Source organism: Oncorhynchus masou, chromosome 24 (assembly GCF_036934945.1).
Source record: "Oncorhynchus masou masou isolate Uvic2021 chromosome 24, UVic_Omas_1.1, whole genome shotgun sequence".
NCBI lineage: Eukaryota > Metazoa > Chordata > Actinopteri > Salmoniformes > Salmonidae > Oncorhynchus > Oncorhynchus masou.
The window spans coordinates 59,260,966-59,312,908 of NC_088235.1; the positions used below are offsets into that span (position 1 = coordinate 59,260,966).

The 51,943-nt window shown below is 42.8% G+C and overlaps 1 protein-coding gene across 4 annotated transcripts; it reads left to right on the forward strand.

The window, feature by feature from the left end:
• Positions 1-9,469: 9,469 nt before the first annotated feature.
• Positions 9,470-44,324, forward strand: LOC135512399 (cullin-9-like). Of its 4 annotated transcripts, none has more exons than XM_064934405.1 (41): positions 9,470-9,663; positions 10,570-11,232; positions 19,780-19,934; positions 20,068-20,664; positions 20,814-20,955; positions 21,140-21,330; positions 22,985-23,384; positions 23,606-23,798; positions 23,900-24,101; positions 24,290-24,483; positions 24,611-24,807; positions 25,038-25,275; positions 25,475-25,580; positions 25,701-25,928; positions 26,138-26,228; positions 26,490-26,661; positions 26,977-27,082; positions 27,195-27,290; positions 27,412-27,587; positions 27,671-27,804; positions 27,922-28,107; positions 28,416-28,445; positions 28,719-28,855; positions 29,061-29,243; positions 29,447-29,604; positions 29,719-29,920; positions 30,096-30,267; positions 33,175-33,320; positions 33,442-33,571; positions 33,822-34,024; positions 34,207-34,457; positions 35,279-35,654; positions 37,558-37,698; positions 37,914-38,078; positions 38,314-38,477; positions 38,621-38,714; positions 40,781-40,966; positions 42,282-42,399; positions 42,507-42,640; positions 42,730-42,864; positions 42,974-43,064. In XM_064934405.1, the coding sequence occupies exons 2-40, from the start codon at positions 10,575-10,577 to the stop codon at positions 42,841-42,843; spliced, it is 7,566 nt and encodes a 2,521-aa protein (XP_064790477.1). In that variant the 5' UTR covers positions 9,470-9,663; positions 10,570-10,574; the 3' UTR covers positions 42,844-42,864; positions 42,974-43,064. The 4 variants fall into 4 exon arrangements, with proteins under 4 accessions (XP_064790477.1, XP_064790474.1, XP_064790475.1 ...); XM_064934402.1 differs by having other exon boundaries at positions 9,471-9,663; positions 42,773-42,864; positions 42,974-44,324; XM_064934403.1 differs by having other exon boundaries at positions 9,471-9,663; positions 28,419-28,445; positions 42,773-42,864; positions 42,974-44,324.
• The last annotated feature ends 7,619 nt before the right edge of the window (positions 44,325-51,943 follow it).

The window sequence follows — 51,943 nt, forward strand, 5'->3', positions numbered from 1 at the left end:
TGGCCTGGATCCTTTGTTTGAACTTCCAGAGGTTGCTCCATTCATCCCGGGTGCAAAACCAAAACGTTGACAAAGGAGAAGAGGGAGGAGAAGTGGGGTTCTAGTCATACTCAGGTGGCGAACAAACCATCCACCACTTCCGAGTATATTACTCACCATTGTTCAGTCCCTGGGTGTTAAGTAGACTAGGTCAAGGCGAGGATCTCCTTCCAGAGAGACATAAAGGACTGTAACAAACTCTGTTTTACGGAATCATGGCTCTCTCCGTGAAACTCACTGTGAAACACCCCTATACCTACAGAGGTAGAGGGGTGTGTGTAATGATTAACAACTCATGGTGTGATTGTGGTAACGTACAGGAAGTCCATGTTCTCCTGATCTGAAATACCTCACCATCAAATGCTGACCACATTACGTGTATATCCCCCCCAAGCCGACACCGCAATGGCTCTCAAGGAACTACACTGCACTTTGTGCAAACTGGAAACAGCATATCCATTTATTGTAGCTGGGGAATTTCATTTAAAAAAATCTCCTGAAGTGCTCCTGAAATTCTATCAACACATCTTCTGTGCTACATGCAGAGAGAATACGCTTGAAAAAATACCTTCCAGGGCAGACTAAATGGCCCTCCCTCCCCCACCTTCCTTTTGAAAATCAGCTAAACTGAAAGCGTGAACCACCGCATTTAACCATGGCAAGGTGACTGGGAACATGGACGTGTACAAAAAGACCAGCTATGACCTCCGTAAGGCAATCAAAGAAGCAAAACGACAGGGACCAAGTACAATGACCAAGTGGAGTCACAATTCAACGGCTCAGACACGAGACGCATGTGGCAGGGGCTCCAGACAATCACAGATTATAAAGGGAAAGTCAGCCACGTCTCGGACGTAGACACCTCGCTCCCGGACAGGCTATGAGCCTTAACTAGCCTCTCAAAGCACTTAATGATGACAGAAGTGAGTGCTACACAGTGATAGTCATTTAATGCAGTTATGTTTGCTTTCTTGGGTACATGAACAATGGTGGACATTTTGAAGCAAGTGGAGACAATGGATTGGGAATAGGGAGAGATTGAATTTGTTTGTAAACACTCCAGCCAGCTGGTCTGCACATTCTCTGAGGACGCGGCTTGGGATGCCATCTGGGCCGGCAGCCTTGTGAGGTTTAACACACTTAAATGTCTTACTCACGTCGGCCTCGAAGATCAGGAGCACTCATCCTATGTAACTACTGCTATACATACCTTTTCTATTCACATACTGTCCATATTATCTGTACACAACATTCACAAACATATATACTGCATTAGTATTCCAGACTCTAGTCCAGAAGCTAATTTCCTGCAATTCTATTCATTTTGCAATGGGGTTTGTACTGTGTATTTAAATTCTGTATTCTCAACAGCTCATTCTAATTGTTCTACGACTGTACATTGCATTTTAGTTACAGTTTCTTGCGAAAGTATTCACCACCTTGGCATTTTTTCTATTTTGTTGCCTTACAACCTGGAATTAAAATGGATTTTGGGTGGGGGGGGGGGGGGTTGTATCATTTGATTTACACAACATGCCTACCACTTTGCAGATGCTATTTTTTATTGTGGAAACAAACAAGAAATAAGACAAAAAAACTGAAAACTTGAGTGTGCATAACTATTCACCCCTCAAAGTCAATACTTTGTAGAGGCACCTTTTGCAGCAATTACAGCTGTAAGTCTCTTGGGGTATGTCTCTATAAGCTTGGTACATCTAGCCATTGGGAAACATGTTTGCTTATTTTTTTTTCTTTAAACATTGGCTTTTTTCTAGCCACCCTTCTGTAAAGCCCAGCTCTGTGGAGCGTATGGCTTAAAGTGGTCCTATAGACAGATACTCCAATCTCCGCTGTGGAGCTTTGCAGCTCCTTCAGGGTTATCTTTGGTCTCTTTGTTGCCTCTCTGATGAATGCCCTCCTTACCTGGTCTGTGAGTTTTGGTGGGCAGCCCCCTCTTGGCAGGTTTATTGTGATGCTATATTCTTCCCATTTTTTAATAATGGATTTCATGGTGCTCAGTGGGATGCTCAAAGTTTTGGATATTTTTTTATAACCCAACCCTGATCTGTACTCCCCCACAACTTTGTCCCTGACCTGTTTGGCGAGCTCCTTGGTCTTCATGGTGTAGCTTGCTTGGTGGTGCCCCTTGCTTAGTGGTGTTGCAGACTCTGGGTCGCCAGTAGACAATGGACCTGATCAGACAGCTCAGAGCTTCTGATCTTTTCTGTCCATAAGAAACAATTGGATTGGTGGAAGAGGCAGGGCAGGCCAGGAACAAGGAAGGAAGGTGTGGTCCAGCAAGGCATCCCCCGAGGCTAGATAGCCCTAGGGTTTTTATCAGAACGGGCAAAGATTAGTTTTGCCTTTTTCTTTTCCCGACATGAGTTTGTGGTGTTTACTTTAAAAAATAAAAAATAAATAAAAAATAAAAGATAGAAAACGTCATAAAAAATTTAGCTCACAACTGTGCAGGGGGAGAGGGGTGGGGGCGCTAAGGAGTGCATTCTACACACTTTCACACACACACAATTAATTGTATTTTTTGTATTTTTTTGTATTATTATCATTTTTCTTCTCCCCTTTCCCCTCTTCTAGGTCAGTTTCAGCATTATGGACATGGGTGTATCTGTGGTCTATTTGGCCTGTCCCACAGCTTCCTTCAATGATGGGTTGTGAGCGGCTCTGTTGATGAACTTCTGGCCAATGATTGACTGTCTATTGTTGATTGATGTCAGTCCAGATATGCTGTTAACGTAGTGATTGCTGATGTATCTTGGTAGTCTGTAAGCCATTTTTATTGCTATGAATTCTTCAGGTGCATGGATTCTACAAGGTGTCGGAAACGTTTCACAGACAATGTTGGTCCATGCTAAAGCGATGGCATTACGCAGTTGCTGCAGATTGGACGGTGTACTTTCATGTTGCAAACAGCCAAATCCATCTCATCCCAAAAATGATCTATTGGGTTTGGTCAGCAACAATGTTCAGATAAGCTGATAACCTGGATGGCAGGAAGCTTGGCACCAGTGATGTACTGGGCCGTTCGCAATACCCTCTGTAGCGCCTTACAGTCAGATGCCGAGCAGTTGCCATACCAGGCGGTGATGCAACCTGTCAGGATGCTCTTGATTGTGCAGCTGTAGACGCAACAGGACTGGGATTCGATGGACCAGGCAATGTTTTTCCACTCCTCAATTGTCCAGTGTTGGTGATCATATGCACACTGGAGCTGCTTATTTTTAGCTGATAGCAGTGGAACCCGGTGTGTTCTTCTGCTGCAATATCCTATCCGTGACAAGGATCAACGAGCTGTGCTTTCTGAGATGTCATTCTGCACACCACTGTTGTACTGCGCTGTTAATTGTCTGTTTGTGGCCCACCTGTTAGCTTGCACAATTCTTAACATTATCTTTCAACCTCTCTCATCAATCTGCTGTTTTCGCCCACAGGACTGCCGCTGCCTGGATGTTTTTTGTTTGTCGCACCATTCTCTGTAAACCATAGACACTGTTGTGCATGAAAAGCTCAGGGGGTGGCCGTTTTGGGGATACTGTATCCGGCGAGCCTGGCACCGACGATCATACCACGCTCAACGTCGCTTAGGTGGATTGTTATGGATGAATTAACAGCAGGATTTTTTTTTGCCCATTCTAACGTTCAATTGAACAGTAACTGAATGCCTCAATGCCTTTCTGCCTGCTTTACAGTGCCTTGCGAAAGTATTCAGCCCCCTTGAACTTTGCGACCTTTTGCCACACTTCAGGCTTCAAACATAAAGATATAAAACTGTATTTTTTTGTGAAGAATCAACAACAAGTGGGACACAATCATGAAGTGGAACGACATTTATTGAATATTTCAAACTTTTTTAACAAATCAAAAACTGAAAAATTGGGTGTGCAAAATTATTCAGCCCCTTTACTTTCAGTGCAGCAAACTCTCTCCAGAAGTTCAGTGAGGATCTCTGAATGATCCAATGTTGACCTAAATGACTAATGATGATAAATACAATCCACCTGTGTGTAATCAAGTCTCTGTATAAATGCACCTGCACTGTGATAGTCTCAGAGGCTCGTTAAAAGCGCAGAGAGCATCATGAAGAACAAGGAACACACCAGGCAGGTCCGAGATACTGTTGTGAAGAAGTTTAAAGCCGGACTTGGATACAAAAAGATTTCCCAAGCTTTAAACATTCCAAGGAGCACTGTGCAAGCGATAATATTGAAATGGAAGGAGTATCAGACCACTGCAAATCTACCAAGATCTGGCCGTCCCTCTAAACTTTCAGCTCATACAAGGAGAAGACTGATCAGAGATGCAGCCAAGAGGCCCATGATCACTCTGGATGAACTGCAGAGATCTACAGCTGAGGTGGGAGACTCTGTCCACAGGACAACAATCAGTTGTATATTGCACAAATCTGGCCTTTATGGAAGAGTGGCAAGAAAAAAGCCATTTCTTAAAGATGTCCATAAAAAGTGTCGTTTAAAGTTTGCCACAAGCCACCTGGGAGACACACCAAACATGTGGAAGAAGGTGCTCTGGTCAGATGAAACCAAAATTTAACTTTTTGGCAACAATGCAAAACGTTATGTTTGGCGTAAAAGCAACACAGCTCATCACACTGACCACACCATCCCCACTGTCAAACATGGTGGTGGCAGCATCATGGTTTGTGCCTGCTTTTCTTCAGCAGGGACAGGGAAGATGGTTAAAATTGATGGGAAGATGGATGGAGCCAAATACAGGACCATTCTGGAAGAAAACCTGATGGAGTCTGCAAAAGACCTGAGACTGGGACGGAGATTTGTCTTCCAACAAGACAATGATCCAAAACATAAAGCAAAATCTACAATGGAATGGTTCAAAAATAAACATATCCAGGTGTTAGAATGGCCAAGTCAAAGTCCAGACCTGAATCCAATCGAGAATCTGTGGAAAGAACTGAAAACTGCTGTTCACAAATGCTCTCCATCCAACCTCACTGAGCTCGAGCTGTTTTGCAAGGAGGAATTGGAAAAAATGTCAGTCTCTCAATGTGCAAAACTGATAGAGACATACCCCAAGCGACTTACAGCTGTAATCGCAGCAAAAGGTGGCGCTACAAAGTATTAACTTAAGGGGGCAGCAAGATGGATGCCGCTTTCAAGACAACTTGTAACTCTGAAACTCGCGCAGAGTTTCTCCACTGGGAAAATATCAGAATCGAACACAGCCATAGAATCGGTTTAGTCAGTTGTCTAATGAGCCCTTCCCAGCTAGCTAGTTTATGCTTGTGGCTAGAAACTTCAACCAGATTTTCAAATTTATCTGCTCAAGTTGGGACTTAAAAAAAAGTAGATGTAATGCCGTAGATTTACATTTTTGGCGAAAATCACTACAATAAATGTGCTTTAGCTGTCACATTGGCCTGATATTGGCTACAATATTCTAGATGATTCATTCTCCTTACTGCAGGATAACAAGTGCTCGGCAAGCGGGACACATTGCATGTTGTTTTGTTACTATGGAATGCCGTTTGGGCCATACTATGGACATGTACATTGGATGCAACCCGGATATAGACCGTCCATGAATCGGAGTATGTGAATCTGAATAATTACGATGAAAACAACGGTAGGACATCTTGGACGCAGTCTCAAATTCTTTGTTGGAAATGGAAATGGCCAGGAACAATCACCCACGAAACACTCAAAGAATATGGCTGCCTAAATATGGTTCCTAATCAGAGACAACGATAATCACCTGACTCTGATTGAGAACCGCCTCAGGCAGCCATAGACTACGCTAGACATCCCACAAAACCCCAAGACAAAAACACACCACAATAACCCATGTCACACCCTGGCCTAACCGAATAAATGAAGAATAAACATAATATATTTCGACCAGGGCGTGACAGTTGAAGAGATTATAGAGTCTATCAAACATCTAAAGAACAATAAATCACCAGGTGTTGATGGAATTACATCAGAATTTTACAAATTATTTTCTGAACAAGTAGCTCCCTTCCTATTTGAAGTATTTTTTAGAGAGTATTAAAAACAATGTTCTCCCTCCTACAATGAGTCAGGGGTTAATAACACTGATACCTAAACCTAAAAAAGAAGTGCTGCTCATCGATAACTGGCGTCCAATTTGTCTTCTTAATAATGACTATAAGATATTAGCCTCACTACTTGCAATAAGAATTAAAGAAGTCCTGGATGCAATCATTGATGAAATACAGTCTGGCTTCATGAGGAACAGGCATATTTCTAACAATGTCAGACTAGTATTAGATGTACTTGACTACTCAGACCTAATAACTGAAGATAGCTTCATATTATTTTTAGATTTTTATAAAGCATTTGACACAGTAGAGCATCAGTTTCTCTTCCACTCCCTTGAGAGACTTGGCTTTGGGGATTTTTTTCTGTACGGCTATTAAGACTCTTTATGCAAATGGTAACAGCTCTATCAAATTGAAATATGGCACCTCACCTAGATTTGAGTTAAAGAGAGGAATTAGGCAAGGTTGTCCTATCTCTCCGTACCTGTTTTTATTAATCACCCAACTTCTAGCAAATTCTTTAAATAATAGTCCTGTACAAGGTATTTCCATAGCTGGTAAAGAAATGATTATAAGCCAGCTGGCTGACGATGCTACACTTTTTCTGAACGACGCTAACCACATTCCCATATCGATCAATTTCCAAAGCGTCTGGTCTATATCTTAACATTAATAAATGTGAACTCATAGCTGTCAAAGATTGTGTGACACCTTCATATTATGGTATTCCAGTAAAAGAACTTACATATTTAGGCATAACCATTACAAAGGATCAGAAGTCTAGAGGCTTACTAAATTTTAACCCTCTTATTAAAAAAATCCAGAAGAAACTAAATCAATGGCTACAGAGGGACTTATCTTTAAAATGTAGAGTCCTAATAACCAAGGCTGAAGGTATCTCTAGACTAACATATGGTGCTCTATCTTTATATCTTGACCGTAAAATAAGCAAGGAGATAGACCAGATGCTTTTCAACTTTCTTTTGAGAAACCGTACCCATTACATTAGGAAAACTGTTGTAATGAACACTTATGAGAGTGGTGGACTGAATTTTCTGGACTTTACTACTTTAAATAATACTTTTAAGATCAATTGGATAAAACAATTCCTAAGAAGACCCACTTTTATCTGGAATTTTATTCCTCATCATGTCTTCTCTACTTTTGGTGGCCTTAACTTCATGTTGTTTTGCAATTATACTATTGACAAAGTTCCAGTGAAACTTTCTGCTTTTCATCAGCAGGTTTTCTTGTCATGGTCCTAATTTTTAAACACAATTTTGCTCCACACAGATATTATATATGGAATAATCAGGATATATTGTATAAAAATACCTCTCTGTTTTTAGAATATTGGTTCCGAAATAATATCCTATTGGTGAGCAAACTGGTAAATTGCAGAGGGTCTTTTACTCAGTTATAAAGAATTCTTATCACTTTACAAGGTCCCTGTAACACCTAAAGATTTTGCAATTGTTTTAGATGCCATTCCCTCAGGTGTTGCTATGTTATTCAGGAACATGTCAAGACCTGACCCTCAGAGCCTACCTTCTGTTGACCCTGTTGACTCATCAGTAGGAAAGATTTGCTTCTCTTTTGGTCCATTCAACAACAGAGCGATACGATCCTTGTTTCAGCAGGATGTTGTATCTATACCTTATGTCATGCCTTATTGGAATGGATTTATTGATAATGTCTGTTGGAAAAAAGTTTGGATGTTGCCACACACATACCTACTTGTTAACAAAATTAAGGAAGTTTCCTTTAAAATTATTCATAAATATTATCCTGCCAGCCACAATATGAAGAAGTTTAAGGAAAGCATCAACTCAAATTGCTCCTTTTGTAATGACCACCCAGAAACAGTTGTGCATCTTTTTTGGCATTGTATGCATGTAAGAAAACTGTGGCAAGACATCAGTAGGTTTATAATTGAACACATTTATGAAGATTTTACACTATTGTGGAGAGATGTACTGTTTGGATTCTTTACATACAATAGAAATAAGCGGAATCATTTTTATGTAATTAATTTTATTATTCTTTTGGACAAATTTAATATACACAAATGTAAATTTACAAACAGAAAACCACATTTTCGTACCCTACAAAAAGAAATTGAACTGTATTTTAAGACGGTTAAATGCTCTACTAACAAAAAAGCTGTTAGAATTGTAAGTATATGCATGTCCCTTAAGGTCCTTGTGTAATTGTAATGCGATATTGTACCCCCTAGCTCGATTGTCTATTGTTTGTAATCTATGTATGCTTGTGATCCCTCATGTGCTTTATGTATTGATTTGTTATTAATAAAAAAAAAGAAGAAAAAAAGAAACTGTTCCTCTTTACTTCCGTAGCATTCCACCTAATGTGGGGGAGGCTATACGGACACGCCTCGTGCCCAAGTTCGCAGTTGAAAGTTGATTTGAGACAAATGGATTTGGTTTAGTTGGTTCAGTCAGTTGTTCTGACGAGCACTTCCCAGCTCGCTATTTATGCTGGCTAGCTGACAACAGCAGCATTGCGCTAGTTAAACATTGTAAAAGAAAGTGATTATTTCAATTGTAGTTATATTTAGAGTAGGATAACAGCCTACTTGATATAGCATGAGTAGCAAATTAATGAATCATGTAAACCTAAAACATGACACATTGGATGAAAATAAAATGTTTTTTCGGTTGCAGTGACTTAGACCGCTGCGCAACTCGGGAGGATGACTATATCAATATTTCCTCCACCAGTTCTTGCATAATTAATTTTACTGACACAAAAAGATCCCACCATGTTGAAAAAACAAATGATCTGTTGGAATTTATACAATTGTACCACAAATAGGATACATGTCATGATTAAAATAAATAAATAAGGTATGACTTTACTAGCATACTGGTATAAAACCTGGATGGAATGGAAACGCGATTAGTGACTGTAAAAAGAACCGCAGAAGAGTTTTGAAATCTTCCACATCCCATTTGAATCAGCTTTCGTTTTGTTAGAGAAAACATGCTACTTATTGTTTTCTATAAAATGTTTTGCACAATTAATTTACTTAGTTTTGATCACTTTACACTTATTGAGCGATAGACCCCTGTAAAGTAATTTGCCTAATGAAGCGCGAATGATGGAGAAGAACCATATTGTTTCAAGCAAGTGCATTTCCAACCACGTTCACTCTCCTCGATTAACTTCGACCTTTTTTAAAAGAGGCGAGAGATGACGCAGGAGGTTAGCAAATCGAATTGATAAAAGGCCGGTGACCGGATCCCTGTACCCTTGTTTGCAAAGCGAAAGCCTTGAATTCCGAGTTTCCCCACTTGGGAGGTATCAGAATCAACCAATAGCATGTTATACGGTCTATACAAAGAACTTACGTTCATTTGACTCGTAGTTACCGAGTTGTCGACATGACGTGAACGTGGTGAAATTCCTACCTGTCACGTGCGCGCCCCGTATCAAACGCTGGCTAAAAACTAGTTCCAGGCTGGGAAACGACATATTACAACAGAGAATAACATTCCATCGACAGAGGAGCGGGAAAACGGTGAAAAGGGGGAAACCCTGTAACACTGGAGGTAAGAGGTATACCCTGTTATTATAGTGTTATTAGACCGCACTATTCCAGCTATCCGTAGCTAGCTACTGAGCGATGCTGGCAAGCTAGCTAGTTAGTCGAGGCAGGCTTGCCTTGTCAAAACGGGCCCCTGCTGATAATGAGGCAGTCTGTCGGTAAACTGGTGTGTTGGAGTTAATCAGCGACATTGGCAGCCACACCTGTTCACCGTAAATATGAGGATAACGTTAGTGTTTAAAAAGTAGAGCTGACTAACCTCCCAGCTGATGCAATCAGATGTTTCAAGTTCAAAGTTAGCTAACGTTAGTTAGCGGTTTCTAGCTAACTGCAGCAGCCAGCGTTTACCATGTATGCAATGCGCTAACGACCATGGTTGGCATTTGCAACTGCTAGCGAACTAGCTAGCTAGCTAACTTACTCAATCTCTTATGCAAATTATTCAAACGATGTTCGTAACTAGCTAACGTTATTTAGGTAACTTAGTTGAACTAACAAAATACTTTACTGTTTACATGTTAGTCGATATTATTGTTCAACACGACTAGCTGAGTTGGCTAGTATAACCTGTTTGCTGGCTTTTTAGTGTGGCGTCATTTCGCTAATTATCTTTGCCTTGAAAAATGGATGTTCAAATAACTCATAGTGAAAATGAAAGTTTCCAGAATTGTATAGTTGTCCTTTCACCAATGGCTTTATCATGTCATCTTAAATGCGACTAAGCCTTCATTGGCTGAGTACAGTATTTGCCCATCCAGTATCTCACTCTGATTTGCATAGTCTTAATTGCTGATTCAAAATTACTTTACCGTTGCAAAGCTAATGTACAGCTGTTTTTTTATATTTTTAAATATATATGCAGATATCAAAGTATATTGATATTAAGCATTCCTTTATATTTCTCTTACAGCAATCATGGTAGGCGAACGCCGCAATGGGAACCTACTTGTCCAGCTGGGCACGAAGCTGCAGGCCTATCCAGAGGAGTTGATCCGGCAGCGGCGGACTCACGATGGCCAGACAGAGTACTTGATCCGCTGGTGCCTGCTGGCCATAGACGACGGTAGTGGCTCAGGTGGAGGGAGCAATGAGGCAGGAGGAGGTGGGGGAAGCAGTTCAGGGGTGGGTGGCTCCAGCGGCTCAACCTCAGGCGAGAGCAAGACTGAGAACATACTGATGTGGATGTCAACGGAGGATGTCTACGCCAACTGCCCCACTCTACTGGGCAAGCGCAAGGCAGACACCCAGCGGCCCCTCCAGGAGGAGGAGAGGCCCAGTGGAGAGTTCCCTGCTGATGTCACCTTTGACGAGGTGGAGCTCTCAGACATGAAGGACGATGTCAAGAACTTGGTCACGAGGGCCCGCAAGCAGATGGCCAAGAAGAGCGACTTTGCCATCAGCATCACACACACCATCCACGTGCTTAGTGCCTACGCCAGCATCGGCTCACTGGTGGGCGTCTTCAAGGAGACCGGTGCCCTGGACCTGCTCATGGAGCTGCTCTGCAACAAAGAGCGACAAACCCGCCGAAGTGCTGGGAAGATGCTCCGGGCTCTGGCCTCTCATGATGCAGGTATGGGGTTTTGATAGTTTCATTCTTAGACTGTCCCAGTGTCAGCCATGTCGGAAATGAGAGTAGTGACATGCTGTTAGCATGCTGACTGCATGAATGTCCACCAGAGCTGTTGCCAAAGATTTTAATGTACATTTTTCTACCATAAGCTGCCTCAACATAATTTTGGAGTATTTGGCAGTACGTCCAACAGGCCTCACAACCACAGACCATGTGTATGGCGTTGTGTGCTTGAGAGGTTTGCTAATGTTAATGTTGTGAACAGTGCCCCATGCTGGGGGTATGGGCATGCATAAGCTATGGACAACAAACTATTGCATTTTATTGGTAGCAATTTGAATGCACAGATACTGTGATGAGATCCTGAGGCCCATTGTCATCCCATTCATCTGCCACGATCACCTCATGTTTCAGCATGATAATGCACAGCCCCTTGTTGCAAGGATCTGTACACAATTCCTGGAAGCTGAAAATGTCCCAGTTCTTCCATGGCCTGCACACTCACCAGACATGTCACCCATTGAGCATGTTTGGGATGCTCTAGATTAGAGGTCAACCGATTAATCGAAATGGCCGATTAATTAGGGCCGATTTCAAGTTTTCATAACAATCGGAAATCGGTATTTTTGTGCGCCGATTTTTATTTATTTTTTATTTATTTGAATTGAATTAAGACTTAATTTTTATACACCTTTATTTAATCTTTATTTAACTAGGCAAGCCAGTTAAGAACACATTCTTATTTTCAATAACGTCCTAGGAACGGTGGGTTACCTGCCTCGTTCAGGGGCAGAACGACAGATTATCACCGTGTCAGCTCAGGGGATACAATCTTGCAACCTTACAGTTAACTAAGCCAACGCAATAACGACCTGCCTCTCTCTCATTGCACTCCACAAGGAGACTGCCTGTTACGCGAATGCAGTAAGCCAAGGTATGTTGCTAGCTAGCATTAAACTTCTTATAAAAAAAACAATAAATCATAACCACTAGTTAACTACACATGGTTTATGATATTACTAGATATTATCTAGCGTGTCCTGTGTTGCATATCATCTGATTGAGCCAAGTATCTGACTGAGCGTTGGTAGGCGGAAGCAGGCGTATAAACATTCATTCAAACAGCACTTTTGTGCGTTTTGCCAGCAGCTCTTCGTTGTGCATCAAGCACAACGAATGAGGCTGGTGTAACCGAAGTGAAATGGCTAGCTAGTTAACGCGCGCTAATAGCGTTTCAAACGTCACTCGCTCTGAGCCTTCTAGTAGTTGTTCCCCTTGCTCTGCATGGGTAACGCTGCTTCGATGGTGGCTGTTGTGTTGCTGGTTCGAGCCGAGGGAGGAGCGAGGAGAGTGACGGAAGCTATACTGTTACACTGGCAATACTAAAGTGCCTATAAGAACATCCAATAGTCAAAGGTATATGAAATACAAATGGTATAGAGGGAAATAGTCCTATAATAACTACAGCCTAAAACTTCTTACTTGGGAATATTGAAGACTCATGTTAAAAGGAACCACCAGAGTTCATATGTTCTCGTGTTCTGAGCAAGGAACTGAAACGTTAGCTTTCTTACATAGCACACATTGCACTTTTACTTTGGTTTTGCGAAAGGGCAGCCTATGTAGCTTTGATTAGCTAGCTTAACTAGCTTCTCTTCTTGGTTTGATGCAGTAAAAACGAGTGCTATGTAATCAGTGGATGATAAATAACTTAGCAGCTAGAAGTTAGTAACTAGTACAAGTGGGCTTCTTTGCTTCACTCTCTTCCACCTTGTGCTACTCAGCCACACAGTCACAAACACAGCACGGCTCCTCCCTCGCATGCTGCCAGCTCAGTTTTCCTCTCCCTTAGTTTGTGCGTTTTTAAAAGCTTCAGTTAATAACATAGCAAAAACAATGTATTTTCTGCTGCTTCCCTCATTCGATTCGGATCAGCCTGGTCTGGACTTGACAGGGTCTATACAGGGCAGGGTTTGGTTGTCAGTTTGGACCTGGTCTCCATATTTAAAACATACATTTATTCAGGTAGGGTCCAGGGAGGAAAGCTTGTTGGACCTGAGAAGACATCTAATCTGAGAAATGTATTGGATTGTCTTGAACGGGAAAGATTCATATCCTTAATAATAGGTCATTAGGTCTGTGTGATATTAAAAGGTTCAAATATATTCTTCTGTAAACATCATTGACCTAAGTAATGGTATTTCTGAATGACTTGTAGCTTTATTTTCTGAAGAGGGGCTTGAATTCTGGGTTTAGAAATGCAATTTTTCCACTGGTTAATCTTACCTTTGCCTGATGGCTTTAGTTTGCGTAGCATTTTCTATTTGACCAACAATGCTTCCGGTTTGATTTTAAGGGTGTGATTCTTTGGGTAATGGTTAGCCTGTGGGCAATGGTTAGCCTAACTATGGGCTCTCGTACTTGCCCTTTAGTCATGACATGAATACTCTGTAACTTGGAATTGTGTGCAACTAGTCCGGATGTGAACCCGGACCTGTTTAAGCTGTTTGTTATTCATTTGAATATACTCTGAATTGTTGACATTGGCGAAGTCTGTTGCAGTTGACAGCCATGACACTTGGTCACTGACAATTCACTGATGACAATCTGTACAATGCAAAACACACAGATTAGTGGTACTGGTAAAGCCTTGTACCAGGTCCCACCAAGCATTTCTTTACCATGTTTTTTGCCTTCCAACTGACCCTTTTTGGCAATTTGATGTAGCCTTATTACAGAGAATTCCCCAGTTGTAGAGCTGTTGATGTTTTTCTCATATGCGTCATCAATGAATGGTAAAAAAAGAAGGGCTTACTCATCTTCCCTTTATAAAGAGGCCACGTCGGCCACCTTGGCTGATTTGGACTGTTTGTTTTAAGGTTTCTTAGCAACTATGTTTGCTGGAGGAAATGGATAACATTTTCATGTTTGATAAGATAAAGATTTTTTTTAACATGCTTTATGAAACCAGTCAACATTCATTGAATTGGATTGTTGATTGTTATGGTAGGTTCATTTTTCTTTTATTAAGCCACTCACAATTGGCCTTTTTAATTAATAAAGACACTGTCTGCTCTACTGTCTTGAATGGAATAACACAGCTATAGTGTTGTATTGCGCCTCTGTTTCTGTACTTTTTGAATTCCCACTCCTTGGGCCATGACAGTCCAACCTTTTGACATGGCGCTAAGTAGAGGTCGACCGATAATGATTTTTCAACGTCGATTTTATTAATTTAACTGTATATATATATTTTTGTAATAATGACAATTACAACAATACTGAATGAACACTTATTTTTATTTTTTTGTGTGTGTTTTACCCCTTTTTCTCCCCAATTTAGTGGTATCCAAATTGTTTTTTTAGTCACTACTATCTTGTCTCATCGCTACAACTCCCGTACGGGCTCGGGAGAGACGAAGGTCGAAAGCGATGCGTCCTCCGAAACACAACCCAACCAAGCCGCACAGCTTCTCAACACAGCGAGCATTCAACAAGGAAGCCAGCCGCACCAATGTGTCGGAGGAAACACCGTGCACCTGGCAACCTTGGTTAGCGCGCACTGCGCCCGGGCCGCCACAGGAGTCGCTGGTGCGCGATGAGACAAGGACATCCCTACCGGCCAAGCCCTCCCTAACCCGGACGACGCTAGGCCAATTGTGCGTTGCCCCACCGACCTCCAGGTCGCGGCCGGTTACGACAGAGCCTGGGCGCGAACCCAGATTCTGCGCCACCCGGGAGGCCCATGAACACTTATTTTAATATAATACATAAATAAAACTAATTCAGTCTCAAATAATGAAACATGTTTAAATAATGCAAAAACTCAGTGTTGGAGAAGGTAAGAGTGCAATATGTGCCATGTAAAAAGCTAACGTTTCAGTTCCTTGCTCAGAACACGAGAAAGTATGAAAGCTGGTGGTTCCTTTTAAACATGATTCTTCAATATTCCCGGAAGTTTTAGGTTGGAGTTATTATAGGACCATTTCTCTCTATACTATTTGTATTTCATATTCCTTTGACTATTGGATTTTCTAATAGGTACTTTACTATTGCCAGCCTAATCTCGGGAGTTGATAGACTTGAAGTAATAAACAGCGTTGTGCTTCAAGCATTGCGAAGAGCTGCTGGCAAACAAAGGAAAGTGCTGTTTGAATGAATGCATACGAGCCTGCTGCTGCCTACCACAGCTCAGTCAGACTCCTCTATCAAATATCAAATCATAGACTTAATTATAATAAAATAATACACAGAAATATGTGCCTTTTAGGTCATTAATATGGTCAAACCCAGAAACTAGAATTAACGTTTTGTTTTGGAAATTATATCAGTGAAATACGGAACCGTTCCCTATTTTATCGAACAGGTGGCAACCCTAAGTCTAAATATTGCTGTTACATTGCAGACCCTTCAACTATGTCATAGTTATGTAAAATTCTGGCAAATTAATTACGGTCTTTGTAAGGAAGAAATGGTCTTCACACAGTTCGCAACGAGCCAGGAGGCCCAACCTGCTGCATATACCCTGACTCTGCTTGTACTGAACGCAAGAGAATTTACATTCCCTAGTTAATATTGTCTGCTAACATGAATTTCTTAACTAAATATGCAGGTTTAAAAATATATACTTGTGTATTGATTTTAAGAAAGTCATTGATGTTTATGGTTGGGTACACTGGTGCAATGATTGTGCTTTTTTTTGGGAATGCGCTTTTGTTAACCTCTTACAGTTACCCTCCTACTTTTTTCAATTTCATACCCAAATCTAATTGGCTGTAGCTCAGGCTCAAAACCAAGGATATGCATATTCTTGGTACCATTTGAAATAAAACACTGAAGTTTGTGTAAATGTGAATTGAATGTAGGAGAATATAACACAATATATCTGGTTTAGATAATACAATGAAAAAAACATGTTTTTTCATTTTTATTGTTGGATCTTTAAAATGAACAAGACAAAACAAACATTCAGATAGGATGATGGGGACAATTTCAGTTGAAAACATAAGACGGCAACAGTACTTGTGCAAAGTTTCAGAATGATAACTTCCAAAATGAGTGTGCTACATGACAATTATCATGAAGTCACCCAGGTGTCCCACACAAGTAGCCCAAATGTACCCAAGGGCCAAATTGGTGAAGTTATACATTTTGAATGGAATAACTATATACAAAATACCAAAATGGTATTCTAACACCCCCCTAACACATTTACAAAATAACACTTTCAATATTTGGAAGTCCCTCAGTCCTCTACACAATATTGTGCTGCTGGTGCCAGGTGCCTTAGCAGTCTCTTTCTGCTGTAAAGCAGAGGGTCACCTAGCATGTGGTGCAGGTGATGGGGGGACTTCATTTTGCAAAGAACACAGCGATGCCTCCATGCTGTGCCCTTTTGGCCCTGAGGCACATCCAAACCTGCAGAAATAAATTTGGGCAGATGAACCAGCTCCAGGACACCTTGGCACTGGGGGCTCCCATTCGGAGTCCGTGTCACTGAAAGAAAATGTTCAGTTAGAATAGTTTCACATATGAGCCCTGTATCAACAGGTATACTAAACATATATATATATATATATATATGAGTATAGAGTACAGTGAACATAAGGTTGAATATATTATTATAGACCTGCTAGATCTACTGTCTCGTTTATATTATGACATTTCAGCTAGATCTACTGTCTCTTATATTATGACAGACCAGCTAGATCTACAGTCACCATTTCACTTTGGCCATTGTTGTGGGCCTGCACTCCCCTCAACAGCCTCTAATAAGCTATTTCATGTGGGATGAGGTGGGGCGGCAGACACACTCGTCTCACATTACATTACATTTTTATATATTGCTAATAAAATTTTCAAAAATCACTTTTATATTATTCATTTCAAACAACAGCATTAGCATGAGAAGAACTTACCAGTCCAAAACTCAGTGGGTTTTGAACGGTCCTCTCCGTTCAAAAAATATTCCTCCATTTGGGAATCGCTAAATGAATCGTCCGTACAATCTGTCTCACTTTCCCGATCAATTTCTCCTAAAATTGTGTGTATATCTAGATTTCGCTTTCCCTGGCTTAGTCGCCATACTGATTGATATATAAACAGCTGAAGATGTGCTTTACCAAAACAACTCTGAGCGTAACATGCGTTGCTCCTTCCGGTATGAAACTTCAATGGCGATTGATCCTATTTACGCCGGAGCTTACTACATGGGTTGGTTTTCCAACACACAAACATTACATATTGCCTTTTACCTCAGCTCATTGGCTATCTACCCTGCTTGATTTCAAAACGATCAGTGGTCATTGGGTTAAAATACAGTCAATCAACGAAACAGCGGTCATATCATTGGTGCCCAATGATGTCATTACTTGTCTTCAAATCGGTTTCTTTCAGTCAATACGTCCCGGGAAATGACCCATCAAGTTTGCTTGTGTTACAAACAACCAGTTGATTGCAATGAAACCAAACATGACTGGAAAAGTCACGTTTAGTGTGTGTGTTTACATCGAAAATGGAATGAGACGGAATTCACAACACAAGCGGTTCACAAAATATTTTGTTAGGCTATAAAAATGGATTTTATCAAACAATAGACCATTCATTGTGTGAACACTTATTTTAACTTAATAATACATCAATAAAATCAATTTAGCCTCAAATAAATAACGAAACATGTTCAATTTGGTTTAAATAATGCAAAAACAAAGTGTTGGAGAAGAAAGTTATGTGCTATGTAAGAAAGCTAACATTTCAGTTCCTTGCTCAGAACATGAGAACATATGAAAGCCGGTGGTTCCTTTTAACATGAGTCTTCAATATTCCCAGGTATGAAGTTTTAGGTTGTAGTTATTATAGGACTATTTCCCTCTATACCATTTGTATTTCATTAACCTTTGACTATTGGATGTTCTTATAGGCACTTTAGTATTGCCAGTGTAACAGTATAGCTTCCGTCCCTCTCCTCGCTCCTCTCTGGGCTCGAACCAGCAACACCACGACAACAGTCACCATCGAAGCAGCGTTACCCATGCAGAGCAAGGGGAACAACTACTAGAAGGCTCAGAGCGAGTGACGTTTGAAATTAGCGCGCGTTAACTAGCTAGCCATTTCACTTCGGTTACACCAGCCTCATCTCGGGAGTTGATAGGCTTGAAGTCATAAACCGTACAATGCTTGGCGCACAATGAAGAGCTGCTGGCAAAACTCACAAACGTGCTGTTTGAATGAATGTTTACACGTCTGCTTCTGCCTACCACTGCTCAGTCAGATACTTGTGTGCTCAGTCAGATTATATGCAACGCAGGACACGCTAGATAATATCTAGTAATATCATAAACCATGTGTAGTTAACTAGTGGTTATGATTTATTGTTTTTTTTAATAAGTTTAATGCTAGCTAGCAACATACCTTGGCTTACTGCATTCGCGTAACAGGCAGTCTCCTTGTGGAGTGCAACGAGAGAGAGGCAGGTTGTTATTGCGTTGGCCTAGTTAACTGTAAGGTTGCAAGATTGTGTCCCCTGAGCTGACACGGTGATAATCTGTCGTTCTGCCCCTGAACGAGGCAGTTAACCCACCGTTCCTAGGCAGTCATTGAAAATAAGAATGTGTTCTTAACTGTGCAAGTCTGCGCCCAAAAATACAGATTTCAGATTGTTATGAAAACTTCGGCCCTAATTAATCGGCCATTCCGATTAATCGGTTGACCTCTCGTTGCTACATTCGCTGAGGTTTCCTTTCTTTGGCAGTTTGAAGATAAGTACTTTTCTCCAGTCTTGTGATATGATATTATGCTCCCAGATCTTGCGAACGAGATCAGTCAGCACCTTGGTAGTGGTATTGACGACAGCTTTAAGTAGCCGCTGTTTCCGGTAGCTTACTTTTATTACACTATTTTTAACCACGCGTAGATGAAGATAACCTAGCAAATTACATAAGCGCTATTTGAGTGACAACCTAATATCACTCAAGCCATTTTAGCATTTGAATGCTGAATGTGTCAGATATCAGGAAGAGACCGCCTACCTTGCATTGCTCAGTTTGACTACGTTACTGATGCTGCCTGGGCGGTAATACTAGATTAATGACTCAACATTTATATGCAGTTTGACACTGACGGAGAGGATGCATCAGTTGTCTCAAGATGAGCGGTATTTTCGTAAGGTAGAATGTAATATGAGACACATTTTAGTGAACTGGCAATTTGTAACATATTAATACATTTTATGACCATTTTATTCTACACTTGGACCGGTTTGGGTCCTGCTGACCTATGCACTTGTATCTTAAACATATTTGTATCTGGTACTGAAGCAGTGAATCATTACCTCACTTTTTTAGAGTATGACTTGAAGTTCAAATTGAGTGAAACTGAACAGGGTTGTTAATCAGGTAGGTGTGTGTGTGCATATGCAACTCTCCTAGGGAAGTGGTAGCCACCTCATTAGATACTAGGTGTCATGACAGACCAACAAGCAGTAACGATTCAGAGGGTAAGCTCAAAATAGTGTTCACATAAAATAATGGTGCTCCTGTCTTCCCGCAGGGAGCCGTGCCTATGTGCTCCTGTCCCTCAGCCAGCAGGATGGTATTGAGCAGCACATGGACTTTGACAATCGCTACACCCTCCTGGAGCTGTTTGCAGAGACCACCTCCTCTGAGGAACATGGCATCTCTTTTGAGGGGATCCACCTCCCCCAGGTAGCTACCAAATCATATTCCATGTCTCTACTGTATTCTTACTTACCAATTGGTTCCTACATGTACCTCTTGATCAAACCAGTGAATTACCGGTCGCTGAGATGTAATGTGGCGTTTCCCCTGTGTGCTCCAGATCCCTGGGAAGCTGTTGTTCTCCCTGGTGAAGCGCTACCTGTGTGTGACGTCCCTGATGGACAAGCTCAACACGGCAGGGGTGGAGTCGAGCTCTGAGCGGCAAGACGCAGCAGGCTCCTCCTCAGGGACAGGCCACCAGCCGGAGAACCTGCGTGTCCAACGAGAGTTTGAGTTCACCATGGCCATGGCTAACCTCATTTCTGAGCTGGTGCGCGTCATGGGCTGGGACCGCAACCGGCAGCCGCCACAGTCAGCCGGCCTGGTCCAGGGCAGCGCCTGCGGGGAGGACCAGGAGGACGAGCCGCCCCGCCGTGTGGTGCGTTCTATCTTCCAGCCACGCTTCTCTGCCTCTGCTTCTGCCTCTCCTGCTACTGCTGCCGCGTCTAACATGGCAGCCAACACACCACCCAAGAAGAAGACCAGCAACGGCTTCAAGACGCGCACAGACTTCGCCAGCCGCTCGGCTTATGTGGAATATGTGCAGGAAAACCTGAAGAGTGGCATGCTGGTTCGTATGTTGGAGGATTATGAGGAGGTCAGCGCTGGTGATGAGGGGGATTTCCGCTACAGTAATGATGGCTCGCCACCAGTGCAGGTAAAAATCACACCTTGTGTCAGCCTAGACTGTGTCACACAGCACAGGCTCCTGCGATTTGAGTTAGGGTTGAGTGATGACGGATTTGGGAAAGACATTAACGCTGTTTGGTCAGATTTGCTGTAAAGTGATTGTTTTTCTGTGCACAGGTGTACTGGACCTCCCTGTCTCGAACCTACTGGGTGCATTGGCACATGGTTGAGATCCTGGGCACTGGCACTAGTGGACAGGGTGAGAAAGAAGCCCAGGAGAAGGCCTCCTCTCTGACTGAGACCATCAAGCTCACGACTGGTAAGAGAATCCCCTGCAACCACACTCACTCATGTAAGTGGCCTTTAACAGTAACATGGCTCCGAAGAGCCAAAGAACACAAACTTTGAACCCTAATGCACACGCAGGTTATTCTGTAAATTCAACAAATTGCCATATTGTTTTTATTAGAAACTGTTGTCTTATATTGTTGTCTTGTATGCAGTGAGTCAGACATTATTCTCCAAGCCTCCTGGTGGGCTGTACTCGTTGCCTTACCTGGCTGAGGGGCTGCAGTCTGACGGCGCCACCCTGAGCAGGGCCGAGTGGTGGGAAGTACTCTTTTTCATCAAGAAGCTGGAACCAAAGCAACAGCAGGAGATCAACAACATCCTGCGTCAGAGCCTCGATGAACAGGCAAGTGCCCATCACTGGAGCTGTGGCGGTCATGAAATGTTGTCAGCCAGTTATTGTCATACAAGCCTTTTGGATATCTACATTTTTAAAATAAGTATAATAAATCAATTGAATATACACTATCACAATAAATGAAATATTTATTTTAGGTCTAAAGAAACATGATGTGAAGAAAATGCATTTCAGAAGAACAGAATATGATTTCCCCTACTGTATGTTATCTGACGGTGCACTGTGCTGTTGTTAATTTACCAGACAAGATGAGCTTAAGTCCCGTGCCATTATTTTATAATAAGAGAAACATATTTGAACTTAACTGAATGAAATCGAATGGATATTTTTCCCTTTCCGGAGTGAGAGTGCGCCCATATGAAGTGGCTATGTTGAGTGTTTGAAACATGTACTATATGCTAGATTTTGAGTTATTTAGCAACTTTAGTTGTGAGTGATGCAAACCTTAGACTGCCTTAGAAATCACAAGATATGAGCTGCATGATGTGACCTATAGGCTATTGATGATTTTGAGAAAGTCACAAAGCTTGCACTCTGTTCCTTGCCTCAGGCTGCACACGTTGTTCTCTCAAGTGATCATATTTTCACCCATCAAACTGTTCTCAGCTTAATCTGGTCTTTACTTGAATGGCCCATTTATTAAATGGGTAAGACAAAAAAGGTGTGTCATCCGTATGCCCTGGAGTAGCGAATGGAAGCCACTTCCCCGCCGGTATGTTTTCCACTCATGTTGGGCAGGCTACTCCGGGAATTTGGCTGTCAACAGGTGATATTCTGCCCAAACTTTGTATGCCATGGCTCTCCAACCCTATTCAAATAAAATTTGATTGGTCACATACACATATTTAGCAGATGTTATTGTGGGTGTTTGTTCCTGCAGTAACCCAGTTCTTAATTTTTAGGAAACCAGGGGAAATCTGTTCTGGAACATTGTTTTCACAACAAAACATGTAACTATCAATCTCATTAAACTGACAGCCCCTCTCTGCATGCTGGAGAAAGGAATGAAGGGGAGGAGATGGAAACTCACGGTGGTGAGATATTCTGTTGCTAAAGTTAATGTCAGGCTATTATGAAAATATAAAAATATATTTGCTATAAAATACAAATTCACTAAGTGTAGGCTAAGTCTGAATTTGTTAAATTTAGGCTCGACCAAAGATTAATTTCTGCCAGGTGTAAAATGTGGTTGGCTATGTATTGTGTAACAGCACAATCATTATTTGAAATCCCCCCCCAATTTTTTTGGGGGGGTTGTGCTCATAAAGGCTTATGTGTAAGCTCCAATATGCATATGGGTGATTTGAATTAATCCTCACCTTAGAAAGTGCTGTCCATTTCGTTGTTTGGCTCTGAAACAACATTCACAACGACCATGTTTTCCACTCCGTTTCAACCTATTGTTGAACTCCTTTCTTCAAATTGAGCAATCGCAGTGAGGTGAGTTGTAAAAGCACATACTGTGTTAAGTGCTTTGATGTGATTTTCTATTGGATTGATGTTCGAGGGAAAATAGAGCCACCCCATCCGTCTTTAATTCCCACTCTCTAATCCTCTCACTCTTCCTGCTCTTTTCATGATGCTCATCCCCCATGGATGTTGAAAGTATATTTCATGTTTTTGCCTCTCTTTGCTCTGTCAGATGTCAGACGTAGATGAGGCCACTCTTATCCAGCTGTCGGTGCCAGGCGAGGTGGCCCGGAAGATGCTCCACTACCTGAAGCAGACCCTGCAGAACTCATGTCTGTGGGACCTGCTCTGCTCCCATGCCTTCTCTAAATACTACCTGCGGCGTGGTGGGGGAGGCCTGGAAGACGATGAGCTGCTGCCCGACGGCTCCCTCGGATCCTCTGGCCTGGGTGGAGGACGGGGCAACTCCTCATCTGATGCCACCGCCGCCGCCTCTTCCTCTTCTGCCATGGGCTCATTGTCTAAGAAGCCCAAGAAGGAGAGTCCTACGGACTATTGCTCCGACACAGAGTCTGAATTGCCCATGGAAGATGAGTCTAACTACCCAGAAGACCTGAAGGAAAAGATGAAAGGTGTGGCAGTCTGTGTTTGAGCTTTGTTTGTTTTTGTTGTTGGCAAACTACCTCTAGCTGTAGCCAACCCCTTTTTCCAGAGAAAGACAAGTGAAACCATAAACATGCCCAAGAATACAGGGTTGTTTTTATTACCTCACACTGTTGCACTCTAGCCTGATTTTTAAATAATGACAGCCATTCTTGCTCTAACATGCTTTGCCTTGTGTTTTCCCTACCAGTGTTTAACAACCCCAAGGTGCAGGGCAAGAAGACAGCCCTGGAGAAGCTGGGGGAGGTGGTTGACATCATGAAGAAGAGTGGCTCAGATCCAGTCCAGCAGCTGGCTGGGATCAAGTTCATCATCCAGGTCCTAGAGGATGAGGGGCCTCAGGAGAGAAGCACCCTCAGGACGGACGCTGTCCAGACCATACGGTAAAGGCTGCTGTCTGCACACTCTTATTCTCTTAGGGTCATGTTTGAACTCTAACATTTGTGTCCTCCAACTTCATCTTTGAAACCCCCCCACCCCCCAGGGATAAAGTCCTGAAGCTTTTGGTCGAGATACTGAGTGGGCAGCCCAAGGAGAACGTGGTCAGCACCCTGCGTCTCACCCGCGCCCTCATGGTCAAGTACGAGTGGAGGGTCTCCTTTGCCACTGAAGGTGGCGTCAAAGCTATCCTCTCCTGTATGCAGGAATACCCCACTGTCCCACAGGTCCAGCAAGTCGCTCTGGCTGTGAGTTCTCAATCACATTTTCTTTTTTTTTACTCATGTTTTATTGTCTAGCTAGTTTTATAATGAAAGAGCACATGTTTCATTATAGTTTTAGGGGATGACAAGTCAAGATAAAATTGCAGCTGTGAAGTTATCTATCATATTTCTGTCCACACTTAGTGTGTGTGTTGGTTTCTTCCCCTCCCTAGACTCTGATGGTTATCACAGGTGCCAGTAAACATGACCTGGGCAGTATGAGCAGCTGTTATCTTCCTCTCTCTGAGTCTGGCACACCCATGATGCTCGGGGTCTTTGCCAGTATTGGCTCTGCCACCGCCGAGGGCTCCAAGGGACTGCTGGCTGCAATCCCCGCTGGCATTGAACTGATGCTCAACACACCTAGGTATGTCTTTTACACCCCGACTGGCTCTCAGAGGGAATGGTAACATGCCCAACTCCACTGTTTCCTATGATGACACTGCTATGTCACAGTGGCGGCTAAGGGATATCTGCTCTCTCTCTCCTTCCAGGTGTATGTTATCGGTGAGGAACGGTCTGTTGGTGATCATCATGCTGATCTCCAGTAGTAAGAGCCTGGCGGAACAGCTGGTGGCCTGTGATGTCAGCGCTGTGCTCAAGAAGTGCCTCGCAGCCTCGCGGCCAGTGAACATGCTGGCTATCATTGCCCTCAACCACATTTCCATGGTCCACAAGCTGGAGAAAAAAGGTTAGATTTCACTGCTCGTCTGAACACACTCCTTCCGGTTATGTGTAGGGGTTCCTAGCTAGTTAGTTGCACATATGCTTTTTCTGCCATGCCTCTTGCATTCCTATAATAGATCCTTCTTCCCACAATAAACGATAAAGAACAGTTTATTGTCCTCTTCTTGTGGGCCTATGTCCTAATGGGGACTAAGAAGATTAAGTAAGTAAATTATGTTCTCAATATTTTTCCAGAGTCAAAGGATGAGTTGGACTTCAAGGACACAGAGCTGAAGATGCTGGTGGTGAGCCTGAAGGAGATGACAGCAACCAAGGAGGTGATCCTGACGCTGGAGCAGCTGCTGTGCGACGACGCCTCCCAGCTAGAGGAGGAGCGCAACCAGGTGACCCGCAGCCGAGAGACCTACCAGGACCTGGTGCGCCTCATGGACCAGCACCGAGCTGACCGGGCCGCACAGCTCTCCATCCTCAGGTGAGACTGAGGGGCTTGTTGTGCTGCCTACCGACAGGGTTTAGTTGTTGGAATGTCATGTCAGTGCCTAGATCATGTCATCAATGTACTGTGTAATGAGCCTCCAAAGGGCGTATGTATGCACTGCATGCATTTTATTTTCAATGGTGCCCTGAGGATAACTAATTTAACACGAACATTTGTATATTCTCTCCTGTAGAATATTGAACAAGTTCTTGGACAATTACCTGGAGGATCTGCTTCCATGGCATGAGAGCATAGAACCATGCTTGTCTTCTATGACCGCATTCATCAATGACCGTGAGGTAGGAAAGATCCTCCATAATTATAAACCCAAAGGAGCGTAGTTATAATCCTCTACGTTTCTATTTTAGATACATATTCAATTAATGGTTATGTAATTGACACAAGGTTGTTTCGTCTAGGTGGTCCAGCTGCTCATCCGCTTCCTGTATCGCCTGGCCTCTGTGAACAAAGACTATGCCGTGGTGATGTGTCGTTTGGGCACGAAGGACGCCCTGGTCAAGGCGCTAGACAAGCACAGTATCAACCTGCTGTTGGTCACAGAGCTGCGGGACTTGATCACAGACTGTGAGAAGTACGCCAGTCTCTACAAGAAAATGACCACCAGTGTTCTGGCTGGTTGCATACAGGTTTAATACAAATTCTACTATCTTACCTATTCAGTCAGTTACAAGACTAGGTTTTTATATTGTAAAATTCTATATTTTTATACTTTTTACTTGTGGGTCTTTGAAAAGTTTCTTCAATAGTGGGTGCCACATTTGGCTTGCACGTGTCATGCTACTCTGTTGCTAATGGCTAATTTGTAATCTCTGCTGTCCTTTCTAACCAAATACAGATGGTTTTGGGCCAAATAGAGGAGCATCGGCGAAGCCACCAACCAATTAACATCCCCTTCTTTGACATCTTTCTGCGCAATCTGTGCCAAGGTGTGTTTAAAAAAATAAATATATATATCTCTATATCTTACTTTTAGCTAACTCAAATTACAAGTGAATACTAGCCTTGTATAGAAATGGTGCCAAAATAAATGTTGTTACTTTTGTATTCTTTTTTTTCTTCATAAAATCGAGAAATGAGTACTGGTAAATTTACTTTAACCAAACATCCTTTGAAGTTTTTATTGAGCCTCTGAAAGTTAAAGTACAACTTGTCTTAAACTGTCATTTGTTGTCTGTGACCATTAACAGGATCTAGTGTGGAACTCAAGGAGGACAAGTGCTGGGAGAAAGTGGAGGTTTCCTCTAATCACCATCGAGCCAACAAGCTCACTGACAAGAACCCTAAAACGTACTGGGAGTCCAATGGCTGCACAGGTTCCCATTTTATCAACATCTACATGCACAAGGGGGTGGTGATTAGGTACGTCCACACATCACTTTGGCCATACAGAGGGTTTAGAATGTTAGCATTTTTAATCTTGATGTATGCAAATTGCACTTTAAAAAAAAAGATAATTGAAAATGAAGCACACCTGTGTTGCCCACTTTTACCTTGCCTGTATACTGAAACTTTTGTTATTGCCTTGTTCATGTGTCTGGATTTTTATGCTAGACAGCATGCTCTCAAACAACTGTGGTTACCTCAATGACATTGATATTTGTACTTTAAACTTTTTATTTTTTACTCTTAACTACTTACTGTAAGTAAATGTTCTCATTTTCTTGATTAACTCAGGCAATTGGCAGTGCTTGTGGCCAGTGAAGACTCCAGCTATATGCCTGCCCGCATGGTAGTACTTGGAGGAGACGACCCCACAAACATCAACACAGAGCTGAACACGGTAAGTTGCTGTATAAGCAGACCAGAGTCGGAAAATTTTGGAAATAGGTTACATTTACCATCTTTTCTTTAAGGTTTAAGCCCCTCACCCACCCAACTCTTTGTTTTTACAGGTCAATGTGCCTCCTTCAGCCAATCGCATTGTGTTGCTGGAGAACATGACCCGCTTCTGGTCCATTGTGCAGATCAGGATCAAGCGGTGTCAGCAGGTGGGCTGTGGAATCATGAAAATTTGAATTTCAGTTTACTTCCTGAATTGACATGGTACAAATCCCAACTCTGGTCAGCAGGGAGTCTCCTTTTAAATTTTGAACCTGCTCTTCCCACCAGGGTGGCATTGACACAAGGGTCCACGGTTTTGAGGTGCTGGGACCCAAGCCCACCTTCTGGCCCGTGTTCAAGGAGCAGCTCTGCTGTCGCACCTACCTCTTCTACACCACTAAGGCCCACACCTGGTGCCAGGAGATCCTGGAGGACAAGGCCCAGCTGCTGCAGCTCTTCAACAAGTAAGCCTGTCTCTACTATACACGGTACTGCAAATTACACGGACCCCCTGACTGTGCTAACCTGGCCTGGTGTGTGTCTGCAGACTGAACAGCGCTCTGCGACACGAGCAGATGTTTGCTGATCGTTTCCTGCCTGATGCCGAGGCCGCGGAGGCTCTGGGACGTACCTGCTGGGAGGCCCTCATCACCCCCATCGTACAGAGCATCACCATCTCGGGTAACTTTTGGAGTCTGTCTCACTCTGTCCCTCTCGCGCACACACTTCCTGCACTTCAGCTAGCTTCTATCAGTCATACATTACAAATAACTTGCTTCTCTTCTCCACGCCCAACAGAGACCCAAGTCCTCAGTCCCCTCTCCTGGCTGCTCAGTGAGTACCTTGACAATGCAGAGTCAGCCAGGCGCTGCAAGAGCCGGGCCGCCATCTTCAACTCCCGCGTCCGTCGCCTCACCCACCTACTGGTTCATGTGGATACCAGCAGAGTGGACACAGAGGAGCTCAAGCCGCCCATCAAGTGCAGTGAGTAATCCTGTAACGCTATACCTTACCACGCATTTACTTCTGATAAACACTCAAGGCTGCTATGGGTCTTTTCTCTGTCCAGCTTCTCAACCTTCAGAATAGTGAACTGACAATTATTGCCCCTGGAAATGGGTGCTGGGAATTGCCAATCAAAATGAGCTGAGAATACGTCTTAGTAGACTAGATTTTGCATGGTAGTATACAATTTGGAAATGCGAGCGTATTGATACTTACTTTACTTATAATATTTGGTAGACACCACTCATCAAGTCTTCCGTATTTCAAGGTATTTCTTTTGTTTTCAGAAGGTATCAACCGAAGCAAAGATTTAAAGAGTAAGTAACAGTTTAGAGGCTAATGTACTGCATTTCATTTTAAGTTATTCTTCCAGCTCAATGGCACCCCCATTTTTATTTATTTTTTATATATAACTAATGACTGCAACATTCCGCTTTCCTCCCACACGCAACCCTCCAGTTTCAGTTGAAAATGATCAGGACGATGTGTTTTGATTTGGTTCTTTGTTGTTTTTGGCTGCAGATGTTTTTACCCTGATTTTATCTCAAACCTTTTGTTTAGAAGGTAACTGAATTGTCATTTACTTTCAGATGGAAAAGAGGGAAAGAACAAAGATGCAGCCGCTGTCTCCTCTTCCTCCTCCTCCAACTCTGTCAAGCCGAAGATGAAGAACACCAGCAGTATTGCAGGGATAGCACTGTGTTGGCAGGGCGTTGTACAGAGACAGGTAAGCCACTCCTTTATCTCTAAAACCGCTGAGGCCCATTATAAACCTACTCTGATCTAATGTCCTTGAAGTAAGTTGGTGTAGTAACTCTAAAAAAACAAAAAGTTTGAGTCTAGATGGCATCACTAAATGAGTCTTTGGCAGGATTTCAAAAGTTGGAACTCCTAGATAAATAATAACTTTGGAGTGATGACTTGTTTAACAGGTTAAGAAGTTTTTGGACTCTACGTGCAGCCTGCCAGACTTTGTGGAGCGCTACAGGAACATGTACCTCCGTCTGAAGAATGCCATGGAGGAGCTGTTTGGCCAACAGACAGCATTTGTGTTGGCTCTCCGCCACGGCTTCTCTGCTGCTCTCCTACAGCTCTCCATCCTCACTGCCATGCACGTGAGTTATACTAGACAACCTATACTCAATACTACTTGGGTCATATTAGGGCATGCAACAGAAAACACACAGTTCTTCCCCGTTCCAGTCATTTTTCTTCTGTTTGGTGCCTAATGAACGTGACCCGGCAGTGCACAGTTAACACATCTATTTTACAGATCACTGCTCTTTGTGTAGGTTGAATTCTCCATCTCTGTTTGCAGGTGAGTGAGCGGTTTGCCCAGTACATCGACTTGATGATCCAGGAGAGTGGAGTGGACTCTGGCAACGTGGAGACTCTTAACCAGTTGCAGCAATTCCTAGAACCCATGCTCTTCCTCTCCGGCCTGGAGCTGGCCAACACCTTTGAGCACTTTTACAGGTAAGGCCATATTTCTATCCCTGTAGTTGGTAAGGTCCACCTAACACCATTTATCATTCTGAAAAGGACCATATTGTACCTGAGTCTCAATCCATCTCGTTTCCTCCTCCACAGGTACTACCTGGGTGACAGGCTGCTAGCCCAGGGCAAGGTGTGGCTGGAGAGTGCTGTCATAATGCAGATAGGCACCTGCTTTCCCAACCGCTTCCCCCAGCAGATGCTGAAGAACCTGAGTGAGTCTGAGGAGCTGCAGCAGGAGTTCCACCTCTACCGCCTCCAGCAGCTGGACAAGACCCTTCAGGATGTCGACGAGGAGGTGAGCAGAGGACGAGAACTACTATTGTATCAGGCCCTGCAATGTATTTCCTTTAAAAAAGAAAATCTAGATATATAGCTGATGCTCGTCAAAGCAGCATTCACATGTTACGATGTGATATGGGCTCCTGGGAATCCAACCCATAAAACTATTTTTGTCCTTTGCTGTGCTACAGATGATGGATGATCAGCCATCGGCGCCTGAGGAGGAGAGTGAGGTGAAGGTGCTGATCCTGTCTCCTCGCTGCTGGGCTGTTTCCTCCCCCTGCTACATGGACAACCACAGCAGATACTTCCCCAAGCAGCTCTGCACCTACCTGGCAGAGTTTACGGACTTCTACTCTAACAGTCAGTCCCCTTCCGTTATCTCTCTTCAAAAAGTTTGTATGCTATAATTTGTTTTCCTCCTATTGATGTATTTTATTATTTCTCATATGTGACTGACCGCCTCGATTCGGTGTTACGTAGCAACATTTTAAATTGTGTTTCTTTACATTGGATAAAAGACTTGGCTAGAAAATGTTATCATAAGTAATTCTGCTTTAAAAGTTAACTTTTAACCCCAGTTTTGAGAACATGGCCCTTGGATGTTTTGGTACACCTACTGGAAAGCTCTTTGTCAACACCCATTCAGCATCATTCCCACCCTCTTAAGCCTTAGCCCTACCCTTCTCTTTAAGGTTTGACATGTGAGACCAAGTGCTATACAGATTAAGTAGTTTAGTAAACAACCAAATATTTCAAGTCTAAGTGTTAAAAGTAGTATCCTACAATAAGGAAAGAATCCATGTAAAATACACTTGTCTAGGTCCTTGGCCTATATCCTTATCTGACTTTGGTGCAGGTCATGTTCTTCACACTATCAAATAACATCCAAGTTATGTTATGAACATTTTGTGCAACTTCCAGCGTGCGTTTACTGTGAACACTGAGGCTGTACCTGCTTTAAGTTAGTTTTAACCAGTGGCCTACATCAAAAACTGAGAAAATGCATCCCGTAATATTTTAACATGGAAATTAGAGGTTGACCGATTTAATCAGAAGGGCCGATTTCAAGCTTTCATAACAATCAGTATTTTTGGACACCGATTTTCCGGTTACTAGTCCAACGCTCTAACCACCTGCCTTACATTGCATTCCACGAAGAGCCTGCGTGGCAGGCTGACTACCTGTTATGCGAGGACCGCAAGAAGCCAAGGTAAGTTGCTAGCTAGCATTAAACTTATAAAAAACAATCGATCTTCACATAATCACTAGTTAACTACACATGGTTAATGATTAATGATATTACTAGTTTATCAAGCGTGTCCTGCGTTGCATATAATCAACGTGGTGCCTGTTAATTTCTCATTGAATCACAGCCTACTTCTCCAAACCGGTGGTGATTTAGCACTGTCGTTGCACCAAACCTAACCATAAATATCAATGACTATCTTTAAAATCAATATACAAGTATATATTTTTAAACCTGCTTATTTAGTTAATATTGCCTGCTAATGTGAATTTCTTATAATTAGGGAAATTAGACTTAGGGATGCCACCCGTTAGATAAAATACTGAACGGTTCCGTATTTCACTGAAAGAATAAACGTTTTGTTTTCGAAATGATCGTTTCTGGATTCGACCATATTAATGACCAAATGCTCGTATTTCTGTGTGTTATGTTATAATTAAGTCTATGATTTGATAGAGCAGTCTGACTGAGCGAAGGTAAGCATTCATTCAAACCATACTTTTGTGCGTTTTGCCAGCAGCTCTTTGCAATGCTTCAAGCAATGAGCTGTTTATGACTTCAAGCCTATCAACTCCCAAGATTAGGCTGGTTTAACCGATGTGAAATGGCTAGCTAGTTAGCGGGGTGTGCGCTAATAGCGTTTCATTCGGTGACATCACTCGCTCTGAGACTTGGAGTAGTTGTTCCCCATGCTCTGCAAGGGTCGTGGCTTTTGTGGAGCGATTGGTAACGATGCTTCGAGGGTGGCTGTTGTCGATGTGTTCCTGGTTCGAGCCCAGGTAGGAGCGAGGAGAGGGTCGGAAGCAATACCGTCACACTGGCAATACTAAAGTGCCTATAAGAACATCCAATAGTCAAAGGTATATGAAATACAAATGGTATAGAGGGAAACAGTCCTATAGTAACTACAACCTAAAACTTCTTACCTGGGAATATTGAAGACTCATGTTTAAAGGAACCACCAGCTTTCATATGTTCTCATGTTCTGAGCAAGGAACTGAAACGTTAGCTTTCTTACATAGCACATATTGCACTTTTACCTTCTTCTCCAACACTTGGTTTTTGCATTATTTAAACCAAATTGAACATGTTTCATTATTTATTTGAGGCTAAATTGATTTTATTGATGTATTATATTAAGTTAAAATAAGTGTTCATTCAGTATTGTTGTAATTGTCATTGCAAATACATTTTAAAAATCGGCCGATTTAATCGGTATTGACTGTTTTGGTCCTCCAATAATCGGTATCGGCGTTGAAAAATCATAATCGGTCGACCTCTAGTCATAGCTGTAGTATGAATCTGCAGGTAGCTAAAGCTAACCAACTATCTATGTTCAATGTTAGCTAGTTAACATTAGGCTATAACTAGCAATGCAAATAGATTTCTGATTCCAATAATATTACTACACAGATCATACATGATTTGTGTAATAATATTATTGCCAGTTTGCCAGCAAACGGTACGCTTTAACTTGGAATGAAAATAACTTTCTCACAATTAGACACTTGTATTTGAAAATGTTGCTAGTCCGTTGTTGCTTACCCGTCCGTATACATGGTTGAACGCATCATAGCAGACAGGCACCATTTGAACTCTATTTTGTTTGACCAGAGTTGTCCCGTTCACAATTACCGTGGCGTGTGCAGAAAGTAGCCCATCACTTTTTCCATCTTATCTGTCGAAAGTGCCTGCTAAATTCAGGGTATCAATGCTGTTGAGAAAGTAGCAGAACCTTTGTAGTTCTCAATGGCTAGCGTTATATCTTTCAAATAAATTGCACGGTAGAAAGAACACATACTGAGCAGCTCACGTTTTAGACAGAAGCATGCCACATGGCAGACCCATCCAAACTCATCTCCCGGCATGTCCAGCCCATCCATTATCTCAGAGACACATGTCTAGTTTCCTGAAACGAGTCACGTATGCCAAAATCTCATCAGAACCAGTCCGTTACAATGGCATCTTTCAGAACGAAAGTGCTTGAGGCTAAACGTTGAGTGATGTGTGTTTGTCTGCAGGCCAGTGCATGTACAATCTGACCCACAGTAAGCCCCGGCGTCTACAGTGGACCTGGCTGGGCCATGCAGAGCTGCGCTACGGCTCCTGCACTCTCTACGTCTCCACCCTGCAGATGTACATCCTCCTGCAGTTCAACCACCAAGCGGTAACTAGATGACCGGGGGGGGGTACAGTGCAATGCACTATGGGGAGTTGAAGTAATACGTTTTCTCCTTTGACAATGGGCTGTTGTCTCTGATACTACCGCCTGTTGTACTTTATTTCAGGATGTATCTGTGGAGGCTCTTCAGCAGGCCACAGGCCTCTCCCCGACAATGCTGGCCCATGCTCTGTCTCCCCTCACAGCAGGGAAGGGCATTCTCACCCAAGACAGCCCTGACAACAGTCTTGTGAAGGGTGAGCTCCTGCTCTTTGTCTTCCCCTGGCTAGCTCTTTCTCTCTGAGCCTTTCACAAATATTCTATGGAGCTACTGTTGATCCCTGTAATCCATCAGATTTTGTGACATTGCATTTACATTTTTACTGACAGACCTCATCTCCTGCATTGTTCCCCAGTTAGATTTTATTTTAGTGACCATTTTGAAATTACTGTTGGCATTTGTCGATGAAGTTGCACTGAATGTATAGTTTTGTTCTCTGCTCATAGGAGTCCTGAGATTGAACAAAAAAGCCCTGTCTCAGAGTTTGGAAAACCACAGCTATTGCTACCTGCTGCCCAAGCAGACCTACCTCAATGTGGATGAGGATGCTGCCCGCTCACTGGAGAGGAAGAGGAACTTCATCTACTGCCTCATCATCCAGATCATGAAGGCTGAAAAAGAGATGCACATAGACAACCTGGTGTTCAGAGTAAGGCCATGTTTCCTCCCCATGTCCTTTTTCATGTGTGACCAATGGAGATCCTCAACTGAACCTATGTAGTGGTAGTAGATGTCCATCCCTCCGTGGTTCAGGACCAGCTTTATTTGATGGTCCAGATACTAGCAGAGCTGGTGTCTTATGTACTACTTTTCTCACTTGTCCTCCCCCAGGTGTTGGACACATGTCAGAAGCGGGAGGTGACTCGTTCCCCAGGCTCAGTTCGTTTCAGCTGCAGCACTACAGATGTGCTGTCCTGCGTCATGCATGTCATCAGCAAGGGCTACATCAGGCGCAACGAGGACAGCCCCCACATCGTGGAGTTCCTGCCTGAGGACCCCTCCACTCCCCAGAAGGGCCAAGCGCATTTCTCCTTCAGCAAGGCTGAGCTGAAGAATAACCCCAGCAGCAACGCTGACATCAGGTGTGCGGACTGGCCTTGACCTAGTGGGGGGATTTTTTTTTAATGTGGATGGCTGGTGTGGCCTCTGGGGAGATTCTGTATCTCGGGGCTAGTTTGGTTTTTGAATTGTAGGGAAGGAGAGTAGACTAGATTAACAGGCCTTTTCCATTTATGTCCCACTGCCTTAGGCGTCGGATAAATGCTTTAAAAAATAATGAATTGGGTTGAGGTCTTCAGTCCTGTTACAGCACGTATTTGTGACATATATATGTTCTCGTTCTGTCCTACTTAAGCATTTAAATGCACTTTGACCTTAACTGTGGCTGCATGGCAATGCCCACCAATGTCAGTAATTTCATATTCAGGATGACCACTGATGCTGTTCATCTAAGCCATTATTTTCCAAGAAACCCATGGCTCTACTCAAACGATAAATGCAACATAAAATAATCTAGGCTCTTATACAATATGTTCAGGAACAGGCAAAATATGCCAGTGAATGTTTTATTATAAATAAAGAAAATTTATCAACTTTGAACCATGTTTGTTGCTTTCTTTGTTATAATGAAATAGTCTAGAAATGTTGTGTGGTGAGATATATTCTAACGAAGATTCCAAAATCAGTCACGCTGTAATTAAAATCACACTTACTACTAACCTGATGACTAAGTTTTGCTTGTCTATAAGGATGTTATGGTTACTCACTAAGTAACACATGCTTGTTTTCTCAAAAGAGAGCATTTCCAATGTAATCATACTAAACTCTGACACCCTCACTTTTAATAAGTTAAGATTTCCATAGTTGTAAGTACCCTTGTGACCCACTGTGTCTCCTCCTGCAGCCTGGAAGGTATCATTGCAGCCCCTCCGAGTGCAGAAGATGGAGTCCTGGAGGCTGTCCTATTGTCCATGGGCCGGACCATGAACCAGGAGGAAGTCCGGCAGCTGATGCAGCGCACCGTCCAGCAGGTCTCTGGCACTCTGAGTTTGGACCTGGACCGGGCTGAGCACCTGTTGGTCCACTGCAAGTGGAATGTGGATGTGCTGATCCAGCGTTACACAGACGACCCAGACTCCCTGGTTTTGGCTGCCGGGCTAAAGGGCCTGAACCCCCAGCCGCCCCCTAGCCCCGTGGCCAGCTGCCCCGTGTGCCTCATCTCCCAAACAGGGGAGGCAGAGCCTGCCCCCACCCTCTGCTGCATGCACTACTGCTGCCGGGTTAGTCACCTTACACATTTTTTTACCCCATTTCAGACTTTTACATTTAAAATCTTGCACGGATACTTTAATTCTAAAGTCTAAGCTGTTGGGGAGCGAGGGTTCTACACTGACATGGAATCATTTTAAGATGGTCATACTATAGATAATTTAGCTATTTGATTCTGAATTTCAGTACCCCTTCAGGAATAAAATATTGAATTTGTTAGTTACTACTATAGCCGAGAGAAACGCATTGAATAACACATTCATAAATGGTAAAAAAAAAAATCAAAGGAACCAGATTTAAGTGTTTGTCTTATCTAGAAGATATAAGAAAGCTCAGGAAATATATTTTTTTATACACATTTAACTCTTTTATTTTTGGAGGGGTTAGGCATAAAACTACCTTCAAACTTCTGTTTTTTAAATATATTTTTTTATAAACAGTACCGGTTACCTTCAGACGAGTCCTGTGACCCTTTCTGTAGTGGGTCACATTAGTTTGTAGCCAGCTGTTTGGACACTACAAACAGAAATTTGCATGTCAACGGTACCGACTTCAGACGAGTCCTCTGACACTTGTGGGGGTTGGTGACCACTATTGTGTACGTGAAAGTCTCCCCCTTTCCATAGTGGTCATAAGAGTTTGTATGTCAAACTGTTGGGACGCTACAGTTACGTGAGAATGAACTCTAGGGGGTTAAGGATGAATGACGCTGTACATACTGAGTAGTAACATCTTCTCCTAATTCATGTGTACAGTTTGTCAAAGGACTCATTTGATGATTATTTACGGTGCCTTCGGAAAGTATTCAGACCCTTTGACTTTTCACATTTTGTTAAGTTATAGACTTAAAAAAAAAATTTGTCCTCATCAATCTACACACAATACCCCATAATGACAAAGCAAAAATAGGTTTTAACCAATTGTTTTTGCAAATTTATAAAAACTAAAAATGATCACATTTACTTAAGTATTCAGACCTTTTACTCAGTACTTTGTTGAAGCACCTTTGGCAGCAATTACAGCCTTGCGTGTTCTTGGGTAGGACGCTACAAACTTGGCACACCTGTATTTGGGGAGTTTCTCCCATTCCTCTCAAGCTCTGTCAGGTTGGATGGGGAACGTTGCTGCACAGCTCTTTTCAGGTCTCTCCAGAGATGTTTGATCGCGTTCAAGTCCGGGCTTTGGCTGGGCCACTCAAGAACATTCAGAGACTTGTCCTGAAGCCACTCCTGTGTTGTCTTGGCTGTGTGCGTAGGGTCGTTGTCCTGTTGGAAGGTGAACCTTCGCCCCAGTCTGAGGTCCTGAGCACTCTGGAGCAGGTTTCATCAAGGATCTTTGCTCCGTTCATGTTTCCCTCAATCCTGACTAGTCTCCCAATGCCTGCTGCTGAAAAAACATCCCCACAGCATGATGCTGCCACCACCATGCTTCATTGTAGGGATGGTGCCAGGTTTCCTCCAGATGTGACGCTTGGCATTCAGGACAAATAGTTCAATCTTGGTTTCATCAGACCAGAGAATATTACTTCTCATGGTCTGAGTCAATAGGTGCATTTTGACAAACTCAGAGTGGGCTGTCATGTGCCTTTTACTGACAGGTGTGTGCCTTTCCAAATCATGACCAATCAATTGAATTTACCACAGGTGTAGTCAAGTTGTAGAAATATCCCAAGGATAATCAATGGAAACAGTATGCACCTGTGCTCAATTTTGATTATCATAGCAAAGGGTATGAAATTTTTGTTCTTAATAAATTAGCAAAATTACTAAATCTGTTTTTGCTTTGTCATTATGGGATGTGTGTAGATTGCTTATGAAATTGTTTTATTTAATACATTATAGAAGGCTTAGCAAAATGTGTAAAAAGTCGAGGTCTGAATACTTTCCGAAGGCCCTGTATGTTTCCTTCCTACAGTCTTGCTGGCAGGAGTACCTCACAGCCAGGATTGAGCAGAACCTGGTGATGAACTGCAACTGTCCAATCACAGACTGCCGTGCGCAACCTACTTCTCAGTTCTTCTTCAACATCCTGACCGACAAAGACACCATTGCCAAGGTCTGTCCCCCACACAATTCAATGAGCGAAAGACACTTATTTTAACCCAAAATGTTATGTCACATTAGTCTAGTTGTCATATGAAGCGCTGGCTCAGTTTAGCATGGACATTTCTGTCCAGTTTTACAATGTTTGTTTGCGTCTCGTGAGTTTAAAACAGCAGTACCTATCCTTTTGCTGAGCCCCTCCGCTCCTGTCCTCTGTTTCTCCTCCAGTATGAGAACGCGCTCCTCCGGGGCTACGTGGAGTGCTGCTCCAACTTGACCTGGTGCACCAACCCCCTGGGCTGTGACCAGATCTTGTGCAAGGAGAACATCGGCAGCATGGGAACCTGCTCAAAGTGCTGCTGGTCCTCCTGCTTTAGCTGCAACTTCCCAGAGGTTAGCACTGAGCTGTCATACAGTACACAGCTTCATGTCTTCATTCTCATTTGTGTGTTAGGGCTTTAGTTAACATTTTTGGGTTGATTTGTAATATTTTTACTTAAATGGTATTGAATCAGAAACCCATATTTGTATGGTTAGTGATCAAACTTTGTGTAAGGTAAATCTATCGATACATTTTTCCAGACACTCAAGCAAGCACAAAGTACAGCTTAACCTCCATCTCCCCCAGGCTCATTACCCAGCCAGCTGCAGTCACATGTCCCAGTGGATGGACGATGGTGGCTACTACGAGGGTATGACCATGGAAGCCCAAAGTAAGCACCTTGCCAAACTCATCTCCAAACGCTGCCCCAGCTGCCAGGCCCAGATAGAGAAGAACGAAGGCTGCCTTCAGTAAGTGTAAAGCTACTGAACCCGTTATAATTCTCAGCCCTGTTGATTTTTTTTCCATCAAACCATTTCAAGGTTTACCAGAAGTATGTTGTAGGGATTTATAGGCTTCACTGTTACTACCACTCCATTTGTTTTTCTTCCAGTATGACCTGTGCCAAATGTAACCATGGATTTTGCTGGAGGTGTCTCAAGCCTTGGAAACCAACCCACAAAGATTACTACAACTGCTCAGCTATGGTGAGTCAATTAAGTTTGCGCTTCATAAGATTTAGTCCAAATGCAAAGGGTTTCTATGAATTGCAGAGTATTTTCCCCTTTGGTATGTGATGTGATCATCCATGTCCAATCCTACATACTTTAACTTCTCTAGGATCCTGGCAAACATCCAGTGAAAATGCAGAGCGCCAAATTCTAATAAATTACTATAAAAATTAAACTCGTGATAATAGCATACGATGCTATTATCTGAGTATAGCACCTCCGCAAACAAACACAATCATATTTCAACCCACCAGGCGCGACACAAAACGCAAAAATAAAGATATATTTTAAACCTTTGAAGATCTTCCTCTGTTGGCACGCCAATATGTCCCATAAACATCACAAATGGTCCTTTTGTTCGATTAATTATTTTGATATATATCCAAAATGTCAATTTATTTGGCACGTTTGATTCAGGAAAAACACCGGTTCCAACACGCGCGACATGACTACAAAATATCTCAAAAGTTACCTGTAATCTTTGTCTAAACATTTCAAACAACTTTAGGTATTTTTTTAACGGAAATAATCAATAAAATCTAAGATGGAAAAAACAGCGTTCAATACCGGAGGAAAACAAATTGGAGCGTGCTTTTCAGGTCACGCGCCTCTAACAAAGAGTACACTTCCCTCCACTCTTTCTTAACCTCCTGGAACTACCCCTCCCGGATCCAGGAGAATTGTCATCAACTGACACTAATTAGCATAATGCAACGTACAAAAAATATTACTAGAAAATATTCATATTCATGAAATCACAAGTGAAATATATTGAAGCTCAGCTTAGCCTTTTGTTAATCACCCTGTCATCTCATATTTTGAAAATGTGCTTTACAGCCAAAGCAAGAAAAGCATTTGTGTAAGTTTATCGATAGCCTAGCATAGCATTATGACTAGCTAACAGCAGGCAACCTGGTCACAAATCAGAAAAGCAATCAAATTAAATCGTTTACCTTCGATGAGCTTTGAATATTTTCACTCACGAGACTCCCATTTAGATAGCAAATGTTCCTTTTATCCAAAAATATTATTTTTGTAGGCGAAATAGCTCCATTTGTTCTTCACATTTGGCTGAGAAATCGATCGGAAATTACAACGCCGAAAAATAGTCCAAATTAGATCCATAATATCGACAAACATGGCAAATGTTTATAATCAATCCTCAAGGTGTTTTTCAAATATCTATTCGATAATATATCAACCGGGACTCGTGGCTTCTTAGCAGGATAGAGAGAAACAATGGCCGCATTTGTCCTTTACGCACAAAACACTCTGATAGACTGACCACTGACACAATGTTGACGTTCAGGCTCATTTTTCTAAATAAAAGCGTGACACTACACATTAGGGAAGCCATAGAAAAAGGAATCTGGTTGATATCTCATTCACTGCTCAATAGGGACGCATAGGAACGCAGAGCTCTCTAAATAAGTCCCTTCCCGATTGGATTTTTCTCAAGCTTTTGCCTGCAATATCAGTTCTGTTACACTCACAGACAATATTTTTACAGTTTTGGAACTTTAGTGTCTTCCTATCCTAAACGGTCAATTATATGCATATTCTAGCATCTTGTCCTGACAAAATAGCCATTTACTTTGGGGATGTTATTTTTCCAAAAATGAAAATGGTGCCCCCTAGTTTCAAGAGGTTACAGTGCTGCTTCATTTCTCAAAGAAAAAACCTCAACCAATTTCTAAAGACTGTTGACATCCAGTGGAAGCAATAGGAACTATAAGCCTGACACTTAGAATTCTGGAATCCCAATGAAAACTCATTGAAAGGAGTGACCTCAACAACAAAACAAAAAATATCTGAATGGTTTGTCCTTGGTTTCGCCTGCCAAATAAGTTTCGCCTGCCAAATCTACTAATAATATGCATATCTTAGTTTCTGGGCCTGAGTAGCAGGCAGTTTACTTTGGACACGCTTTTCATCCGGACGTGAAAATACTGCCCTCTATCCCAATTAAGTTAATACAAAACTAAGTAATAAACAAAAGCTCTGATTTCCAATGCAGTGATATTTTTTTGGTCTGTCTGCAGGTGAGTAAAGCAGCAAGGCAGGAAAAGAAGTTCCAAGACTACAACGAGAGATGCACTTTCCACAACCAGGCCAAGGACTTCGCCATCAATCTGGAGAGCAAAGTCTCCTCCATTAATGAAGCCCTCCAAATGAAGTCATTGACATTTGTTATTGATGCCTGCAAAGTACTTGCTCAAGCTCGCAAGGTAAGCGGAAGTAAACTAATAGGAAAATAACCAACTAATCTGTTGCGACATTGAAGCAATACAGTGTCTCTTGTGTTAAAGAGCATTTTGGAAAAATCTACCAGCATGTGATTTCACATACAAGCCGGGGTGAAAGGTGGTCCGGTACTGCGTCCTGGGAAAATAAATAGTGGGGTTATTACACCATTATTTAAACTTACTGCAGGTCAGCCACATGACAAATTAGCAAGTTGACTGGAAACCGAGTGGTATACGCTCCAAAATGCGTTGTGGTTTGTGGAGAACAGTTACATTTTGGGAAGGTGGAGATGTGTGGCTGAGACCGAGGTGCGCATGGACAACAGTGGATGCATCAAGTGTAGGCCCAATGACAAATCGTAGAATGTTATTACGGGGCGGCAGGGTAGCCTAGTGGTTGGACTAGTAACCGAAAGGTTTCAAGTTCGAATCCCCGAGCTGACAAGGTACAAATCTGTCGTTCTGCCCCTGAACAGGCAGTTATCCCACTGTTCCTAGGCCGTCATTGAAAATAAGAATTTGTTCTTAACTGACTCGCCTAGTTAAATAAAGGTTATAAAAAAATAATGATGGGTGTTTTGTAACTAACGTCTCTTTCCATTCATCAAATTGCGGGTGCACTGTTGGTTTGGATGCTGAAATTATTTTGTGAGTGGATGAATGTGTGCGTAGTCTACAGGAAGGCCTTTGTTAAATGATTGATTGTTTAACAATCGAATGAAACACAATGGCTGGTTGTGTTTCTGCCACATTAAAAGGCATAGACTGCGTGTCCATAAGGCTAGGGGGATGATGCGCTTTCCTTAAAGTAAATTTGAATTGCATATTCCAGTCTAAAGAAATCAATAAAATAATTATAATTGGGCTACTACACCAGAATGCATGATTTGGCCATAGAGAATAATTAGCGTCTAAAAAAATATATAAAAGCTGTCGATTTTGTTTTATATTGCATAGCCTACAGTCGAAAGGACCCGCAATGTGGGCAGCACGTGCTGCAAATGCCAAATATATGATTGCGTTTTTATTGATTGGTTTGTCAGTGTCTGCAGAGTACTCTATCCCGTAATTTCTGTTATATATATATATATATATATACACACACACACACACACACACACACACACACACACACACACACACACACACACACACGTGTGCACTCACTTGGGTGTCCTGTACCGGTAAGAAATTAAATCTGCTTTCACCCCTGCATACAAGGTTCACAATGAACCTTGTTAGTATTCAAAAAATATCCATATGACTAATATGGACCTCTTGCCTGACTGCCATGTAGGTGCTGGCCTACTCGTGTGTGTACAGCTACTACAACCAGGACACAGAGAAGATGGATGTGATGGAGCAGCAAATGGAAGCCCTGGAGCTTCACACCAATGCTCTACAGATCCTGCTGGGTAAGACCTTCATGAATTTTAGGAAAATCATAGTAAGATTTTGTCAAAACAGATTGCTATTGAGGATGTTGCAAGCCTCATGGATAAGTTATCGTGTCCCCCCCCAGAGGAGACCCTGTTGCAGTGTACTGATCTAGCGTCCTGCGTCCGTCTCCTGAAGCCTGAGCACCTCAACACTGGCTTGGAACTCATCCGCCGCATTCAGGAGCGTCTGGTGGCCATTCTACAACACTCGACCCAGGTAGGGACTTGCGCACACACACACTCTGAAGAGCAGAACACAAAGTGTGGTGCTAATACTTACTGGATGCATTGTGGTCCAATCAACAGCAAATTATTAGGGTTTCCTCCTGTCTGGTCTCTCCAAACACAGGACTTTCGAGTGGGCTACAACTCCAAAACGGGACAGGAACAGGAATCTGCTCAAGCTTCAAATCTCTCTAAGACCACAGATGCCAACAAAGCGTGAGTACAGAACATTTTGAGAAGTGGATCTCCACATTACCATCTGGATCTAGTAGCATGTTTTTCCTGATTTTCTGTGCTCAAGATGAGACTGGTGTTCTCTCTGCAGGGCTGGAGCCTCTGAGTCTGGTGACTCTGACAACAACAACAACAATGAGGAGGAAGGTGGAGATGAGGCAGAGGAGGATGATGAGTATGACGATGAGGAAGTCCTCGAATGGCATGAAGATGATGAAGATGACATAGACGAGGACGACTTCTTCTCTGATGACGACGAGTCTGAAAACCTTGAGAGGGATTTCAGTCCTTTTGACTAAATATCTGAAAATATTAAAAGGAAGGAAATGTCAATCTGTGCAGGCACTGCAAACCCCATATAACTATATTAGAAACAGTACTTAATAAACAAACAAATATCCATTAGAGAGCTTTGGTAACAGGAAAGCCATGGTCTTGTTTAAAGTGAGGCTGGCTGTGAGCCTTCACATTTCCGTTCGGCCTGTTTGTGCTGATCTTTCACAATTTTTGTCCCATGCCACAACTGCAATTGTTAGGGGCTAGGGGCGTACACTTACTTTTTCCTCTTATTGTTTATCAAATAGGTTTGAAATCCTAGAACCTTTCATTATTTTTCACATGACTGTTTTGAAGCCGATGAGGGTTCCATGATCATCATGCATAATGAAGGATCCCTGTAAGAAGATATATTTGGGAGGTGTGGCCGTATACTTTGGAACAAAGCCCATACTTTTGTTTAATACAGATGCTGCATTTTGATTTATCCAATAAAGGGATTTATAATCCAGTGCTAGGATGGTGGTCTTAGTTTTAAGTTAATGGTTTTTATATCTGTTGTATACTGACATGTTGAGTTGGCATATGTCGTTCATTACCAAATGGTTTGCCTTGGTTTATTTTTTAATACATGGATATATGCCTTCAAAAATGATAAAGAACACAATCAATTGATTTCCATAGTGAAAGTTAATACTGTTCAATTATATTTGGTTTGTTTAGTAGCCTACTAAAGACATCAGTTAACACAATGTTTGAAGAGTGAAACATTTTCATGCATCTGGGTTAAAGGGTTGCAGGGGGTGTAAGATATTTGGTGTGTCTGGCAACAAGCCACAGCCCATCAGACTGACAAATCAGAAACATGTCGCCACCTCTTAACCTCTGCATATAACGGATTGAAAGTATCATTGCTCATGCATTATTTGCTAAGCGAAAACCTACATGCTTTTTTTTCTTGCTGGAAAATAGCATTGATTTTTGTACATGTCAATGTTCATCTGTTTAATGGGTTGAGAGGGATCTGATATCTCAACATACTTTGCTCATTGAAGTTGAGAGATCCTTATTCATACTGAGCATCTTCCAAAATGTTATCTTTCTGATCTCATTGTTGAAGTTGTGCATCTTCAGCTGACTAAATAAATGCTTTTTCTGCTACCGTACTAGAGTGATTTCATAACTGCATTACCTGATTTAAATTCGAAGCATCCAGCGAGGCAACCCACTTTTAACTTTTATGAAAGTCAATGAACTAAGTAGACCAGTGCGTAACCACAGGCAAAACCGATGTGATTAGTTTAGATAGTTGACATGTAAGCTAAATTTCGTCTGCAATATTTATTGAAAACATACATTTGCACAATGACCACTTCTCTCAAATACATCGTTGCAGTTGTTGGTCAGCTAGCTAAAGAATTTTAGCCATATTAGCATTAATATGAAATCCGTCATAACACACAATACATGGTATCAAATTGATGACCTGCCCTAAGACTCCCTCCCCTTCAAGGACACTTACAGCACACTATGTCAAAGGAAGGCAAAAAATGTCAAGGACATCAACCACCTGTGCCACGGGCCTATTCATCCCGCTATCATCCAGAAGGCGAGGTAAGTACAGCTGCATCAAAGTTGAGTCAGAGGGACTGCAAAACAGCTATCTCAAGGCCATCTGACTGTTCAATAGCCATCACTCGTCGGCTTCCACCCGGTTACTCAACCCTGCACCCTAGAGGCTGCTTGGAATCACTGGCCACTTTAATAATGGCAAGCTAGTCACTTTAATGTTTACAAACTGCTTTACATTTACATTTACATTTAAGTCATTTAGCAGACGCCCTTATCCAGAGCGACTTACAAATTGGTGAATTCACCTTCTGACATCCAGTGGAACAGCCACTTTACAATAGTGCATCTAAATCATTAAGGGGGGGTGGTGAGAAGGATTACTTATCCTATCCTAGGTATTCCTTGAAGAGGTGGGGTTTCAGGTGTCTCCGGAAGGTGGTGATTGACTCTGCTGTCCTGGCGTCGTGAGGGAGTTTGTTCCACCATTGGGGGGCCAGAGCAGCGAACAGTTTTGACTGGGCTGAGCGGGAACTGTACTTCCTCAATGGTAGGGAGGCGAGCAGGCCAGAGGTGGATGAACGCAGTGCCCTTGCTTGGGTGTAGGGCCTGATCAGAGCCTGGAGGTACTGCGGTGCCGTTCCCCTCACAGCTCCGTAGGCAAGCACCATGGTCTTGTAGCGGATGCGAGCTTCAACTGGAAGCCAGTGGAGAGAGCGGAGGAGCGGGGTGACGTGAGAGAACTTGGGAAGGTTGAACACCAGACGGGCTGCGGCGTTCTGGATGAGTTGTAGGGATTTAATGGCACAGGCAGGGAGCCCAGCCAGCAGCGAGTTGCAGTAATCCAGACGGGAGATGACAAGTGCCTGGATTAGGACCTGCGCCGCTTCCTGTGTGAGGCAGGGTCGTACTCTGCGGATGTTGTAGAGCATGAACCTACAGGAACGGGCCACCGCCATGATGTTGGTTGAGAACGACAGGGTGTTGTCCAGGATCACGCCAAGGTTCTTAGCGCTCTGGGAGGAGGACACAATGGAGTTGTCAACCGTGATGGCGAGATCATGGAACGGGCAGTCCTTCCCCGGGAGGAAGAGCAGCTCCGTCTTGCCGAGGTTCAGCTTGAGGTGGTGATCCGTCATCCACACTGATATGTCTGCCAGACATGCAGAGATGCGATTCGCCACCTGGTCATCAGAAGGGGGAAAGGAGAAGATTAATTGTGTGTCGTCTGCATAGCAATGATAGGAGAGACCATGTGAGGTTATGACAGAGCCAAGTGACTTGGTGTATAGCGAGAATAGGAGAGGGCCTAGAACAGAGCCCTGGGGGACACCAGTGGTGAGAGCGCGTGGCGAGGAGACAGATTCTCGCCACGCCACCTGGTAGGAGCGACCTGTCAGGTAGGACGCAATCCAAGCGTGGGCCGCGCCGGAGATGCCCAACTCGGAGAGGGTGGAGAGCAGGATCTGATGGTTCACAGTATCGAAGGCAGCCGATAGGTCTAGAAGGATGAGAGCAGAGGAGAGAGAGTTAGCTTTAGCAGTGCGGAGCGCCTCCGTGATGCAGAGAAGAGCAGTCTCAGTTGAATGGCTAGTCTTGAAACCTGACTGATTTGGATCAAGAAGGTCATTCTGAGAGAGATAGCGGGAGAGCTGGCCAAGGACGGCACGTTCAAGAGTTTTGGAGAGAAAAGAAAGAAGGGATACTGGTCTGTAGTTGTTGACATCGGAGGGATCGAGTGTAGGTTTCTTCAGAAGGGGTGCAACTCTCGCTCTCTTGAAGACGGAAGGGACGTAGCCAGCGGTCAGGGATGAGTTGATGAGCGAGGTGAGGTAAGGGAGAAGGTCCCCGGAAATGGTCTGGAGGAGAGAGGAGGGGATAGGGTCGAGCGGGCAGGTTGTTGGGCGGCCGGCCGTCACAAGAAGCGAGATTTCATCTGGAGAGAGAGGGGAGAAAGAGGTCAGAGCACAGGGTAGGGCAGTGTGAGCAGAACCAGCGGTGTCGTTTGACTTAGCAAACGAGGATCGGATGTCGTCGACCTTCTTTTCAAAATGGTTGACGAAGTCATCTGCGGAGAGGGAGGAGGGGAGGGGAGGAGGATTCAGGAGGGAGGAGAAGGTGGCAAAGAGCTTCCTAGGGTTAGAGGCAGATGCTTGGAATTTAGAGTGGTAGAAAGTGGCTTTAGCAGCAGAGACAGAGGAGGGAGTGAAAGGATGCCAGGTCCGCAGGGAGGCGAGTTTTCCTCCATTTCCGCTCGGCTGCCCGGAGCTCTGTTCTGTGAGCTCGCAATGAGTCATCGAGCCACGGAGCGGGAGGGGAGGACCGAGCCGGCCTGGAGGATAGGGGACATAGAGAGTCAAAGGATGCAGAAAGGGAAGAGAGGAGGGTTGAGGAGGCAGAGTCAGGAGAAAGGTTGGAGAAGGTATGAGCAGAGGGAAGAGATGAAAGGATGGAAGAGGAAAGAGTAAGGGGGAGAGAGAGCGAAGGTTGGGACGGCGCGATACCATCCGAGTAGGGGCAGTGTGGGAAGTGTTGGATGAGAGCGAGAGGGAAAAGGATACAAGGTAGTGGTCGGAGACTTGGAGGGGAGTTGCAGTGAGGTTAGTGGAAGAACAGCATCTAGTAAAGATGAGGTCGAGCGTATTGCCTGCCTTGTGAGTAGGGGGGAAGGTGAGAGGGTGAGGTCAAAAGAGGAGAGGAGTGGAAAGAAGGAGGCAGAGAGGAATGAGTCAAAGGTAGACGTGGGGAGGTTAAAGTCGCCCAGGACTGTGAGAGGTGAGCCGTCCTCAGGAAAGGAGCTTATCAAGGCATCAAGCTCATTGATGAACTCTCCGAGGGAACCTGGAGGGCGATAAATGATAAGAATGTTAAGCTTGAAAGGGCTGGTAACTGTGACAGCATGGAATTCAAAGGAGGCGATAGATAGATGGGTAAGGGGAGAGAGAGAGAATGACCACTTGGGAGAGATGAGGATCCCGGTGCCACCACCCCGCTGACCAGAAGCTCTCGGGGTGTGCGAGAACACGTGGGCGGACGAAGAGAGAGCAGTAGGAGTAGCAGTGTTATCTGTGGTGATCCATGTTTCCGTCAGTGCCAGGAAGTCGAGGGACTGGAGGGAGGCATAGGCTGAGATGAACTCTGCCTTGTTGGCCGCAGATCGGCAGTTCCAGAGGCTACCGGAGACCAGGAACTCCACGTTTACTCTTTTCATATGTAAAAACTATATATTCTACTGTGTTTCAGTCAATGCCACTCTGACATTGCTTGATCTAATATTTATATATTAATTCCTTTATTTTACTTTTAGATTTTTGTGAATCGATACTACTGCACTGTCGGAGCTAGGAACACAAGCATTTCGATAGATCTGCAATAACATCTGCTAAATATGTGTATTTTATTTTATGAAACAAGCTGAATGGAGCTATTTACCATTCCCCACGTGGCAGTTTCTTGTCATTCTTGCTAGCAATCTGGCCATCCAGAATCACAACAAGCTAACTTCTTCTCCATATGGAAGCGCACACATCGTTTTCGTGACGTTGACAGACCATAGAAATGCATTTACCAATGTCTACATTCGTTTTTGCCGCATTTATTCTATTAAAGACACCTTAAAACATACTTTTAAATTATATTACATGAGATAAATATACAAATTAAATAACACTTTTTCCTTAAAGTACATTTTTTGAGATGACTAATGTTATTGTCCCCACTACAACAAAATACTTAAATGCATGTAATTTTGTCCTTGAAACATGTAATTATATGGCCGAATGGTGGCTCGAAAGCCTCTCCATAGCACCGCGAAGTGGACTCATACATAATACTCATACAATAAAAAAGTAAAATCCGGTAGTGGTTTCAATCGTTTTTCCCCCATTAATTTTACATCTGGGATTTTAGAACTACTTCATATAGTATGTGTTTCGTGTAGGCTGGTGTGACGTTTTGATAGCCATGTAAATTCTCTCTTGGACAAGGTGAGTTTTCTCAATATATTCGCCGAAATGTACTCAACAAAATGCTAATTAGCAACAGATAACACCTAAAATACAACCAAAGATGTGTATAACTCAACCAAGAGTCCACAACCTGTCGTTTGAAATGGGAATATTTGGCAGAGGAGGATGACGAGGGCCAAGCACGAGCCACCGAGATCCTGTAGCCTATATTTGCATATTTCCGTTGCGGAACGCCTACTCTGTGAAGTGCGCGTGTGCAATAATTCAATTCGCCTTTTCTCACCTAAACGCATTTTTTTTTTTTTTTTACTTTGGCAAATGGTAAAGTCCACATAACTTAGTCCACTCTGTGCATAATAGATTCTAGTTTTGTGACCAGAACTGCATTGGGATCAAATGTTTAATCGATGAGTAAATTAGCAGAATGTTGGCCAAAATCCATCTCGTTTCTGCCGGCCACTTGGCTTCCTCTCGCTACCATATTTGGTAGTGAGTGGAAACCCCAGATGCTTCACATTTATACATCTGGTGAAATATCTGTCTCATTGTTCTATCAGTGCTACAACGGTAGTTGACAACAAATTCCTGCAGGAAGCTCCTCACGTCATCTCTAGCCGACGTCAGCTACCGTTTTATATATAAAAAAATGTAACCTTTATTTAACGAGGCAAGTCGGTTAAGAACAAATTCTTCTTTACAATGAAGGCCTACCCCGGCCAAACCCTAAACCGGATGACACTGGGCCAATTGTGCGCTGCCCTATGGGACTCCCAATCACAGCCGTTAGTGATACAGCCTGGAATCGAACCAGGGTCTGTAGTGACTCCTCTAGCTCTGAGATGCAGTGCCTTAGACCACTGTGGCAGTCAGGAGCGTTCAACAGCGCGATCGGAGACCTTTGTGCCCTATCCATGAATTTACATCCCCTTTCTCTGTCTTAGCTAGCCACTGGCTACACTTTTTAGCTAGGTAGTTTAGCAGAGCAGTATAAATATAAAACATTTGTTTGTTTTACTTAGACTAGATAATTGTTTTGTACTGTATGTCGTATTTGGTGGCTATTTCAGATATTATAGCGTTTTTCAAGGATGAGTATATGAGCATTAAAAGGGGAGAAGGCCACAAGTCTGGCCATGTGAAGTAGTGCAGCCATAGTGAGGGGCAATTTACCGGTTTGGTCAGGGCCAGCATGAGAGATAAAGTTTATCCCGTGTCAGTGAGTGTAGCTATTAAGTTAAGTTTTAGCATCTAGCAATACAATGTGTTCTATACCACTGTCAACATTCTACATGGAAAGAGCCACTTGATCAATTATATCATCTTTAACCAGATTACCCCGGATACTAGACTTCTATGAGCGATAACTCAGTTCTAGAAGGTTGTCATTGATGCAAATTAATCTACTGATAGCTACTTTGTTGGGGGAAAATGTACTTTCTATGCCTGTGATATGTGGCTGTCCCATCCAGCTATCTCAAAATTAATGCACTAACTTTTAGTTACTAAATGACTGAAATGTAAATGTAATGACCAGAGTCATGCATTCACACAGTCTTGATTTATAGGATCCTTTCCACTATAGAATTGTCAAGTGGTAATACCCCAAGTTATCAATTAAACGTTTATGGAAAAACTGCACTTAAATATTCTACAGATGTAATGTCATCAATCAAATCAAACTTGATTTAAATGGCACATTTCTTACAACGACTGCATTTCAAGGTGTTCAGTCGTTGGATTGGGTGTTGTCTGTAAAGTGGGGCACAGATAATGAAGATGGGGGCATCAAATGGCGACAGAGATGGATGTGCATGAGTCGGGGCTTTGGATCACGGAGTCTGGGATCCAGGGTGGCTTACCGGATGGTCTGGTGGGCACCACAGCAGTGGTGGAGATCAAGTGTTCCTATGGTGCAAAAGGGACCACACCATTGAAGAGGTAGTGAAGTCGACTGATTTATATATTTCTATATCATGGAGGGAGGGTCTTACAGCCTCCATGAGGTCCAAAGGCAGCTCCACATCACTGGAAGGGACACCTGCCTCTTTGTTGTGTGGACCACCAAAGCCTCCATCACTATCCCCATCAGGGTAAAGACCTCTGGCAGACTCATATTGCCCCTCCAGTTAGTACCTGTTTTCAGGGAAGCTAATGGGCCAAAAATATTCCACATAGTTCACATACTAGAAAATATCACATTTACATAAGTATTCAGACCCTGTACTAATTACTTTGTTGAAGCACCTTTGGCAGTGATTACAGCCTCAATTCTTCTTGGGTATGATGTTACAAGCTTGGCACACCTGCATTTAGGGAGTTTCTCCCATTCTTCTCTGCAGATCCTCTCATGCTCTGTCAGGTTGGATGGGGAGCGTCGCTGCACAGCTATTAAAAATGATTTAACAAACACTTTTTTGGTTACTACATGATTCCATGTGTTATTTCTTAGTTTTGATGTTTTCACTATTATTCTACAATTTAGGAAATAATACAAATAAAGAAAAACCCTTGAATGAGTAAGTGTGTCCAAACTTTTGACTGGTACTGTATATAATGTGTGTTTATATATGTGTGTGTGTAATGGGATGTATAAACATTATGGACAGTATGTGGATAGAATATGTAGTATATCTGAAGAATATGCAGGATAGGATAGCATATATACAGTAGTAGTTGAATAGAATGATCTTGACTAGAATACAGTATATACAATTGAAGTTGGAAGTTTACAAACACTTAGGTTGGAGTCATTAAAACTCGTTTTTCAACCACTCCACAAATTTCTTGTTAACAAACGATCTCATTGTAGAGTTAGTTAGGACATCTACTTTGTGCATGACACAAGTAATTGTTCCAACAATTGTTTACAGACAGATTATTTCACTTGTAATTTACTGCATCACAATTCCAGTGGGTCAGAAGTTTACATACACTAAGTTGACTGTGCTTTTAAACAGCTTGGAAAATTCCTAAAAATGTCATGGCTTTAAAAGCTTCTGAAAGGCTAATTGACATTATTGAGTAAATTGGAGGTGTACCTGTGGATGTATTTCAAGGCCTACCTCCAAACTAAGTGCCTCTTTGCTTGACATCATGGGAAAATCCAAAGAAATCAGCCAAGACCTCAGAAAATAAATTGTAGACCTCCACAAGTCTGATTCATCCTTGGGAGCAATTTCCAAACGCCTGAAGGTACCATGTTCATCTGTTCAAACAATAGTATGCAACTATAAACGTGGGATCACGCA

Bases quoted from the DNA above. Each gene is read 5' to 3' on its own strand.
- LOC135512399 (XM_064934402.1), top strand. From the start codon at position 10,575: ATGGTAGGCGAACGCCGCAATGGGAACCTACTTGTCCAGCTGGGCACG. The intron at 19,935-20,067 runs GTAGCTACCAAA...TGTGTGCTCCAG, and splicing joins AGGGGATCCACCTCCCCCAG to ATCCCTGGGAAGCTGTTGTT. The intron at 24,808-25,037 runs GTTAGATTTCAC...ATATTTTTCCAG, and splicing joins CCACAAGCTGGAGAAAAAAG to AGTCAAAGGATGAGTTGGAC.